At 41.2% G+C, this 72,089-nt stretch overlaps 2 protein-coding genes across 4 annotated transcripts; both read left to right on the top strand.

Moving 5' to 3' along the window:
• The first annotated feature begins 33,584 nt into the window (after positions 1–33,584).
• Positions 33,585–50,856, top strand: ankrd55 (ankyrin repeat domain 55). Its single transcript, XM_036529594.1, is given in 11 exon segments — positions 33,585–33,642; positions 36,859–36,978; positions 37,131–37,261; positions 37,734–37,843; positions 38,936–38,996; positions 39,612–39,740; positions 42,256–42,440; positions 43,588–43,755; positions 44,214–44,878; positions 49,617–49,718; positions 50,450–50,856. Coding segments are annotated over 11 exon segments (2,010 nt in total). The 3' UTR covers positions 50,731–50,856.
• Positions 50,857–53,948: 3,092 nt separating this feature from the next.
• Positions 53,949–70,740, top strand: LOC118777447 (interleukin-6 receptor subunit beta-like). Of its 3 annotated transcripts, none has more exons than XM_036528348.1 (16): positions 53,949–54,096; positions 62,354–62,434; positions 62,538–62,858; positions 63,438–63,576; positions 63,994–64,154; positions 64,246–64,400; positions 65,041–65,200; positions 65,559–65,641; positions 65,870–66,071; positions 66,209–66,382; positions 66,935–67,036; positions 67,290–67,433; positions 67,670–67,810; positions 68,395–68,491; positions 69,327–69,408; positions 70,017–70,740. In XM_036528348.1, the coding sequence occupies exons 2-16, from the start codon at positions 62,374–62,376 to the stop codon at positions 70,638–70,640; spliced, it is 2,646 nt and encodes an 881-aa protein (XP_036384241.1). In that variant the 5' UTR covers positions 53,949–54,096; positions 62,354–62,373; the 3' UTR covers positions 70,641–70,740. The 3 variants fall into 3 exon arrangements, with proteins under 3 accessions (XP_036384241.1, XP_036384240.1, XP_036384239.1); XM_036528347.1 differs by having other exon boundaries at positions 53,962–54,000; positions 62,541–62,858; XM_036528346.1 differs by having other exon boundaries at positions 53,962–54,000.
• The last annotated feature ends 1,349 nt before the right edge of the window (positions 70,741–72,089 follow it).

Raw genomic sequence — 72,089 nt, 5'->3', positions numbered from 1 at the left:
AGTCAAATTGAGGACTTATCTCCAGAATAGTCACTCATCCTCTTCTACTTCATTGTTGGAATGGAGACCTGAAATGAAATGTACACTGCTCTGTAAGACCTTTCATCAAATGCCCACTGAATAATTCTAGTTTTAGAACATACTTGACTCTCATATGCACTTGGAGGGGCATGAGCTGACAGTGACAACATATTATTAACAAGTTATTCTGGTGACAAGACAACATTGCTGATTCCCAGATTCATACCGCTTAAAGCTGGGAAGCAGTATGATCAGTTTGATTATAACAAAAATAAAAATGCAGCAGTTAAGATCTGCCAATAAACTGATTATGAATGATGGTGGTGTGCTTTGTATTTGGTAAAAAAAAATCAAGATTTCCTGTGTAATGCTCTGTTGCTTTGATAGGTGTTCATCACAGAGTTTTCTGTCACCTTTCTCCTCTGTTCTCAAACATTCTGCTTGTGAGTTCCTTATCAACAAGGGTTCCATTGTGCCTTATAAAGGGTGCCACAGTTGCTGACATGCTGAACACCATGTGCAGTCTTGAGAGTAACCCAATGCATACCTTGAGACCACTCTGAAGCTCTTATGAGTAATCTGCTTGCTGCTCTCAAAAGTCACCTTCATCGAACTGCTTTTCCCCAACCAGCTGAGAGATCCGCTCTGAACCTCATCTGCCAAAAGGCCTCTGGCCTCAGTCCTCTATATAGGGCTGGGACTAAGCCCTATGGAGACAGCGACACTTCACGTGGCTGTGGGATCAGATTATCAAGTTTCATTGCCTATTTTTGGCCGCTGCTGTAATATAAAAACCCATGCCAAGTGGCAAGTACTTGGATCCGATAATTAAACTACAGTTAATAGAGGCGGGATGCCTCTGAGCCCGTATCTGGTGTAGGGTCTGGGCTGTGGGGTTCATGTTGTCTCCCGGAACTCTGGTGACGTTAAAAATCCACAGGACCTGGGACTCTCTGATAATGTTTGTGACCACTTTGCTCTCCTGTTTCAAAATTTGCAATAACCCATGCCTGTATTTCACACAATGACACAACAGCCAGTGGACAAAATGACCCCCTTCTCATAGACAGTTATGGTACATAGGGTTAACAATTAATGGTGATTCTATCTGAATGAGGTCTCTTTTAACACATGCAGGCCTATTTCCAAATTGGAATCCTCGTTCATGAGACTCAGATAGCATATCGCATTACTCTCTCCAGCACTTTCACTTCCAGAAAGGGGGGTCTCTGTAGGTCAAAGTTTACAGGGATAACTTCCCTTTTTTATCCTCTCTAAATGCTGGCATGTTTTCGCCACTAGTTAAAAGGCTCAGATGAAGCTGATGCCGAAACAAAGCTGGTAACTGAGGATACTGAATGTTTTCAGTTTGTGTTCATGCCGCTGGCTATCACTCGGGTCACCTCAGCGTGACAGTGATTTAATTCCAGAGCTTAATATTTAATTTAATACATCAAACAAGAAAGTAACATCCACTACTTCTTCCAATCCTATACTTTCCTGTCCCAGCTAACAAACACAGACAAGTCCAATTTTTCTTAATTACTAAAACAACATACCACTAATTTCAGTCATTTTTAGCTAATGTCAGATAATTATAATTGCATTACAGTATTTGTATAGTATGCTTTTTAAGACAGGATCATATTTTATCTGTGTGTGTGTGTGTGTGTGTTTGTGTTTGTGTGTGCGTTTTTGCGCATGTGTCTGAGAGAGAGAGGTTATTTTTGCAGCAAACGAACATGACCTCATGAGTTTATAACTGTCTAAACTCCACCCAGATGAAATGGGAGGCAAATTAGCCATTATATTACCTGAGTTTGAAAAGCAAACCTTACACTATATTTTCACAACACAGAATGCTGAAACATCACAGATAAACAATGCAAAAACTCATTTCCACAAAATGGTGAGGATACGTCAAGGGCTGGCACAAGACTGCGATGAGGAATACGTGATCCGTGCAGCAACACAGGGGGTCTTTAATCATTTATGGACCCAATTACCATGGAAACAGCACACCCACATATACAGCGAACATGTTGCAACCATACTTTACTGTTTATCTCTGGGGTTGAAGTTTGATTTTCTTGAAAATCATAGATTGTTTTACAACTGGTATGTAAAAGAAGAAAAAATAGATCCACATGTATATTTAAATGTATATCAATATAGTTAACAAAACATTGTGGTTTAGCTGTCAATAATCATAACCTCACAGATCAAGATGGCCCAAACACACTTCACTGCATCCCTACAAGTATTGCTGCGATCCAGATAATATAAAGGAGTCACACAAAGAAACAGGACTTTTTCAACTCAGCAGTGGGGAACAGAGCTAACGTCCATAATAGCATATTGTGTAGTCTGCACCACGCCACAGGAAACTGCAGAGATTCCTAAGAGTTCAAGAGGATTCATACGTCTGAGTCTGCAGAGGCCAAATGTTTTCGTCCTGACCTTTTTGGAAAGATATTCAAAACAATAAGAATAGCCTCCTTCATCCTGTCAGAGTTCCTCTGATTAAAGCCAAGCGTATTCAATGCTGGTATTGAATGTCTGATTTGCTGCAGAACTGTCTCTGGGCTGTCTCTGTAATGTGCACGAGCTGGATCACCTTTATCAGCTATTGTGTCCGAGCGGTCTTCCAGCCCTCGCCCTCGAGAGCAACTGCAGCAGTGGTTCACCACAATTGCAGTAGTGTATAAAATGACACTGGAGACATTTAACACCTCGTTTTAATTTTATACTGCTTACGCTGTTTGATATTGAATGGCTTATCACTGGAGCATGCTCAGCAGCATTTTATTGTAAGCACCTACTGTATGCATACTGGCTCTGTTCAAACATTAAACAAACAAGGGCCAAATCCAACAGGAAGAACAGAGTAGCATTTTTAAGATACTCATCACTGGCATTTGATTTGGCCAGTCTCAGCTGTAGTTTATATGATGTGTCCAGACTTCCCAGAACAATCACACATGGGTAGATGAAGGAAATAAAAACAAATCACTAAACCAAGGCAGTATGCATTCTCTCATCATCCTACGTCACAGGACGTCACCTCTGCGAAGAGAGTGGGACCTTTAGCTAACCCTGCTGCCTGATACAGACCACATCGATGACTTAGCTGGTTTGCACTGGAAACATAGAGATAAATACTGTAGGAATTATAAATAAAAAGACCGGTGCAGATCTTCCACTGTTAGCGATAGCATTCAACACTGAGTTAAACATCAGCTCGCACACTGCAATGTGTGTATATGTGCTACAGAATGTAAATGAAAACTGCTGTGCTATGAACCACTGCTTCAACCGGCTTCAAAAGACAGAGGAGTGCTCTTGGGCCAGTGTCGGTACCAGTCCTGCCTAATTCATGTTAAATAATCTGTACTTACTTACATTGTTTACCCAACTAAACAGTGCAGCAGGGTGAATGAAGAGTTGAAAAGCTATACTATGTACCAACATATAAGCAGGCCTTTACTTCACAGCCTCACAGCTTCAGTGAATTCATATTGAATATAATCTTTCACTGAAATAACAGAGACACTTGAATAAATGAATTTGGTTTTCTGTTATCTGAAAACAATGCTATTTCAGAAAATCCCAGCTGTTTTTAGTCTAACATTAGATGCTTGTTGATAGGGCAACACCATGAGGTTAACTACTGACATAGAAACATGAAATAAGACCCAACATTTAATATTTCACTTATTAATTTCAGGGGAGGAATGTGGTCAACTTGATTCATAATGCATCTCAATCTGATTATACAACTTTGCAGAAACACGCGATGTAGGTTTTCTTCTCCTGGCTGTGTGTCCATGTACATGTGTGAATACATGGATGTGTGTCCATGTGTATGTGTGTGTGCTTGAGTGTGTGCGTATTGGTTGAAAAGACTTCCTTCATTGTCAGCTGCAGGCGTGGATGCAACAACACCAAAAGCTGTACAGGAAACAATAGACTTATTCAAAAGAAGCTGTGCTAGGATGCCACCATAAACATGCATATTCCCTTATGGACTGTTAGTGCCATTGTAAGCTGGCTTTTTAAGCAGCAAGAGGGGAGGAAGCCAACACCATCTTCATCAGAAAATCAAAGAACGGGAGCTTCCATTCAAAAACATCTGAACTGATATCAAGAAATGAAAGGTATGGAGCTCAGAGTAATTCACAGTGACAGGATGCATATATTGCATGAACATATAGGCAAAAAAAATCCATTTAAAAAAATATTAATCTGATGTTATGTGATAAAACGAGAATGATAATATGTATCCAATGTGATTCACACCCCTAATTCACTCATTACTTGTCAGCAGTTTTTCTTCGAAAGACACTCTCCCTCCCCAAAATTTTTGCACTCCAGAAATCCGACAGTCAACGGGAGCTCATTGAGGGCCTCGAATACACCTTTCCAGAGGATCTGCACGGGTACAATAACTCCATTTAATCCAGGGAGAGATTAGATCGCAGCTCTCCCGCTCAGACTTTTCCTCTCATTGAATGTGAACAATGGAATCTCTCCACCAAGTCGTTTCCTGTCTTTACTCTGACATGGAAGTGGATATTTTTCTCTGATTTTTTTTCCAAAACACAGCTTCAAAAACATATCTGCCTTTAATGCACGTGTTTTGCTGTGGCTTCTTTCCCTTTTTACACACAGCACCAGAGGAAAAACTTGAAGAGCCCTTAAATCTTGTTGAGCGCTGTCTCTCGGGGAGACCCCTTTACCCCGCTCTAAAACACAAAATTCTTACAGCGCAAATTCTCTCACTCCTGATTTTACAGCCACACTCGCCTTCTGCATATTAAATGAGAGCACTACGTCCACACTTTTAGCACACAATGTCAACGAGGTTCCCACTAGAATGATGCTGTAATAACAGCCCCATAGATCAGAGCAGGAGAGTCTCAGCTCCACCACGAGAGACCCAACCATGTTGAATGGTGACTCCACCATTAAATTAAGGACATATAAACCATATAATATAATATAATTTGGGTTGTATAGATGCTGTTCTTCAATTGAGAGTAAGGGGAGAGTTCATGTTTAATATTTGTTCCATAATGTTTTGCATTTTTTGGAAAATTTGTATTTTTCTGGAAAGGGCTGCCAACCTTTTGAGGTGTGTTTTTGTGACAATGGTTTTATAAAGTAAGTTTGGGCACATTGCTGTTATGTTCATTGTGGTAGGAAGCCGGTCAGTTCAAAGCAATTGTGACTTTAAGCAAAAATCGATCAGTGGCATTAAATACATCAAATGAATGTGACAAATTGTAGTAAGCCAATTAAAATGACTTTTTTCTTTTCTACAAGAAGCAGCACTCCCCATATAACGTGTGCCATCTTTGCCTCTATAAAAGTTTTGGAGAGAAAGCTGAACTGAGATAATAAACATAAAGTTTGTCTTCTCAAATGGTCACACCTGTATTTCCACTGCTGAACATCCTCCTGAAAATATGAATACTTCCTTTTCCTGGACTTTGTTTCCAGACCAAAGAGTAACTGTGCTTCTAATCTGCTCATCAAATGGTCTGTAACAGTTTCCTCCTCCCTTTTTTTCAAAAATTCATTTGGTTGTTCTCTTACTTGTATACACAACAGTTTTATTGCTGCTTGAAATTCATTTGAAGATTTTGGAAGAATGGTCCTTACAAGTCCAATCAAGCACTTCCCTTGTATTTTATTTTCTGATATAACAACCCGAGATGCTTTATTATTCTAGTGTATCATTATAGGATAGCAAGACATATTTTATAAAGAAAAGCAGAAGTAACATAAACGGCGTTATTGTAATATCTTTGAAAATCAGAAACTATTTATTGAAACATTAATGAACGCCATCTCTTACATCAGCAGTCCACCCTATCAATTGACAATAAATCCTTAAGTAGCAAAACAAACATACAAACACGCAGACACTTTTGGACATTTTCACAATAGCAATGATCATGAAAAAGAGCGATGCATCGCTCCGATCAATCGTTTTCTTTCAGGGAGGCTCAGCCTGCCTTTGTAGCTGTGAAGAGCTTTCCGGGCAGTTGCTTCCTGTTTCAGCTCTCCCCAGGGTCAGAGGTCAGAACGATGGCAGACAGTGCCTACTGCTTCACTCCGAAAACAATACCTTCTTTATATGTGCCAACTGCTGGAGCCAAAATGCACTGGCAAAAAAAGAAAAATCTGGAAATGTCCTGTCAGCAAAAATTGAAGAATACTGTCGAGTTCAGCTGGGGAACAAGTCAACAGATGGCACTTCACATACAATACTAAAAAGCATAACATTAATTCCTTATCATACTGCTGAAGGTACTTGACTGTAAAATACTAAAAAATGACTGTGCAAATGGTTAATCCGTACAGACATGGGAGTGTAAGTTAAACCAAATGTAGACATCTGCAAAACAATGAAATAATGTACTGATGTAATTCCAGGAAGCTGGGGGAATCATCTGCCAGTGCAGGCATTGTTGGGGTCCAGTGTCTCCCTCCAGGCAGTAATGTTCCCCTGTGGTAGGCAGGATGTGTGCAGAGTGACTTCTGGCTTTGCACAATCACCAAGTTCATTGATTGTAAAACTGTGGCCTGGGCAAGGTCTGTGGATCGTCTGCAGGCACCATCTGTTACGTTGAACATCCACTAACGAACGTGAGAAAAAGAACCATTTGAATTTATTACAGATGGCAGGCTTCCTTTCCATGTCCCTTGCATCCCCTCTCTGTCTGTAACTTCCTAGTGAAGCACCCTTAGTTATGTAAAAATAAAGCCCTTATCAAAAATGTTAATTGTAGTCAAATGTGCCGGTGAGAAGAGTCTTAGAATGTCTAATTAAAGTTTTGGCTGTGTACTCTTGACATTTGAGGCCATTGGTAAGTGTCATCTACTGATGTGTTTCGTTGAGATCCAATTGTTCAATCTATACAGAGTTATAACATCTGCTATAACATGTCACGTCAACATTTCACTTTATTGTACTCTCATATATGTACATATCTTGCCTTGATAACTGCCTTGCATGAATCATACTTACTTCACACATCAAGAGTACACCATGCATAAAGTATTGCACAATGATATAGCACTGCCACTATATTTCATTATTTAATCCTATCACTGCTGTTCTTTTGAAAGGAATATATCTGCTGTTGTTAACTTTTGCTCAAATATATAAAGATTAATTGTTCCAAGGATCAAAACACGGGAAAATCCCACCCATCTCTGATGAGAGGAAGGAGGGGGTTTCTCTGCAGCTAAAATAACACCTCTGATCACCACGGTTGCCAAGAAAAACTGCAAAGCCTTCTCTTCACAGCAGAACAATACAGGAAGAATGTGTTAACTGGCTTTTCTTTTTCCACACACTCGCACTTTCCCAATCTCACCTCTTGGGAGTCAGATTTCCTTCTCAAAATTCTCGGTCCCATGGATGCGATCTTAATCGCTGACTTTGGAAGAAAAACAATGACTGCTGTGTATGATCGCTGCTTATGGCAAACGGACTATCTCAGGAGCTCAACACCAAGCCCTGGTAGACCTCCCAAAACCCTGTGTACCCCTGCTGGTGTTTGGCTCTGCTATGTCCTGTCTTGGTTGTATGCGTGTCAACATCACAAGGGGTGTAAATGCATTACGAGATGTAGCATGCAAATTGTACCTATGGTTCAACAAAATAGGTAAAACAGAGATGCCATAGCAGGCATACTAGTGATCCTTGTACTGGGGCTACACCCCCACCCACCCTTACAGAGTAAGAGACCCCACTAGGCCAAGGTAGGTGCAATGTTATGAGGTGAAATGTTATACGACATGAGTCAGGCATTTTGCATGCTGCAGTATACGTGAGAAAGAGTGTGAACATTGCAATGCTAATGCACAATACCAGACTGTCGCATCATGGGCCTTGCACACTACCAGAGTCTAGACTTAAGACCTGGGAAGGGTCATAGCTGCTCATGCAATAAGTTTCAGCTGAACTGTTTTAAAAATATGCCATTGCAACACAATATAATACAAAACAGATTTATGTAACATCTTTATTCTCTGTAGCACCTCTAGGGAATTTTCATGCATGAGTCAAATGCTGGCCTGAAAAGATGGGCCTTGAGCCAAGATTTAAAAAAAAACATCTCTAGAGTCTGACTGACCGTGGCAAAGACTAGCAGCATTCCTCAGGTGAGGTCTGAGGATTAGTTAATAGGCTGGTGTCCCCACCATGCATAATACAAACCTGTAATTGATGTAAGTGGCTCTGGATGAGAGTGTCTGCTAAACGCCAATAATGTAATAATGTAATGTGATGTAATGTAATGTACAAGAAATGGTATAAGATAGGAATGAAAAGTTTCTGAGCTTGTGAAAGATATATAAAATAAATCTGTGCATGGGTATGCATGTGTACAAGGAAAGTAAGTGCATTTACTAGTGAGGCCAAAGTGGTTGGATTGAGCCTGTTTTTGTGCACAACTAGTACGTCTTTAAATGTACAGAACAAAGAGAGCTGGCATTGGTGCAAATGAAGTCTGTCAGCAGGATCTTTTTCTATCTATTTTCTGAAGCATTTCCTGGCAGAGGGAGCAGGTAGGAGGCAGAGCTGCGTCAGCTCTTGTTGCCCCCTGAGTCTTGCGGACACAGGCCTCATCTTGTCTGCTGCTGCGGTTTCTCTGCGCAGCCCGGTGCCAGAGGGAGGGCAAAATGGCATGCGTTTCAAAACAAAGCCCTGTTCTCTTATCAAGATGGCAAACAAGGAGCAGCTGCAGGTTGTTTAACTGCACACTCAAGGGTCTGCTTCTTCAATTCCCCACCCCACCAAACATTTCACCCAAGGGACATCAGACTGGTATCAAATCACTTGTATTTACAAATAATATCAATCAGGCTATTGGGACCTTCCAGTGGGAGACTTGTGGTTAGGAATGTGATCAGAATACCATGGGTCCTATGCCCAGGTAAAACACTCTTGTCCTACCCTTGGTTAATATCAATGCTCAACATGCAATGCTTTCACACAGTACTGTAAGTCACTCCGGACAAAGGACAGTGTATAGCAAAAAAAAAAAAGAAAAAGTGAGACGTGATAACGATGACATCTGACTCTATCGAGTCACGCATCTAGAGCTTAGCTGCTTACCAAGTGCTGAAAGCAGGCACTGTGTGCTCTGATTTTATGCGGACGAACCCCTGCGTTTTTAAGACTCACGGAGCCCAATGAATGTTTCATCGAGGCCCCGCTGAGATTTAAAATAAGGGCACGGTGAAAGACGAGGGGAGACACTCCCACGAAAGCCGCTCTCCGTGGGGAGGTGCAGCTGCTTGCCCTCATCACACTAAGTGGATAGGGGCGCCAACAGATAGATGAAAAACGATCTGCCTCCTGGTCTGATTCCAAGAATAATGATTATAAAGAACACAGTGCAATTAGTGAGACAACAACCAGGTTAAGCTACACACAGATATCGGGCCTGCTGGCATTAGTCTATTAACTCACAGATTAATTGCTCCCCTTTAGCACTGAATTCACACTAAGCCATTAGATTCATGCTTATGGACTGTCAGCATGAAATATGCAGTAAGACAGATTTTTTTTTAAGTATGATCACACCAGTACCTTGCAGAGGTGAGAGATGGATCCTCTTTTTTGATCACTCATTGGCTTGCTGCAGAGAGAGTTCAGAGTTGAGCTAATGAGCATTACACTGATACATGTGAGAGAGACTGTTATAATGACTCTGGACTGGTTTGTTTCACCTCCCACCTCAGTTTTGGTGAAATGCAGTGCCCGGTACGGCAAGATGCCTCAGTCCAGCAAAACAATGACTAAGCCCCAGTCTCCTGAGCTGCACCGGCACTCACTCTTTTTCTCATTCTCTCTCTTTCTCCATTTCACTCTTTATATCTTTTCCTGTGCTTTTACTCTGTCACACTCCTCTTTCTCTGTTTCTCTCTTAAGCTCTCACTGTCACCCTCTTTCTTTGTCCCTCTCTCCCTCTTTTTCTCTTGTTTCTTCCCTCTGCCTCTCTCTTCCTCTTTGTTGATCTCTCTTTCTCTGTCTGTCTGTCTGTCTCTCTCTCAGAAGGTAGATTTAGCATGGGGCCGGCCGTCTGACACAGTTTACCAAAAACATCCAGGGTGTGGCTGTACCTACTGTAAATTCATGTCCCTACCTTTGCGTCTGAACTTGACATTGATGTACATAAAATACACAAAATGCTGTGAAAAAAGTATAAACATGAATAAACTCCGAATAATCATTATCTGATAGACTGGTCTCTTGTGAGAGCTGTACTTTCACGAGAAAGCCAACTAGCAGAATTATTTTCCCTCAAGGTGATCACATACTGTTTTCAAACACCTTACATATAGTTACATAAATATATAAAGATTAATTGTTCCAAGGATAAATAAATGTGTCTAGTATCTCTGTGGATTTACTGCCTGGCACAGTCCACGGTCCATGATGTGGCATCAGTCTTGCCCCTTTGGCTTAGTACCATGTCCCCCTCACCACAACAGCAGAGTTGCAGAGTAAGTCTGCAGTGTCAGCTGACTCATTTGATCAAGATTTCTGCAGACTTGCAGTATCTGTACAATTTGCATCCATAGTGTATCAGCAGAATTGAGAGCTTGAATCCTGAGACCTGTGTGAGGCTGTAGCTGAGCCTCTTGATGCCATTCAAGCCTCCATAATGTTTTCATCAATGGTTCAGGTTTTCGAACGATTTTCTGTCAACGCTGTCAGCTGGAATGTACAGTGGTAAGTGCTAAGTTTGCAATATCAGTACTGCAAATGAATGTCATCACAAAAATCAAGGTATTTTAACTCCTTATAGGGCACCCATGGTTGAATACAAATTGATTCTTATTGATTGCCTTCATCTATTTTAACAGGTGTATTAATAAAACCAACATTATGATGATGATGATGAGTATTGTTTGTTTCTGATGCTGTTGTATATGAAAATTTTTAACTTGTTAGTACAATTCAATATTAAAATATTAAAGAAACTTACATGTCAGTCTGCCAGATTTTTAATAAGTGACTGACCCTAGGGGTAATGTCAGCCATTGGGGGTTATCGCTGCACACTATTTCACTGGTTGTCATCACACACTGTGCTTGCTGTGAGAGAAACATTATGTATTCATACTTACACATTGACAGGGAATAGTCTGATTGTAAACAATTTAGCACAGTTATGAAACAATTGGCTATAGTTTTGAAAAGCTCATTATCCAATCATCTATATAAACCATACCACTGTTATCTTCAAGAAAATAAACAGGGTCCTTTGTTGTTGAGTATATCTTCAGTTTCATTATTTGAACCTCAAGCCCTCTGCTCATGGACCTATTGTTGAGCCCCAACCAATACTGACACTGTGTTGTACAGTATATTAAATTAAGTCTCACTCTAGACTGAGGCAACTAAACCCATGACAAATACAGATGTAAATGGGATTAGACAAAAAAGATTAATCCTCTAAAAAGCGGTGCTTATTCTGCAAAAAAAGTAGTTTACATCACATGTCTATGGTGTTTCCTGAGCCAGGGACAAAATGAAAGCCAATTCCCAGAAGAACAATTAATCGGATTTAATTCCCCCAGTCGAGTCCAGCTCCCTCCTCAGACACACGCCCACAGACAGACACCATGTTGTTCTACCCCCGGGGTCCTGGCGATTTGTCTGTGCACTAATCTCATCCAACAGGACCAGAAGGGGCTTCAACAACAGCCATATGACTTTCTTGGGTCACAAGGAAATGGAATTTACAGTTGATTTACTATGTACATTACAGCACATTATCTGATCGTTTACTACAGGTTGTTTTCCAGGGAAAATTGCAGGGTTTTACTGATCTCCCACTTTACAGTTTATCCTTGGCTTATTCAAAATGTATAATGTTGCATCTTTCACTATAAAAAAACAATCCTGTTTGAATGAATTCGTAAAAGTTGAGGGCAAACTGCTACACATAAAGACTGAAAAAACCCTTCTATTTTACAATGCACTATGTTCTCCATCCAAGTAGTACAGTCAACCAATGTAGCAGCTCAGATACTGTAAAGTGCCATATTCATCAGGATAACAATGTCTCAATAGCTTTCAGGTCATAAATCCTGTCCCCTAACCATTACCTCTGACTGCTTGCCATCCAAAGTTGAACTATTGCACTCTGGGTATGAAAGTACAGTTATTTATTATGAAGATGCCCACGAGAGAAGAGTGTTTGGCTTTTTTCTACCTCTGCTACTCTTGTTTTGAAAGCATCTCTGATTGCCAGTATGCTCATAAGAGATTAAGACATTTCAGATCTAATTGGACCACCCATCATACTGAAACTGTGCAGATAAAAGCCCAACAGCTTTACGCTCATCCACCAGCCAATTCTCGATTAAGGCAAAGGAGGAAGTTATTTCCATGAGAGCAATGTAAAACAGCAGAGGTAGACATTACAATGTGTTTTGATGGTATTTGTTGCATTATACCTGTAATTTAAAGTATTCAAATGATCAAATTCTTTCACTAAGGAGGCTCCCAAGTACCTCAGTAGTTAAAGAGCTCATCTTGAGTAGCTCAGCAGGGAAAGCATTCACCTTGAGGGTTGCTTGTCTCACCTCTCTCAAGCACTGTGTGAACTGTGGTGTTACAGTCATCCATTGGCTGTTTGTGAGTTAATTGGGGGTTTTCATTCTCTTCACTTCAGCTCAGCTGTACAAGTGTGAGATTGTCTATCCAAACTTGCTCATCATGTTGAGACGAGCCTACTGTTGTGTACAATTGCCAATGACAAAAAAGGGTAGCGTTAGCATTAAAAAATATTTGACTATTTACAGGAGCCATACAGAGAACCTTCATCCTGAACTCTCTGTCCTTTCCTTTTGATTTTTATGTACATTTACATTTTTATGTGCTTGTATAGACATCTGAAATCAAGATGAAGTGGGCACAATAATAAGAAACCCCTTCATAAAATTAGGGTGGTTTGGGGAGGGGCATGACAATGGTTGCGGCAGTAGCCATGATGATAATAATGATGATGATGGTGGCTGTGGTGGTGAAAATTATGATGATAAGGGTGATGAGGGTAATTGTGATGATGACTATCGCATGTGGTGACGTTGATGATGACAATGATGATGGTGGCTATTAAGATGTTAAGGATGATGACAGTGGTTATGATCATGATGATGTGGAAGAAGCCGATGTAAGAGACCTGATAAGCAGTCTGAAAAGAGATGTGGTTTGGATGGAGACCCAGGCTGCAGGTCAAAGAGATATGGTGGGCCAAAGTATACCACTTCCTATGTTCCTTGAAATGAACTGCTAAGCCCAGTCACAGAGACATGATGGAAATACTGCAATACAATGCTGGAATCACTTTCAGGGAGTTTATTTGGTAATGCTCCTACAGCATTTATGACGAAGAGCAGATTTATAGTTGTATTTTTCTCTGTCTACACTTCTGTCCAACCCACACCTTCCCACACCTCTGTGATGTCAATAACAAATATAAACAGCTTCTCAACTAATTAGCAGGGTTAATGTTGGAGTTTTGATGTTTATTTTAGGTGTTTCTGGATCTAACAAGAAGTTTTATCAATACGTAATTACAGTGATTAGTCAAGAACATGGCAATGAACCAGAGAAAAAGGTACTGAGAATACTGTTGACAATAAAGATTGAGAAGCTGTTTCCTCCTTCGTTGTTCTAATGTAAGATAAACCACCCGCGATGGAATATTTCCTGTAATTTAATGGAGAAACAATCTTTTTTTTCCACAGAGAAAGCTAAAATGAAAAGCTCCAAAAGCTGGGAATGCAGGATGTTTTTTTCCCTCTCAAAACCCAGATAAGAGATTCTTTTTCCATATTTCCATACTCCGCTGTACCAGAGAGGGGTGTACAATTTGTGCGTCACACATTGTTGATCTGAATGTTCCAGTTTCCTTGGACAATACCACCTATATTCCCACTCCCTCAAAACAATCGGTAGTCATTGAGGCAAGGCCTTGTTTATTTTTTTTTTTCAGCTAAGGCCATGGACCATTAGGACATGTTTACAGTGAAAACATGCACACATGCTTGGTGACATGCAAATGCTGCTTTGTGATGGTATACATCACAGTTAGGAGTGTGGGATACAGTCAGGAGTGTTTCTCTGTTGTCCTATCAAGTCATATCATTTTTCTTTAAATTTTTCCTAATCCCTCAGTTTTATATGGACATCAATCTGTAATTATTCTACCTATAATTTCAAGTTTAAAAACACTAACCCTCCACAAACGGAAGAATTCACATTTTACAGAGATACAAACCTCCAATTCTATTATCAGCAGACAGATTTTGAAGTCTCTTGGGGTTATTCTGTAACAAAGTAAAATGGGAGCTATTTGTAAATGTGTCCCATGTTCAACTAAACAATTTACACCAGGTTAAGTTTCAAATATTTTTTGCCTTTATCTCCCCAAAAGAAAAGGCAGTGAACCTTTGATTTTGATACACCACTAATTTCAAGAGGCAATTAAATTTATGCATGTTAAATGCCTATTATAAGGTAAACTTATAATTGTCAGTATATACTTATAAACTTTCTTCCACAGGGCAGGGCTGGGTTCCCTTTAAATTATGTGTTCTTGAGGAAGAGGGAATGATGGCGTCAAGCAATGGATTATGTCCCAGCTCTGTGACTCAGTCATTGAGGTTAATGTTGGCAAAGATGATCAAAAGAAAGCCCACGAAAATACAAGATGAACACTGTCAAAAAGCTTGACCTCATGACTTGTGTTGTACTCTAGGTACAACAGCACTTTAATAATCAGTTAGTCATGTAATGCCCTGGCTGCTCTAGCTCTGCAAAACTTAACACTGAGAGGAAACCTCTTTACATGCAAGCTGAAACTCTGTGTTGCTTCTGCTTTGAGTCTGTATGTTGAATAGATGGTATTATATCCATTGATGGGCTTGTTGGTTAGTATATCCAGGTGATGACTGACATTTGGGACTTATTATTTCTGTAGTGAAACTAAAGTGTACATTGAACTGAGTTAGCCTGCATCATCCTGGGTAGTTTGTGATAGTGGGATGAATTAAATCTTGCCAGCATAAGTGTGTTCACAGACTGATAATACTCTCTGCAGGGTGCAGCTGTGCATGGCCGTAGAATGTCTGTGATTTACCGCATTGAGACCCACGGAAAGCTTTAAAGCATGTCCCTCCACCCAGGCTTGTGATAAATCACTGACTAATGCACATAAAAACCACAAGGAATGGACAGAAAGACAGTGTTGACTTCCCTGATATAAACAGACACCCAGTGCATTTTCATTTAGGTAGTACTGCTCCATAAAACATTTGTGTGTGTGTATATATATATATATATATATATATATATGCACAGATATAGTGAGAAAAAGAACTGACTGATTCCTTTATGTTATGACCATGGTTTTCATTTCACTCATGTTTATACGGATTTATGATAGTGGATGGATCCTTTGTCTTTAACCTTTTTAATTTAATCAGGATGGCTAAGACTCATTGTAGTCCATATATAAGCCAGTGAAACACTTGAGTTTTTAGCTATAAATTCAAGCTTGAGGGAATATTTAGCCCCCCCCCCATGGTCCCAGGACCGTTAATTCCAGATGCATTCAACAAACATTCCTCTCTGCCAGGAGTGTCCTGGTGTGGTATGTGTTGATAGTGTCCCAGAATGCAAAGCAGTTCTGCCAGAGAATGGCAAGTGGATGTGTATTGTACAGGCACGGTCTTGTAAGTTTCCTGTTATCAAGGCCAGGACAACTTTGGTGTCTAACTCAAAGCCATTTTCTGGAGCTGTGCTGCCATGAAACTTGCGTGCCATGAAGTATATCTCCAAGTCCAGATGATTGTACGATACAGCACATAGCTCATTTTTAGCTAAGAGCAAAGCTAGTATTTTGGAGAGCTGAAAGTAAACAACCTGACCCACGCATGATTGAAACACATTTTAAAATCTCCAGCAGCAGTGGGCTGTTGTGAGGAGGGTACTGAACTAACCAGAGGGTCGTAGATTTGCCTTTGAACTGGGACACTGCTGCTGCACCCCTGAGCTGGGTACTAAATTGCTTGAGTGACCATCCAGCCGTATAAATGGGGAGAAAAAAATGTAAGCTACTGTATGTAAGATGACCCAGATAAGGATGCCTGCTAAGAAAATAAATTAATAATACTGAAATAACAGATAATTTTACATTTAATGCATCATATAATTGCGCATATAAAATATAAAATACATATAAAAATGTATTTATATGGCCAACGCTAAAAACAGATGGATGGTTTGAAGGGAAATTGCATGGTATCTGTTGTGGTTCCAGGCCAAGTGTCTGTGTGTGTTCTGCTTGGCAATGTAGTAGGAGGCTGTGAGTGCAGTGTGCCAGTCCGAGGGGCACTCACAGTCTGGTGATTATGAAGGCCAGGGAAGAGCAGCACTGCTTCTACAGTCCTGGAGCCTTCAAATACAGTCATCCAGCATGAAACAAGACGTAAAAGGAAATTTAAAAAGGTGTAATAATGGTAGTTATAACAATGCCATAATAATAAAAGTCTGAGGTTTAAACCCTAGCTGAGTTGGCTTTTGCAATTGCCCCCCCCTCTCCCCCCCCAAGGGTTTAGAACCATTCATGTCAATATGAAACTGGAGTCTGGTCCAACTTATGCAAGAATGTACCTGTATTTGTAACTCAAATGTGAATGCACATTAGAGGTGGTGCAAGCTAAGAAAATAAGTTTACTTTTAACCATGGCTTTATGAGAGGGCTACATCTCTCAACCACAATGTGAGTAGCCGATGACTACCACAATGCTTAGCAAAATAGATAATCCCATAAAGTGAATACAGATGAAAAGGAATGCTACTGTACATTGGTTTGATGACAATCATTCCTTAAAGCCACAGCGGGTGGCTTTAAGCCTAAATGGCTACATTGCGGAAGCCAGACAGAGATCATGTTAAAAAGTACCAGAAACTCAAAACTGAGCATCCAGATTGCCAATCTGTCCCATTGCCAGGGCAACTGTTATTCCCTAGAGCTCAGCTGTCCAGAGCAATGGCAAGAATGTCAGATGAAAACATTTCCAGTCCATGTTGAAAGCCATAATATCATAATATCATAACATCTGTGAAGCATACCAGCTACTGCTATTCTGAATGCAAGCAACTGCTACCAGAACCTGCAGCAGCATCTTTTGTAGTGAGCTTATTTGCCTCTGCTTGATGTCACAGACTCTAATCATAATATTCACCAAGGAGTATCTACTACTCAAGTGTAGACAGTTGTGGCAAATGCCTAATAGCACGAAGCATGATGGCATTGCTCCACAATTACACACATTTATATTTAATGGAAAGGTGTGTGATTTTTTTCTCAGCAGGGAATTGTGGAATTGTGGAATTTTGGAAACATTTCAGATCAAAGTTTTCATTGGAATGGGGCACAATGTGTGGTTGTTTAGAAGTGTGCTCTGTGGCCTGTGTCTTTGTATATATTTGCATTCATCTCTGTGGGCTATCATTCCAAAACAAAGGCATTTCTCTAAGAATGATGATTATGCCCAAAATTCCCACCACATTTATTTAATGAGAGTGCATCACTTGTTTACTTATTGAGCTCTCTTGGCTGTTTGATTTCTGCTCTTTTCAGAGAGAAGAGCTGCTGATTCCCAGTGACACCCCAAAGCCACCAAGACATAGATAGAGAGATATCCCAGCACTAGAAAAATTACATATGTGCTTTTTGTGTAAGTAAAGTTAAAAGATGCTTTTATTGGACGATTCAAATAGAATAATGGAAATGACGATTGTCATAACAGACAATTACTCATCACAATTTACTTATTGCATCTAATGTGGTTGTCTTCCCTTTATGTACCTTATATTCTATAATTATGTGTTATATGAACCTCCATACCACCTTCACTGCATTCTACAAGTCGGTATGTAATTATTCTCTAGTTTGTTTTGGGTCCACTTATGGGCGTAAATATCATCTTTGGGAACATTTATGTCTTACATTTTGAGGTCATCTGCTTCAGTCTACTTCATTTTTTAACATATGTTGATAATTGCAAATATTTTCAAATACAGGCCATCATGCACCACACCTATTAAAAAGCAATCTTGAAATGATACTTGATACTTAAAGGATCTGTTTGTCTCTTTAAGCACAGAATTCTAGCTTTACATGATTTGACAGAAAATGATTTAAAGTGCCTGTCACAAAGGGCATTTAAAAAAAAGAATCCTGGAAAATTCATTGTTATGTCCTGACCAGTGTTTTTGCTGTCACTCGGGGTAGGGGAAAAGTCTCGTGGAAAATTCATTGTTATGTCCTGACTAGTGTTTTCACCATCACTGGAGGTAGGGCAGCCATGTCAGGAGAAAGGGCAAAGACATTTTACGTCACATTATAAGGTCACAAAAATAAAGATATGTGCGTGTGTGTGTGTGTGTGTGTGTGTGTGCGTGTGCGTGCTTTCCGCTTGCCCTGAACTAAGGGCTGTCCTTCACTTTGCCCTCACTTTGTTCCAGGGATACATTTTGGCCATGATTTGAGAGGAAATGAATCCCCTGCAGACTGAGGAGACCTGCTGCTCTGATCCCACAGGAAATGATGTGCCACTGTGCCAAGAGGAGCCCAGATCAACAGTCACAGAGGAGGAGAACTGGGAAGGAGGTACCGCTGAAAGTGGTTAGCGGTGTCCTCGCTATCATTATAGAATATATATATTTTAAACAAACTGAAATAAATCTAAAGCATTAAACAAACAGCACAGTTTCTTCATGCATATTGTGTACTACCATAATCCACAAGGTCATTTTTGAGCTCCGGGTATTATTGTGTGTGTGTGTGTGTGTGTGTACCAAGTCATTCTGAAAGACATTCACAGTATTAGTATTATGATAATGTTAACAATGCTATCACAGTATTAATCCCAGTAAATATCACAATGTTGCTGTCTGAGTTTAGGCATGGGTGTGAAAGTATTCTCAGGATGAAATAAGTAGATTTCAGTGGAAATGATGAATGGTTTTTTGTTGGCAAAAACAACAGAAGGCTATTTTTCCACAAAGCATCACATTGACCGCCAGCATTTTGGTTCCCTTTATGTGAAGGGCAAGTGTCATGTTTCCTGTGCTTCTGTATTCACAGGTGTGAGGGGCAGCAACAGAGCATTCAGACTGTACTTCAGGTTAGCATTGCCATCACATACCCAGGGATAACAAAATGACACCACAGAGTGTAATAACATATGATATATAACAAATATCTACATTTATTATATATTCTCTGCTCCCCTGTGTAGTTACATTGTACATTTGTTCCATGGTTTGCTCTAAACTTTTGACAGTAAATTTGCAGGAGGCATCACACTATTAGCAATTTCTGAGAAGGTCCTTGGTTTCATCAACATTAAGAGTGACAGAGGACATCAATGGACTCTTTTAAAAGCTGTTATCACCTGCTCATTCAGTCGTCATTTTTATACACCTCACACTCTATTAAAAATAAGTTAGGGGACTGCCACTGCAGGATTGACGTGTTTATATGAACTATGCTTTCATAGTAAAATGAAAACCCTAGAGTTGCCCTTCAGCCTGAAACACAACACCTGCCCTTCTTTTATGGTATTTGGATGAATAATGGCAAAACTCTAGTTCCCACACCACACAAAAAAGCTTTTATTTGTCCAGCTGTGAAGCAAGCCACCGCTGCAGAAGAATATTAGAAGAAAACAAAACAATCTGAAGGGGGGGGGGGGGGGGGGGGGGGGGGGGGGGGGGGGGGGGGGGGGGGGGGGGAATTCAAGTTACATATTTTTCTGGCTTCGGATTTCACAACATAAGTGGGTCAAGAGAGGCCTTAATGAAAGGTCAAGGTTTCAGAGCTCTTTTTAATTAAATCAAGCCTTCAAACTCAAGGGCCCTGCTCCACACAGGGGGAGAAAGGAAAAAAGGTTAGGAGTAATTGTCGCTCAAAAGAGATTAAACATATCTCTAAATCCTTTTTTAATAACTCATCTGACATTTGGATTATCCAAGCATTCACACAAAAGAATAATTAGTAAATGGTATTTATACCCAAGTTATTCTCAGTACAATATAGAATACTTGATAATACACACATAATAATCAAAAGGAAGGATTTCTGTATGTCCAAGAACGTGTTTGTGGCTACATTGTGTTCCTCTGTTCTTTTCTTGAATAGTCATTTGTCATTGTCATAACTAAGAATCTTAGTTGCTCCTCATACTGACTCAATATTGTACTGAGAGAGCTCAGCCTTTTTGCAGGATTATCACTGTAATTATGTACAAAACTAAATACTTCAGTATCCTAATGTGAGACTTTAAGGAAGACCATACATTGTGTGTGTGTGTGTGTGTGTGTGTGTGTGTGTGTGTGTGTGTGTGTGTGTGTTCTGTGTTTTGGCAAGTAAGCACATTTTGTCAAGTGAGCAGCCGTGCTCCCTTCATTTAATTGGGTCAGCGTGATGTTCATCGGGCACCAATTATACGCCCTCAGACTTCATCTCTGGGTGGGGGTCTCCACATACACCAATGCTGTCTGTTTACAGAGTGCACCCAACCGCCTATTTACTCTGCTGCCCATTCATAACAGTGGGCTATCTGGAGAGAGTAGAGATTGAGAATGAAAATGATAAATGGGCTATGATGAGGTTTTTCTTATAATGACAGAGACCACACTCTATAAAACATGCCCCTCTTGGACCCTTCATGGACCACTCTGGGCCACAGCACCAGTCAGCTAATACAAAACACTCTCCCGGAAGTCATTAGATTAATCTATTGTTAAACTATGTGGCTGTCACAAATCATATAAAATATTACTAAATAATGCTTAAATAATGCTTGGCATATGCATGCGTGAAACTGCAGTCTAACAGCAAGAATGTGTTTAGATATTTTGTTTCAAAGATCTGCACAGGAAGGGCTCAGCTGCAGAATGCACATGTTTGATTCAGCGTGAAATTTGGTTGATAAGGAGAACTTCCCAGCTTCCTGTATAGATCAAATGCTGGTGAGCCCGAGCCTGGACCTTAACAGCTTTCCCGATCATTTCGCATTCAGATACCCTCTAGTGTCGGAATGATCTCTGTTGCTGGAGCTCTTTGTTCTCTGTTTGGCTGCCTTTGTCCACCTCTCTGATGGCGGCAAATCACCTCGTGGCCGGCAAAGTTTACTGCAGAGGGAAAGGGGGCCCCTTTTCAAAGCCCCCTTTTGTGTTTTCCTTTCTTTCTCCACCCCGCCAAACCCCCCCCCCCCCCCCCCCCACCCCCTTTTTTTTTCTTCTGGCTTTCTCTGGCACACAAATCACAAAAAAATGGCAGCTTCAGGTCAGGTCATGTAAAACGAGCATACATCAGTTTCTTCTTTGTCTTGGCAGAGAATACGGAAAGGCCAGGGTACAGCTGCATTTGTTAGATAATTACCCTTAAGATTGCCAGGGGGTGCCTGTTTTAAAAAATGGTGACTGGTGCTGTCAACTGTATTTCTATACAACCTTTGAAGCCCACAGAAAAATGACTACATTCAACCTGCTGGCAGGAGTGGTCCAATGGGGGATGTTTATTTTGGTTTATTTTTGAACTTTTCCTCTCTGCAGCACCCCCCCTCTGCTATTGTACCTTAAACGTGATCGTCAAGCCTTGCTTTTTTTTTCCTCTGCTGCTTTAAACAGGAACAGTGCACCATAGAGGAAATGCTGAAAACACTTGGTTCTGTCGATTTATGTGTCATTCTTTCCCTGAATGCCCCTAGCTTAGCCTTTATTTTTAGGAAGGGCCTGACCTTATGTACACGCATACCACTCAGTGGACTCTAAAAACACATTTCTATTAAACATTCAACATTTCATTGCAAAATATTACAATTATTGACTGCCTTTTTTTCTGCAAATTTGAGATTTTTATCATACAGGAAACAACTGCCAGAGGAATGCTTTCTGAGTTTTTTTGTGTCAATACTAAGGCCTGAATTCAACAAAGCACAACTTTAGAAATCCAATATGTAGTGCAGAAATAAGCAGATCTAAACCAGTAACCACAGTAATGCTGAAAATATTTAGGCGTCAGTACAAATACCATGGTACTGGTGGTGATGGAAGGAGAACAAAAATGTAGTACACTTCAATTAAAATAAGACTCCAGCAGTCAACCAATTAACAAGGCACAAGTGCACAGGTGAGCGGGCCAGAGCTGAAGGATGAAAGGCCCCGGAGAGGGAGACAGGGCACAAAGGAACAGAGAGAAACGCTCCCTTGGTTTTTTTGCCAAGTGGAACGTTCAGGCTCAGCCAAATCTTCAGTAATTCCATTAACTTGAACCTCTGCGTGTCTCTGACTGAATTAACAAAGTGGAGGGAGGGGCGGGACTGGCAGGGGCAAGCAGAGCTCCGGGGGGAGGGAGAGCCCAAGGAATTCGCCAGACCCGTCGAGTGCCGCCTTCCCATGGGGCTTAATAACCCCCGACCACTGCCAAACACTTGTTGCACAAAGTCACACAAAACACCATTACTCCAATGTTGTTCCAAAAAAAAAATTTTGTTCAAGAATGTATTTCAGTTGTGATGCTTGAGATTTATCTGTGCACATACACACTCATATTTTTTTCTTTGATTGATTTAACAGGACCATATGTACCAGGTAATATTTTCATTTTCATGTTTTCAAATCTCAGACTTATGATACAGGACATGCACAACATGTTACTTTCGCAAATGCACCTTGATTAGCTCCAATAATTACTTATTACCAGACAACATCATGTGCTAATGGTTTATAATCCTTCAGTTAAAAACTAGAAAAACATGCAATATGTCAAAAAAATTCAGATATGTTTAATCATGATCTGGTTCTCTACAGAGCACAGGAGGAGCGTATTAATGATGGATAGCAGTGCTAATACAGCACACATATGTTAAACAATTACACCAGCCTCCGAGCACGTGGTGGCAGGTCAATTGTTCCACATGACAAGCCGATTGTCCCTTTGATATCAAGCGCACCGCGGGGCGCAACGTGCATGATCGCAGTGACATTTCAGAGCTCATTTGCCGCACGGAGCACTCCTCCACACCAGCAAAAGGCTCAGCCTATAATGCTCCTAGAAGTGGGTAAACTACGTCTTTGTTCCTGGGGGAATAGTGGAAACACCAGCCACAAACCTCAACTGTCTTAAAGATCGAATCAATATTGTATCATTCTGGGAAGTTCTCACGCATGGAGAGCATATGCGTCCTAACAAGCATGATTGGTGATGGAGTCATGAGACGGCCTCCTTAAAGCTAAACCAACTATATCATTTATTTGTGCAAAGTGCAAAGTGCAAAACAAGGCTAGTGCTGCTGGTTCATTTTCATAAATGAGCACTGGTCAGACACAGGGAAAGTTTTCCCGAATTTGATTTAAAAACGCTGTTGGAAATTCTTCCTGCTTTTTCCATAATCGATCAGGGCAGGGACATCAACAGTGTCTTGGACTCATGGGGCATGAACTTCATTGGGTGGCTGGTATCCAATGAAGTCTCAACAATGGTGTCTGGCTTGAATATTTGGTAAATTTCAACAAACGTATTCATTTAGCATCAATCTTAAAGAGGTGGTCAGGTGCACAGCAAACTGAGAACAGAGCCATATCAGAATTCTGATGGGGCCTGAATGTGAAACAGGATGTTTCAGTTTGCCTCCCTGTACAGTAACAGTCACAGATGACCCTTTAAACTAAACGACAGGATGTGTCGCAAACGCCTGTGGAAAAATATTGCGTAAGGACTGTCTGTCTCAGCAATCAGTGGAGTGTAACTAGAAGTCTTCTCCTTATTCAACCTTCATGGAAGGATTCCATAACACTTGTTCCATGTAACAGCATGTATCAGCATTTCCCAGGCCTTTCACATCATCCATCAACATTTTATCATACCCCCGTCATGCTCTATAAGGCTCTCAATATGTTTGGCCATGCATTTTTACCATGACAGAAAAGGCCCATATTGTGGGGGTGGTCAAGCACGGAAAATTACAAACTGAACCACACCGCCTCCGTAGTGCGGAAGTGCTGCACGCAGGCCACCTCTGGTAAAGTGTGTGAGAGCGGGAGAGGAAAAGGTGAGCCCCCACCAGGGGAGGGGGGTCTGCAGGTTCATCCCCACAGCACACCTATCCTGTCTGGCCCTGTGAGAAGGCAGACGTCTCCCACACAACTGACTCTCTCATTTAAAATTCCAAGGCACAAAGGAGACTGCCCACAGGGCATCTCAGACAAACAACCGGCCTACAGTGTTTCGGTGGGCTGAAGGTCCTTGGCAGACAGCCACTAACTGTAAAAAAATAAAAAAACTCCATTTTAGCTTTTTTTTTTTTTTTTTTTTATAAAAAAGGCCTTGGCCAGCACCCACCCCCACCTCTTCAATGGAATGTGTTAATAATTCACTTCATGGAGATGAAAGGGCCTTTGATAAAAATTGCATAAACACATCTCTTTGGCTCAAAGGTCTTGCTCTTACAATGCAGACTACAGTTGCTCCAATGCTAGCAGACATGGCGGAAACAGATAGCTGCTATATTCATTTTTGCTCTGTATGTCTCTCCAAAGTGCCTTGGGTTGCCATGCGTAGGATCTGTGAAGGCAGATCCATGAAGTAGGTCAGAGATATTTGGGACTCATAAGAGAGGATTCCCTACACACATGTGGTGGTTTTACAACCCTAATTTATAAACGCATAACTCATACAGCTAAGGGCCTTCTACACAAAAAACATGAAAAATTCTGAAAAACAATTGCTGGACGCTGGAGTTCATAGCAATGATACTGGATATCAATAACATCTTACCAAAGAAAATACACGTATTAAGGGTGACAACAAAGAACAATATTATCTATACTAGCGCTAACAACACAGAGTAGGATCAATGTGCTTATGTTGTTAACATGTAAATGTTCTAATATGCACCCCAAAGACTTCTGTAACCCTCTAAAACAGCTGGGCCACACCTTGAGAGTTCTGAGTTTGGTGAAAAAGTGGTGCTTTAACAAAGATGCAAACCTGCAGCCACCTTGGTCTGGAATCAAGGATGCAGTTATTGTGTGGTATTTTGGGAACAAATTCTGAAGCTCAGTGAAAACAGCACTGTAGCTGGTGCAACTGCTACTAAAAACCTTACCACTACTGTTCTCATACATTCTTGTTTATCCATCCATTTTTGGCAACAAAATAAAACAGTCAGCAGTGGGGACGGGAGTACATTTTAGGTGTTAATTAAACCTCTAGGGATCAGCAGATCTTGAGGTTGCAAGAGACAGTTGTATTATTACACTACATTTCATTGCACTCATTGCACTCTGAACTTTCGATCAGAGTCAGTATTTCTTACACCTGCGACTAAACTTGACCCAGCAAAAATGCCTTTCCGCCTCAGTTCAAGGCTGTGTTAATAATTACATTAGCACCCCTGCACAAAACAGCCTGGGGCTCATAAAACATTAAAAAGGAATGTAAATCATTTAGCAGCGTTACTTGTAATGCAAACATATGCAAAAATTGGCATCTGTATTTCCTTGCTTTGCAGTGCATGAAAATACAGTTGGTCAAAACTTAAAGAAACACTCCTTTGAACTGGTGACAATGAGAAATTTGGAGATATATGGGAGCACAAAGATACTGTTTTCCACCCAAAAACATTGTTTGCGGGTTTCAACATCCACTATCTAGAATGTCAGGGGGCTGAATTAGAATGTTTATATGGTGATCATCGTGTACACCAGTATGTGCATTCCTCACCATGCACTTCATTTCAATGTAAATTCTATAATCCCTCTATGGAGCAAAAAGTCCAGTGAGAAAAAAAAATGATGGAACACACACAGGTGCAATGTGTTCATTTCAGAACTCATTTCAGGACTCCCGTATTGTTACATATGAATAGTTCGTCAAACAAAATGGAAAACCCCTCTAAGGAATCAGGGGCAGCAGTTCTACGATAGGGCCAGGTGAATCGAATGACGTGCTTTAGCGTATACATTTTGAAATACGATAGCCCTTGTTTTTCAAACCAGCAGGACAAAGGAAAATGAAAGATGCCGGAACGTGAGTTGTGTTACAGAGAACATTATGTTCATCCACATGGAAGATCAGATGTAGCATTGCTTTCGTGACATGCTTGTGTGAAAATCCCTAGATTATTAAAGTAAGTATTAATAGTATCAGTTACAGCACTTACTATTGATATTGCATGTTGTAGAATGCTGAAGTATTTGTACTTACTTTCCCTGTAATTGTATCTAACTGTACTAAATATTTATGCAACCCTGAGCTTGTACTGTACGGCTGTGTGTTTACACAAAAAAGAAACACGCTGGCATAACCAAATGGATTTTAAATCTGCCTTTGGCCTAAATTACAAATAGTAAATTATCTGCTTTCTGTCCAGTTCTCGTGGTCTCCTTTCATCTCATTCTCCATAATTTAGCCTCCCCATGTAATTTACTCCTCTCTCGCTCACACTTGTCTTTAGCCATGAACTTACGATATATACGTATGGCTGAGATGTAAAGTCTTGCCCATAGTAATTCCCCTTTTAGCAGTGGGAGTAAGTGAAGGATCAGCCTGACAGAAAACAGGAGTTCCCCTACAGAGTGTTCTGGGCTCTGCGCAGCACTGCTATCTCAACAAGTGTTTTTGCCACATACTCCAATGGTCCTGATTATCTGACCCTCACCCCCACATCATTTTTTCATTGCTTACTTTTAATTCCCAAGAGAAGAACCCTGTATTCAATCAAATTTTCTTGTCACACGCCCAACCCTACCTCCTCTAACTGGTTGCTGCCATCCGGAGCCAACTCCTAAAAAAGTGAAAATATTCGAATATGAGGGCAAAAAAAAAGTTTTTCAGCTCTCAAAACATCTTCATTTAACAAACAGATGATAGTGAAAAAGGAGTCAGGCAGAAATGTATCAGAAAAAAAAATTCCATAAATATGTGCTTGAGTTGTATATTATTGCAGAAATCACTGCAGTGACCCCTGGAGAACCCCCTTTTTGAATCCAAACACACAGACACACTCAAAATAACTTTCCCCCACAGGGACTGTCCAGTCTGAATCCATCAATCAATCCGACATTGTCTCAAAGCCTTTTGCGTGGTCCATAGCTAGCGGTCATAGTTTTCTTTGGAAAATGAACCCATTCTCAACCACAATTTTGCCCTGAGATATCTCTGCCAAGGCCAGTTGAAAACTTGTGTTTTGTACTTCCTGAAGTTAACATGAGAAGCGCTATCATTAACCTGACATAATCTTGAACTATGTTTGCCTGTGACAGGAAACAAGGAACACCGGCGAAGCCCTTGCAGCAGTACCAACACGCTTCAGTTAAACACGTCAGGAGAAGGACAGTAATAAAAAGGCCACTTTTGTATTTCCTCTGCTTCCCCCTCCTTTGGCTCATCTCACACTGACAACCACTGCGCTCATCCAGGAGCCTTGAAGTGAGACGAATGTAACCCTCTGATATACTTGCATGCAGCCAATGGCTAACTTTTGCACCGCAAGTCGCAACGTACACCACAGAGGAGTGGGCGCCCAGCGGAGGAAGCATGCCGTTACACCAACACCATCTGAACAACTCACAGACCGCTGACTACCTACATCGAGACAGGGGGACCTTGACTGACCTACCAACCCCTATCCCCAGTGGAATGAAGCCCATCTGCGCTACCGTTGTGGGCTCCTGCTCATCATCGGCTGGTAACACGGCTGAGATTGAACCTGGGCAACGGAGCTCAGCATGCACTCGAAGTGAACACTTCAACCACGGAGCTACTGAGGAGCCACTTTCAATTTGGTATACACAACCTTTACAATAGACATTATTATGTTGTAACCAGGGCAAGTTTAAAAAAAAGCCAGCTACAGACCAAGCAAATTTGATTTTGGTTTCATGCAATTGCAGGAATATGCACCTATTTATATCAAAATAGATGAAAAAAATATATGTAATGTTATACTCTATATCATGACTAAGGAAATACTGTGCAACCAAAAAGCAGACTTCAATGACTCAGAGTAGACAGTTCACACAAAGAGCTGTGATTTTATATGCACTTCACATTAAATTCTTTCAGCTTTCAGCTTTTTGGGTATGTTTCAATATAACAAATGATAAACATTCAGTCTGAAACGTGTACATGTTTAATTGATTCAATATGTCATGGTTGGACAGAAAACAATGACACGCTTCCCATTGCCATTGAGTCATATTTTCAGCTTTATCCCACACTAAGACTGTAAATCCTTATTTTGACTATTTTGGTGGTCTCTCACAATGTTTTGATATGTTCATCCATCCACAAAGAGATATCCTGCCCTGGAACACACAAGATGTTGGTGAAAGATAGGATCTAGCAGACGATTCTGAGAAAGAAAAAAAAAAAAACATGCACATGGTAATTATATTCCCTGTACACACGCACACACACATTTCAAAAGAGAAAGTTCTAAACACCTTTTATTTAAACACTCTCCTGATCATTACAGGCTACCCTAATAATAAAGATTTCAAGGTGGTCACACAATTGGAAGCCTTATGTCGCATTCTGTCTTTGCTTTCTATTCTTTGTCTATTTTATATCTGTCTTCCCAGGTAACTTTTTCTTGCTTATCAGCACCATTTCCATACAGTAAATGGAAGAACAGCGGGACTGCATGTTGTCCAAGGATTTTCTTGTATTTATGGATGTTGTTACTCTTGTCTGTTTGCCCGGGGCTTGTTTATCCCCCATAATTACACACAAACCCTCTCTGTCTAGACATGCTGAATCTCCTCTTTTTTTAGTTTGAGGATAGCAATAAGACTACAAAGAAAGTATTCTCTAGTGGTCAACTGAAGATAAACTGACACTGGTGTTGCTATGTTCTGATAGAGCACGCTTTCTGATATTGTGTCCATACACAGATACCCAGGTCCTGAATGTCAATTAGACTAGTCGTAATCCATATGAATGGGGGATGTGTACTCTGCAGAAAATGCACATTCAGCTGAATTCTCAGGACACAGTGTACTTATAATGAACATACATTACTGCAGCTGAGCTAGGAAGTATTACACAATAAAATATATGTACCTCATGGTGTTTCTTTAAAATGTACTTAACATGTGACACCACCATTGGTTACATGATATGTGAGGCTGGCTGTAATACCATGGGGATAAAGGAATCCGAGTAAGTGCATCATCCATCATGAATTCAGAGGGAACTGCAACGGAAAGGTATTTAATTAGATATAATGGATTGCATGCACTTTTTAAGCATGTACACATTTGAACGTCTTATACTATATGGCAAGTAAGTCCATACATATCAAAACGTTGCCTGTGGTGATAAACATGTATTGGTGTGCACGAGTATGTAAGGTGGTGGTGGTGGTGGTGGTGTGTGTGTGTGTGTGTGTGTGTGTGTGTGTGTGTGTGTGTGTGTGTGTGTATGTGTGTGTGTGTGTTGTGTTCTAGCTTAACCGAAGTCTCATGAATGATATCCTCAACATTTCTGAAGAGTTTCCCTGTAGTCCCTTTTCCTTAAGTCCGGGGGGGGGGGGGGGGGGGGGGGTGAATGTGCCTGGCAAGGCAGAGGCAGTGCTGTGGCAAGCAGCCCCTGCTACCCAGACTGAGCACTTAGGCCTGAACTGTCTGCATCCGCTTATTATTCTTTATTAAAACGGAGTCCAGCCCAGAGTGCAGGGAGCTCACGGCTGGCTCTATGTGGGACAGCCTGGCGCAGGCACTTTCTGCTGTCATATCGAATCTGTCAGGAGTTTCAGGGAAGGGACAAACACTCCCAGGGTTTTTCCCAGCGCAGGCTTTAACACTGTGATATCAACATATTATTTTATGTACAGAAAGCAGGAGGGAGAGTGTTAGTTACTTGCTTAGAAAATGTCCTTATGCAGGCCAATTTACAGTTTTGTTTTTTTTTAGATTATCCATGTGTACAGCTGCGGTTACTATAGCAATTCAGGTAACATGAGGTCAAGGTAAGGTGAAGAGCACAGTAGTGGTGCCCACCAGGCAACTGAATCTGCAGTCTTTTGGTTACAAGCTCAGTACCCTACCGGCTACACCACATCACACTCAACTTCCAGCTAATTGGTGGAACAGGCCACCCATTTACTTGCTGCAAGAACTGAACCCTTTCTAACTGCCTAACCTCACACTGCTGCTTTAAACGCACGCCTCTTTAAACAAAGCTTCGCATTTCAGTCCCTATAATCACTCTGCTATTCACACCTCATGTCGCGCCTTCAGCTTTACTCGTCTGTATTGCTCATGTTTCTCTCAGTATCCTCATGATCTTAATTGTTTCCCGAGAACTTAATGCTTTTAAATTGCATCCTGAACAGATATTTTGCTTCAGTAATCTGATTTGAATGTAACGTAATATTAAATGTAACGCAATATTGTGTTCTATGTTTTATTTATTTTGTTTTGTTTCTTGTTTTCTTGAAGGTCTCTATGGATAAATGTGTTTGTTAAGTCGCTAAATAATCATGCTCAACAGTAATGCTAATATTAATAAACATAACCATCAATATCATCACTAATCATATCACTACTAACGCTCTTACGTATATCTAAGTATATCTGATCTGAAAATAGACACATGATGCGGTGAACAGTTTCGTTTTTTCATCTTGTTAAAAAAAAATTAATAAAGCATTTATGAGGTCCATGTAATGTAAGAGACCTGTCTTTATATGTCACCCCTGTTCCTCAAACGTAACCCACTCAAAAGTAGACCAGTTCTTGCTATTCACAAATGAAAATACGAGCTATTCCACTACAACTGTGCCCTCTCTTATCAAGTAGTGACACCTGGTGGACAAAATCTGCACAACAGAATCCATTCCTTTCACCAAAAACGTGTTTAATGACATCTTGTTTCACCTCATAAGTCAATAGATAGTTACAGTTAAGCAGCATATTATTCAGGTTCAGAATGGATTCAGGCAGTACATGTTGCAGGTGTAGGTGACACAAAAATCCAATTTAGAGAATGACAGCAGCAGCTGATTTTAGCTCATGTATCACACATCAGTTAAGGGAACACTCAGTTCTGAATGAATACATGCGTGTTTTTGAACAAGTGCTTTTTCATTATTTCAGTATTTCATCTCCTTTAGAGTCAATCCCTGGCACACACTGCGAACTTGCAGCATATGCACACTGTACTTACACCCAGAGAATGCGTGGAGAGAAGTATATACTTAAATGACTTTGAAGGGAAGTTCGATCCTGAACAAGGTATTTTAAAAGGCTTTATATTACATGGTATCAGGAAAAGATATTTATATTTGATTATAGTAAACTATCATACCAAAAGGTCACCCTATCTGACTACAGGAAAAAGGATGTGACTATAGTTGTAACTGTGGTTTGAAAAGAATAATGCTGGAACATTGCAATGGCCAGCACAAAGCCCTGACCTCAACCCAAAAGAACATCTTACAGATAAATTTAAACACAAATTAGGGAAAGGCCAAGATAACCTACTTCAGTAGTGGAGCTTATTAGTGCTTTAAAAGAGGAGTGGAGCACAGTGCCACTGGCTTTCTGTCAGAAAGTAGTAAACAGTAATGTAGCAGTCATTGAGGCCAAAGGCAGGCTAACATGCTATTAATTTCTTGAAATAAAGACTTTTTTTATTCATAACTACCCACGTTCTATGACTTTCGTTAGACAGTGTGTATATTATTTTATGTTAAAGGAATGCCATGCTGAATAAAATTAAGATTTTTGGAGGGTGGATTGCTGCTTTAAGGGAAGATGCAAGCATTACACAGCCGGTCAATTAAGGGTCGCTACCCTGAGTCAGGATTCTTCCTCTACAAAGAGCAGTGTGAGATTTGTACTGATCGCAGGGAATTGGCAGACCTCTAACATTACAAGTGTTCCCATCACTCCCAACCACTCATTTACATTAATATATTTGCAAGCATTTAACACAATATAACACAGTACTCTGCGATCATTATGATTTGATTTGATCAAAATTTAACCAAGAAGCATAACTGAAAAGAAGAAGCAAAAACATACTACTACTTTATGTATTAGGTTTGGGAAACAGCTAATTGACATGAGGGAAAAATGCAAAATATGTGTGTGCCTATGTACATGAATGCAGGCACATGTGTGTGAGTCCACACATGTATGGATAATTAAAAAGAAAACATATTAAAAGGCATTGAAAAAGGGAATGCAGTACATTTTCTCAGTAATAAAGAAACACATGCTTGTCTGAAATAGAATTATTCCAAAAAAAAGAGAAAACGTACAGAATGACAATGAGAACGAGAGATGTTTTTAATAAATTCAATGTGTTTTCCTCATGTGTAAGAAGTTTCAGGCCTCCGTGACAGCATTTCCATGCTCCTGCCTTGTTTCAGAGCAATCATCCCATTGCAAGCCTCTGGTGATTATTTTTCATAATAAAGCAAGGTCCTCCTGGGTTCCCATGGCAACAGGCCACACAATAAATATGAATGTAGTGAAAATTGCATCTTCTTAGAGTAGTCTCTCATTGTTTTTTTATCTTCCTACAATAGGCTTGCGCGCCCTTATACCTCTGTTGTTGTCCTAAATTGACCAGTTTATACCCTTGAAACAGTCATGCGTTCTTTAAGAAGGTAAGTTAATTTCAGGGGTTTTTTTAGTGTTCAGTTTTTGAAAGTCCCTGTCATTTGGGATGGCAAATGATTTTTTTTCCCCCTTTTCTCATCTGCATATGTCTCTCCCTATTCCCTCTCATTCACCCACCACGACACTCACCGGGTGTTGCTTCCCTTGGACTGATGGGGGCGCACAGAGCCCTCAGTGGATGCTTCCCGAGGTTTGGCATCTGCCAGGCCGAGAGGGACAGAACTTGATTAACAACACCGGCTCCTGCATGCATAGCAGCCCTCAAAATAGCCTCCTCAGGAGCCAAGTGGTTAAGGCGCATACTAATGCATGACTCTGCTCTCTACATGCCCCCCTCCCTCCCCATCCATCACAATGAAAACAACAGCCACCAGGCTGAATCGTGGGGCCGCACATGCTCAGTGGAGTCACGGACACCCATTCATATATATCACACAGGCAGTCCTGCCTAGCACTGCCGGGATCAGCAGCTTCCCTTCACCGCCTCTGGGAATGAATGCGTGATCCGGAACGACAGGGAGCTGGGGAACGATGGTCTAATCCACCACAAAGCCGCATCACCTGCGACAGAGCCACGCTTGATCATCGCGTCGTTCCTGGTTTCCTCCTTTTTTAGTGTGTGTGCTAAAATGGATGGGCTGTGTGGGGGTTTTCCTCAGCCTTGACTGGATTTTTTTTTTCCTCCTTTTTTTATGTAACCCTCTCAATGGAGGGGAAGAGCAAATAAAGCTTGACTGTGTCTATGGTGCAGGGGACACGACACGGAGGAGGCAACCGTGTTCCGCCTCGGCAACGGCGCACGTCTATGGCAAATGATGCTCTAGTCGACCATGGAGTTCAGCTCGTCGTCTGTTTTTGATCAGCATAAAGGTAAGGCGCCGTGCATGTCAAAATCACAATCGAGCGGGGAGGCACCAGGGGAGAAAGGATGTCGCTGCTGCTGTTGCCATGGAAATGCTCTGTTCTTAGCCCTCGGCGACGGAATACACCATCACTCTAGCGTTGCCAACGAAAGAATTACTGTGTGATCAGACCTGATATGTTAGAAATGGGTCAGAAACGAGCACTGCCGCACTGGCCGTTAACCCTTTGAGGGGAGCCACTGGAAAGCAAGCCAAAGTACAAGGTCTGTTAAGACCGCAGCGCAAAAGCATGGGGAATCCCTCCTTAAAATGATGGGAGCCTTGTCTAAGACAATCATACAGTTATATCACAGCAGACTCTGAGATATTGGGTTAAAGTCCTTTGCAGACGCATGTTGAAGCCACAATGAGCTTCATACAGATCTGTGGTGTGGGGATGAATGCTGTTTGGGCTCCTGATGCCACGAACGTGCCTTGTGATTCATCAGTGTTTGAGACATGAAAATAGTATTTCCAAGGTATGGCAGAGTTGTTGTGATCAAGTGATGTTGATATCAACAAGTAACAGTGACGAAAACTTGCACAAAAGGGCTTTATAAGGTTTTTTTTTAGCTCATTGTGTCAGTGTGGAGCATATTGTGGGTGTCTCAACACATTCTTGCATACAAAGTAAGCTGGATAACAACTTCTGGTAGTCTGTTTGAGTGAGAGCTCCTGCTTGAAATCCAAACTCTTGTCTTCTGCCCACCATCCAAGGAGCCAAACAATAGCAGACTATTAGACTACCTATCCTGTTGACTAAGTGGCCTGGTTTCAGGCACCCCCCAACCCCCCCCCCCCCCTCCCCAATTTTTTCTGGCATCATCTAGGACAGCTACTTTGGTCTGGTCCCAAGACTCTGGTGATATGACTGTATACCTTCCTATCGGGCAGTCAGACAAGACCAGTTAACCGTTCCTCGGCAGACTGGGTCACTTTTTTGACCTCATGAAACAGATGTCATTCAAGTTCATCAACTCTTGGTAATTTACTGCATGTAGTGCAGTGCTTTACTCTGCTGGCTATCCAGCTATGCATACAGGTTCCAGTAAATTTTTACAGCTGAATCATAAACTACTAACATGAACAGTAAGCTGACAGCACTTTCAACACACATCTTTCTGTTTTTTTTTTTTTCGCAATTAAGTATAAAAAGAAAGAAATTCTCACCTATTTCCTAAAGGCATTCCTGTCTACAGGTGTATCACATTTATGTTTTATATATATTTTCCTCAAAGCTCCACAGAACAACTGATCCGGGGCTTCTTCTGTCAGCACCCCAAATCCATGCCATGTACGGTCTGTTTCCTCATTAGCTAAAGAGGCGTATTAGATGGTGGTGAGTGTTTAATGGATATCCTCCTCTATAGGCTAGTGGAGTAGTAAGCTAGTAGTCTTGCCTGAGGTGAGACAAAGCTCAGATGAAAAATGTGTGCACTTAAATAATGTTTTACAATTAAACAGTGTTTACAATTACAGCTGTATACAAGTAATACTGGTCATGTTGGCCTTTGTATTCGTAAATCATGGTCAATGCTTAAATCCTTGCTTTTTTGGTTTACCTGTAAATGTTGAATGACTTTAAAGCTATGAATCTGAGAAGCATCTAGTGAATCTAACACAAAGTGAACTGCAGAAAGGAAGACACAAAAACATAATCTCATTCTCATCTGCTGCTAAGTGCAATGTCATGTGTTGCTGTAAGATGATATAAGAAGGGCGTGTGTATGTCAAGGCGTATGTGAAATATAATATGGGAGCCAATATACTTTTTCAACATTATATGACTAGGCCACAGCATAGACAACTAATTTTTTTGTTTTCAAAAATCAAAAGAAATTCTCCTCTAGTTTAATACTCAACATTTATCGTTCACCTCTTCAGTAGTTTAATATTCAACTGGCTTAATTATGAGGCTGTAGCTATTGTGCAAGGGGAGATTAAACAAACGAACCCAATGTAACTCAAACAGCGGATGCAGTGCTAAACTGCATCTATGCAAGTCATCTGTGGCTCACTGTGATACAACAACATCTACAAGACGAGATCACATCTTTAGGGCACGTGCCTGTGAGTACAACCAAGAAAGAAAGACACTGTCTTCTTGTCATTGTTAGTACTTTTATGCATAGATTCACTCTGTGTGTTTGCCTGAGAGTGGGTGTGTGTGTACTGTCTGTATGAGTACAAGTTTGTGCGAGTATGTGTGATGTGTTGGTGGGGGATACATACTGATTTGACAATGATGGATTTGAATCTACTGAGTCATACAAGTCTGAGTAACACTGGGCCGGAGAGGTACTGTAGATAGCCGCCTCCACTACCATTCTGCACTAGGGTAACCATGTATGCTTCATTTAGGGACATCTGTGGTAGAAATGGGAGGTGTGTAGGCCTACCACTGAAAGTAACAGCCTGTTATTTAATTATTTATAGTTCAATTTGCCAGAATATTTAAGTAGCCCATATTATGAGTTTTTCCCTATAAAAGTTTACGACTTAATAAGAAAAGTAGACTTGGTCTAAAATACATTTTCTCAACTTTTCTTATTTTCTAAATGGTCGCAGCCATTCTTACAGGACACATCAAGTTATTTTGCGAGTTATGTTTTCGGCGATATATATACAGGGCTGCGACCATTTAGTCGCATTTTGCGACCATTTTTGGAGACAGTGCGACTAAATTTTATAATCCGCGCACCAGTGCGACTTGCAAATATGTCCCTCGTTTGTTTTTGTTTTTTAAATCATTATCGTATACAGGGCTCCAGACTGCAACCAAAATACCATTTTTTGAGAGTGTGTGAGTTGAAATTTCACGTGGTCGCATTCGTGAGAACTCCTCAAAGCACACTGTTGCGATGCTGTCCAAAAACATTTCCAGTAAAGGACGGCGCTCAGGGTTATCCGGGAAAAAAGTTATAAACAAATTCTGAATGCGTCCCGACAACACATTTCGCAGCTTCTAAATCTAAACGATCTTAGCTTGGCCGCTGTGAATATGTATGCTTCGAGAGAGAATCGCTAATTTACTGACAATCACGCAGTAAAACACAGTTTGCAATATTTTGAACGTTGACCACTGGATTTCACGCCTACTGGCGCACAAGGGTAGCCTACATCGGTTTGAGCCCACTGCCAGTTGTATCCTTCTCTCATTCCCGTTCCACTTTTTTCTTCCAAGATTCTGCAGAGGAAGTCGACCTGAATGTGGTATATCAGGCAGCAGCCAATGGCGACGTCAATACGTTGACGGCGATCATTCGCGAGGATCCCTCCATTTTGGAATGCTGCGATGGCGAAGGTAGGGGAGGAGGGTCATGGACTGAATGGGTTATTTTTGTGATGTTCTGGGGAAGAAGCAGTCTAATATGTAATGACACACATTTTCCAAAAGTGTGTATCACAGTGTAGTAATCACATATATTCCTATTGATCCCTATGAAATTTCCATAGGCTCCACCCCTCTGATGCACGCCGTGTCCGGCAGGCAGGTGGACACTGTGAAACTGCTGTTGAAGATGGGGGCTTCCATCAACACTCAGGATGCATGTGGTAGAACCTCTCTCTCCCTGGCAACGTACCTGGTATGAAGAACGCCTCTCAGACCACATCTATCACTCGCATCATTAAACAAGCTCTACATTTATTTTGGATATGTGTCATTTTTATGCTATATAGGCCTCTGTAGTGCTGATGTTCATTCTGGTTGTTCATGCAGTGCACTTTGCACAAACTGAGTCCCCACAGTTACCAAGATGTATGTATACTTTTTTCCTTTCAATGCACAATTCCTCATCCTTACTTCTCATAGGATTTCCAGAAAAAAATTATACATCTGGGAAGGTATTTTGTATTTTTTATACAAATTATTATTTAAGAGGCAAATGAGCTCTCACAACATGTACTGTGGCTCACAAACACTTTTGTCAGTTAGAGTGGAATATTTTTTCAATGAAGAATGCATCATGATGACAGTAATCATAGAGCATTTGCACAGAGGTGCAACAGTGATTTTTCCACAAACAGTGCAAAGTGTGTGTTTCTTGCCTTTCAAAGGGATGGCTTGAAGGCTGTGTGTGTTTACTCCGCAACGGAGCTAAACAGAACATCCCAGACAAAAACGGACGTCTGCCACTTCACGCTGCGACTGCCGAGACTGACCTAAGGTGTGTGAACAAGCAAACCACAAACACTTTACAGTCAAAGATTGTATTTATACAGTGTCCCTGTAGCATAATAACAAAATCAGGTAAAGATCCATACAGCAGCAGCATCTGAAATAATTTTCTGAACTAATGTGTGAATGAATGCTGGAAATGATAAATGGGTAAAGGACTCATGGCAGCTTGAGCCCCGTCCGTGGAGCAAAGGAGAGACATGTATGAGAACAAGCACTGGCAAACATGACTGGAGGGAGAAATTTCAGGGTTACATTTGCCCCTGGGTGTTTATCATTCTAACTCAGCTTGGAAATATAGATGTGTTCCCATTAGCGGTGCCAGCTTGCCCTCTGTTGAGGAGGAGAAGATTTGTGTACAGTAAAGAGTGCTGATGGTGCACAGATTGATGCTGCAGATTCAGTGGATAATTTACTCTGACAGGAAGACCTGGATCACCTGGGGGGGGGGGGGGGGGGGGGGGGGGGCTGGTACTGCTTGGTCCCCATAGAGACCCCAGACCTTTGCGCTGCTCAGTAGAGCAACAGCTGCTCCAGCGTGTTTCCTCTCCTTTACTTAGAGTGTGGGAGGACCTACATCCGTTTGGTAGTTAACAAGAGTGGCACACTACTGTATAGAGCTGCTTATCTCTCCCTGTTCCATTCCGCAGAACGCTAACATTAACATAGTCAGGTCACCAGGAAACAGATGGAGCTCATCACTAGGAAACAGGAGATGGAGCCTTGCAGGGTTTCCATTCTGCTTTCCCTCACCCTCCCCTTCATAGAGAGATGCGAAAGCCCGCCTCGCTTAATTTCAAGCCCCCTTTCATGTAGCGCTGCCGTTCAGGTGCGCTGAGCACTGAGGGGTGAGAGTGTGAGTGTTTGCGCGGCAGCATGTGTGTTTGTGTGGAAATTGTGGGTGTGTGTGAGCGTGTGTGCATGTGCGTGTGCACGTGTCTGTAGGTGGGTGGCGTTCTGGGGGGTGTGCATGCTGCATATTGACATGCTGCTGATGTTGTAAGTGTGAAACAATAAGCAGGATTTCTTTGAAGCTGCTAATATTTACCCTAACAACAGCGCCGACCTCTGTGTGCCACAGGCTCATGGCTGTCCTGCTCCAGCAATCAACACTGTGCGAAATAAATCACCAAGACAACGAGGTGAGAAACCAGTGGCAGCATCAGCTTAGTGTCTGGCGTGGTTTCTCCCATGGCACGGTAATGCAAGGCAACTAACTTGCATTGTCCATATGGGGCTAGGTGCAAGTGGATGATTGCTCTGCCTCCCACACTGTCTTACTTAGAGAGGCATGACCAATCTGGCCTGGATACTTTACTCAGGGGGGGGGATAAAAGGAACAAGACATGAGAGCATTCCTACGGCAACATGAAAAAGACACTTGAGAGTGAAGCATTGTACTGTATTGAACAAACAAGTCCCCTTTCTCCTGGTCACATGTCCACGCGATTGAAGAATTTAGAGATTTGGAACAGTCAACTTTTTCAGCCTCATCTGCTGATTTTAGAAGTGGAATATTTATGACACATTCGGTCATTGCCATTTAGCATAAACCCCGGTATTAGGCATATATTAGCATATTTACATTTCAGTGGAGACAATACCTTGGTTGGACACATTGTAGTCAAGCACCACAGGAAGGAAAATGTTTTTTTTTTTTTCTTTTGGCATGGTCCATCAGCAGCTCATTTTTAGGCGTCTCTTTCCCCCCGGGTGCGTGTGCTCATGTAACATGGCTGTGGTTTTGTCATCGGCAGGGCATGACGGCTCTTCATTGGGCGTCCTTCCACAACCGGCCTCAACACGTCCAAGCCCTTCTGCAGAAGGGGGCAGACCCCACCCTGGTGGACAAAGACTTCAAAACCGCCCTTCACTGGGCTGTGCAGGTCTGGAACGGCAGGTGCACCTAAATCAGAGGTCGCATATTCAGATGGTGTAGGCGTCTGGGTTTTTTTTTTCTGTCACGCTGTTTTGACCTGCGTGTGCTCACAGTCACAAAAAGCTACCAAAGTGACTTGAGAGAAATACACCTGAATTGTACATTCAGTAGATAAAAATCCATTTGCTAATCTGGTTACACTCGAGTTGTTGAATGTTTGAAGATGATTGGGGAAATACATGATGATAATAATCTACCTGAGAACTGAAAGGAAAACCAAGCCTTGCAAAAACTGAATCTGCGACTTCTGTCTCTCACCAGTGTACACAGAAAGGGAGAGGTAGACCCTCATAAAACCTTAACTAAAAGGCTCCATCTCACAAATTAATTAGCATGGGTTTGTTTGTAGGCTGACAAAGTGCTTTACTCCACAGGCTGACTGTGCCATATTAGTGGTCCCTTGGCATCTTAGCACGCACACAAATTAATTTCAGGGAGAAGTCTGCCACACTCTTCCCCTTAGCAACATGAATTTGGTTGGTTAATTCCCAAGTTGCCATGTGGAAGAAAGCTGAAAAAAACATAATTTCCTATGGCATTCCAGTGATATTGAACATGATGCTCCATTAAGCACTTCACACACATTTAATGTGGATTTTTTTGGCCTGTGATGAATGATTCAAATTATTTTGATTTCCAAGAAATGTCAAAATTGTCTTTGGAAACTAATGTTTTAAGCAAGATATCAGTGTTGACTGTTGTCTTATTTGTTGATACGAGTAAATTAACAAACCTTCCTTTATTTTTTGTCCTCACTTTATGTACTTTACAAACAAAGCATCAAAATGTGACCGATATCTCTCCCGTAACTAACTAACTAATAACTAGGAGACATTTGCAATCATAAGACCTTTCCCATTCATGCTCTGTGCACAGCCAAAAAGCTGTGTCCAGAAGATGGTGGTTACATGAAAATTCTGTGGTAGCAAAGAGGAATCATGCACTATGCTTAACAGAGCTCTACTTCCTGTTATATAGTTTCATTTTGATGTTCTGCTCAAGTGAAACGTGCCACCCCCTTGCGGCTTTGTAACCACTGACAATTGAAATGGCTGGTGCTTCAACCTAAAATGATCCCTAGCCCACCTGTGATTTTTTTTTTGTTCTTTTTTGTTTTGCTTATCAATTTTGTTTTCACCCAGAATTTTACTACTGTCAATGTACAACATATTGAAATCTTTATTCACACACACAATAGTAACTTCTGCGCATGTTTAAGATTGTATTTTTGATAGATGTCAAGTGCAGTATTTACGCGCATTATTGAGAATTTCTATTAGCACGCTATGAGTATGCTACTGGAACTCCAGCTGATGTTGCAAGCCAAACACACTACCAGCCAGAGCTTTTCATTATAATGAAATGAGATATGCAAAATAAAAAGATGCTTTTCCGTGGATCTTTCTTTGATCATTCAAAGACACAGAGGATAGAGTAAAAAAAAAACCCTTTGTTCCTGTATTTATGTGCAATTTGCACATGGTCATTTTTGGTCATTTCGGACAACGCTCACAGATCCTTTCAGTAGAGCATAACCAGCTGAGAGAAAACCCCACTTTGGTTCCCCATTGAACAGAGATATGTTCCATGTGGGCCCTGATTTCACCCAGGGAAACAAACAGCGGAGAAAAGGGAGCACAAAGGGGTAGTGCAAACATACGGTGAGTGAGCAGCTGTATATACAAGGAAAAATTGATCACAGTTAGAACAAACACACTGTGATAAAATAGGCCATGCTCCCCTACACAAATAGAACTGAACAGAGTAAAGGGTTACGGCTTACGGCTGCATCTGTGCGAGAGTGCATGCAGTGTACTTTGCCTTTTTCAGCGCAGCACACTTTATCAATTTGTTTGATTGATGTCATGGTGCACTTGGTCCTTACCTTTGTGCAACACTGTAAGCATGTTTTACTTTTGTCTTTATTAAAAAAATTGAGAATTTATAATGTCAGCAACTTGCAATGCTATACACAGTATTTGCTCAAATCCATTGCTAAAAGGAAAGGACAGTGTACACTTACACTGCATTGGGGCCAGTGTTTTCTGTTATTTAGAGTTTTACAGTATTTGGAGAAATTGATGTATCTACTACTGCAATAGTGGTCACTTCAGATATTTGATATTAAATGATCTCTCTGTCCAATACAACGCCAACTGTAATGTATTTGGTAATGATTGACTAAACACTTTTTAAGCTGCTCTGTGCGAACACAAGGAAACTTCACTATTTTCTTTTTGTTGTCCATTTCTTTCTGTTACATCTTCCTGTGTTTTTTACCAAGAACCAGTATTCTCAGGAACAGGAAATGATAAATCAGTTTTCTCAGTTCAGAACAATTAGAAACTCGATACAATGCGGATGCAGACCTTAGCAGAACCAAAACCAGCAGGCAGAACTAGCTGCCTTCCAGATCAGTACTTTGGGAGCTCAGACATTTTCTTCTTTTCTCTGTCCAATAGAGTGGGAGCAGGTTTATGTGCTCACTCATCCTGGACCACCACCTGGGCTCCTCCGTCATCAACTACGACGATGAGAATGGCAAGACCTGTGTGCACATCGCCGCTGCCGCCGGCTATAGTGACATCATCTATGAGCTGGCACGTGTCCCAGAGACCAACCTGCAGGCGCTGGATGTGGACGAGAGGTAAACCATTGATCCCTCAACCACCCCGTGGAATAAAAACCTGGGACATGGGGAGCACTTGTGTCACAGTCAAGCAGAAAACTAGATTACAGCCTCAAGATGTGATGATCCTTATAGTTGCCTACGTTCCAGTAAAGGCCATGACTCCAAACAAAAGAATTGCAGCCCGCACCCAATGTGGAGTTCTGTGTAATGGAGTAGGCGTGTGTGTCTCATTCACCAGAATTGATCCATGCAGCTGTTGTGGTTCTCTCACTAAAAAACTAAAAAATTGCTCAAGGCAGCATTTAAAAAAAAAAAAATTACTATCATGATTCATTCATTGTTGCTGTCATCCAGAGGGTTTTCACAAGCCTAATGTGGTGTGATACATAAAAGACAGTACAAGAGTAAAAGGCGCAACATTGATGTATTGTAGGTACAGAGCAATCAGGTTTGATAACTTAACAGGCACTAAATTAAAAGCGCATAACAATAAAAACATTGTGCCTAACAAGCATATGGGTCCATTTTTAGGTGGCATCAGAAGATGTTGATAAGGATCTATAGCTCTGACAGTTCTAGTTAGGTCTTTACACCATGCACTTTTCCATAGACTGTAACCAGTATGAATGCCTCTCCATTGTGCTAATATGCTGGGCCTGATGCCTGTGGTTATGTTGCCATTATAGAGCAACTTACTGTAAGAGAAACAGTAGTTCAGTATAATGATAGATATCTATTCTGTATATAACTAAAATACATGACTTCACTTTAGAATAGAGAATATGGCTGTTGCCGCATTTTATAGAGATATTGAATTAGAATAACCACATCACTGGTAAGAGAGAGGGTGACTGAACTGAAGTATGTTTTTGACTCTTATTCATTTCCTTTCCATATACAATGGATGGCATGTATTTTTCCATAAGTCACCCATGACTACACTGCATTTTATTTACTGACTTTAACCGTCTGAATTATTTCAAATAATGGATATGAAAACAGTAAATGCAGAAGTACAGGAATAACAAAAAAAACTTATAGGTGTCAAGTAAAGAGATGGAGGCCCAGTTGCAGGTTATCTGGCCCTTTCAGAAAACGACATCTCACTGCAATGCGTTCCCTCTTCCTCCATACCGACGCTGTGCCGGACTGAAACTGGCAGGACCCCTCTCCACTGGGCAGCGGCGGCAGGGAAGGCGGACTGCGTCCAGGCCTTACTGCAGCTGGGCGTGGACCCCGGGCCGCGGGACATCAACGAGAACACGCCCCTCACTTATGCAATGTACTGCGGCCACACAGCCTGCATCAAGCTCCTCTCCACAGAGAGCAGGTTCGGAGCGCTGAACACTGTTGCTCACATTCAACAAACTAAAACTGAAATTGTTAACAGCAAGATAAAAGACGTTGTCAAAAAATGCAATGAAACAGAGCTATGTTTCATATTTGATGCAAGAGTCTCAGAGCACTTATCCTGAGGGAAGGGACAATAGGGAAAAACTTGTATGGCATAGCCACTGATGCAATGTAATAGTCTGTTGTTGATTCAGTGTGTATGTACTGTATATGTCAAAACTTTCTCCCAGCTGGACTTACAAAAGCAAAAATCAACCACAATGAAAACCTTTCAAGTAATAATGCTGAAGCTGGCAATTGCTTTGATTAATATCAAATCCTTTGCAATTTGAAACTGATAGTAAATTTCAGACATCAAATACTTCATTAACGATTGCGTCGGCTATAAGTCAGTTAACCATGTTTCTTTGCTGGTCATTGGCTGTATCTCCACAGATCTGAATCAGCCAGGCAGCTGCATTCCCAGAACAGCGACCAGACTCAGAAAAAGGAGGGGAAGTTCAGCGTGCTCAACCAGATATTCTCCTGCAAAAAGAAGAAGGAGCACCAGGCAGCAAGGCAGAAGGACAAGAGCCGAGACCGCCACCTGAGGGAGGAGACGTCCGAGGTGGATGACATCATCACCATGTTCGACTGCATCATGGACTCCTCCGGAAGCGAGCAGTCTGAGGACAGTTCCGATGTCAGGAAGAGGCCCGGCGAAAATCAGAAGCACCACCTCAAGCAGAATCACACAGCGAAGGAATACAAGGGGCTCCCACCCATAAGGACGCAAAGTCTTCCTCCCATCACTCTGGGAAACTCTTTGTTGGCCAGCTCCCAGAATGCAGTGCAAGGCAGCACCCCAGGGCAAATGGCCTACCACTTTGCCCACAGGTCTCAGAAGAGCAGGAGTGAACACGACTTGTTTGACAACAGACCCAAGGGCCAGGCGCTGCTCAGTAATTCGTGGAGGTCGGAGTCCAATCAGGTGCTGTCACACAAAGCGTGGACAGCCCCTCCGTCTGAGAAGTTGCTGGATGAACTTCTAGATGCCAAATCCAACCCTTTGGATGTACTGTACCCCAACCACATCCCTTACATGCAGAAAAACGATCAAGGTAAGACAGGTTCATTCCTCAAAGGTAAATCAATGGGGCAGCAGTGTAGCATAGTGGTTAAGGAGGAGAACTCGTAACTAAAAGGCTGCCATTACCCTTGGGCGAGGTACTTAACCTACGATTGCCTCAGTTAATATCCAGCTGTATAAATGGATAACTTTGTTAAAAAAACTGTAACCGATGTAAGTCGCTCTGGGTAAGAGCGTCTGCTAAATGCCAATAATGTAATGTACAAAAATCATGGAGATTGCAGACCAAATGCTTTTAGCGATACGATGGGATTTATTCCTTTCCATAGACAACACTGTTACAGCCCTGTTCATGGCCCACCATGCCATACCCTAAACCAAACCTGAGTGTAATCCTGCCTTGCTGGGACACAAAGTGTGTGAGGAGTGTAACCTAATGGTGTGATTATGGTGAAGACAGATGAAATTAAAGGAATGAAAAAGAACTTTGTCAAGAGGCTGTTGCCCAAGTGGCATTGGATGGGAAATATCCAGAACTATCACATTGCTTTTTTATGGTTGTGGATAATTTGTGGTCCTCTTTCCACAACCAAGATCCAACCAGGTGCAACCCACTCCTGTGCTTTTTTGGCTTCAGTTGTTAAACAATTACGCAGCCAAGAAAAATGTAGTCCAACGCCATAAAGAAAATGGTGAGAAAATGCCTCTTATCTTTCGTAGCTTCTTAAAGAGCAAAAGCATGTGGCTGTGTGATTTAATCAGTTTCTGTATCTTATCACATGTTCTAAACTAAACACATGGGAGTGTGTACCAAACAGCCTTAGTCAGCACAGTAGGCACACCCCAAAGGCTGCACACAAGGAGATATTATCACAATATGTCTCAAACACTCCTTCCAAAACACGGGTTTACCAGCCAATGACATGGTAACCACCAACAATGGTTTGTTCACCATTTAAAAAATGGCTGGTGCCATGACATGATCATCACTGGTGATATTCCATGCAAAAAGGGGACTGCCTCCAGCCACATGAACTTGATGTAAGGGGGGCATAAAAAACCAAGATGTGTGCCTTTGTTTTTGTGTAACGTATGTGTTATGTGTTTGTGAGTGGGTGTCCACAAATTCTGATGCCACACTCTAACCCCCAGAAAATAAATCTGTTCTTTTATACACAGTAGTCTATACATAATTGAAGTTTCAGGTTCCTCATATAATGCTAGTTGATTGCATAGCCCACTGTTCGGTTTGAAGAACAAGATGCAGTTTCACTTACTGTGCCCACTCTTCCTGTGATGTGCTGAATGTTTAAGTTGTTAAACATTGATGGAATAGATGGCACTTCTTGGCTTTGAAGATCTCTCCAAAGACCAAGGTGTGGTAACTTGTACAAACATTGAGCTTGTAGTCAACTCAAAGCATAAACCTCAACGATCTGCACAGGCAACACAAGCACTAAGGTTTCATTTTCGGTGATAGAGTAAGTTTTTTGGTAGCGATTAAGATTCTTGAAGGTGAACTTACTCATCTCAAAAAAAAAAGAGGCACAGTGCCACAGTGCTCTATCCTCCTCAGTTGTTACTTAACAACCAGACTCTGGGGATAAAAAGGATCACCAGTCCAGTTGACATGCACTTTTGAACCTTACCATGATACAACACAACTGCTGTGGTCGGACCAAACTGAAACCCCTCACTGCAGTGTGAAGCACTACCTGTGTGTTTATCTGTAATCGGCGCTGTCACTTTGTCATTGTCTGCTCCTTGTTGTATGTGCAGTGTGTGTGTCTTCTCTTCAGTGTTCTGCGGTTGTATTACCGTAAGGTTCAAAAGTGCATATTCTCACACATTTGTCTGTATGTTACAACCAAGTCTTTCATGTGTACCTGGCAGCTGGAGGAGGAGGGCTGGGGATTAATGCTGAAGGAACTTGTAGCAAGGGTAAGAGGGATGGGGGTTGATACAAAAAACTCTGAGAGGTGAGAGGGAGAAATTCAGAGAATAAGGGAGGGAGGAATGGAGTGCTTCTGGAGAGAGGAGGTTTACCACAGAATAAGGAATTGGGAATTTTTGTTCTTGTCAAAAATCTGTATAGTTAGGTTGTTTACTTTAGTATTACACAATGTCCTCTAAAGTTGGGGGTGGGCGAGAGAGAGAGAAGTACAATGCCTGTATCTGCATCACCAGAATCCTCAGCCAAATTAAAAGGCATATACAAATTTGGTGTGGTGAAAAAGATAAACAAGTAAACAGCATAGGTAGGACATCGTAAGATGCCTGCTGACAGTTCTCAGTCTATTGAAAAATGACCAGTTTTCAAAAGACATTTTAATGGTAATGGCCAAAAAACTGGCACAAATGTGTGGTAAAACCATACATTGCAATGACAAACATGGTAGTCTAAACTGGATGTTGACAATTGACATATAGATTTTGTGAAGCTCTTGGTATAAACTTTGTATGAACATGAAATATATAAAATACATAGCTGTGTTTGTTTTAGTGATGTTGTGTCACAAAAAATGGTAAAATGGTATTTTTGACTATACAGATATATGTGAACAAATATGCTTAATGATGGCATAGTTCACCAGACCAGAAAGTCCGTCAAAGGAGTCCATCAAGAGAGCTCTGCAAATGATGATGTCAGTGGAGGTGATGATGATAATGATGATGACAATGATGACTGGGACTATACTGATTTCAGGATTAGACAAAGAAATGGAAGTGAGGGAGATTTGTGTTTATGTGGAGTTTCCCCTCATGTTTGTAGGGGGTCTCAGTTACCTGTGTTTTCCTCCCTCGTCCCACATCTGAAGACCCATGTCTTCAGACTGCACCTTAGCTCCACTACCCAAACATAAACTCTCCTTCCCCTTTTGTGTAATTTTACTGTATGCTGAAGTTTTAATGCAGGGTGTGTCATTTTAGTACAGGGTATGATGCTTTACTTTTGCAGTCTATATATAGAGTATCTTGCCCTGCGTTTCTATATCAACGTATGTATGCACAAGTCATCTCTGCACTGTTTTGAGAGTTGATGCACATTCACAAATAGTCAGTGGTGCCTTGTATGTACAGTCATTCATGCCACAATACCTACAGCTTTCTACTAGAAATTGGTAGACAGCCTTCCACAATGTCACTGTGGCTAACGACAAGCCAGCACACTATTAACATCTTGGAATACAGATGTTGTGAAAATGTTTTATTTATAATTATGTGTGTCCCACCACTTTTAGCAGGATAGTGTATTTAACAATACTTGAATACTCCCAGCTCTTCAAATGATGCAAGGATAGAGGATGTATGATCTTGGCATATAGTTTATAAAGATTTCTAAGATCAAGGTGTGGAAAGGGCTGTTACTCTGTTTCACAGTTAAGGCTCCATTTAATGGAAAAGGCGAGGTGCAAGCAGAACTCTGTTTTACATAAGTAAATGCCAGTTCTCAGTTTTCACACCATTACAGTTGTGATGTGTTGAAAAGAACAGCAAACAGATAGGCAGCTTGGTGCGTGCCTTCCCCTTAGCGGTAGCTTCCTGTCTGGTGACAGCATGAAAACCACAAGCTGCAAATGTCAGGGTGGACTGATACATGCAATGGGTGTCCACATGTCCTCAGTCACTTATTATACAATACTTGTTCAGCACAATATCATTTACTGTTTAAATACAGGTACTTATACATGAAACCAGCATAAACCCAGCATAGCCAGCATAAACTGTTCAACAACAAGAAATAAAAGGCCCAATTAATTCCAATGAAACAGAAATGTCTTCAGTTGAAACAGAAATGACAAAGACAGGTGGGTCCAACACGGGATTTGTAATGTAAATGACAATGTGTAAACGGAAGGAAAATATATATTCAAATTATATATAAAATGAAAATGACATATATTTAAAATGAGTCATATACTGTATATGGAGAGAGAAGGCTTGACACTGCATTTAGCTGAAAGCTGTGGAAGTGCATTGCGTTTATTAAAAATGTAGAACGACACATAAAATACACAAAAATGATGACTTCAGCAAATTTAGGTTAAAGGTAGAAAACAAAATCACAACATTTACTTTCTATTTTATATAATATTTCACAAAATCTGAGAGGAAGCATTTGTCTAGCATTTGGTGAGGAAGAACTTTTTTTTTTTGCTTTTCCCAAAGTGATGGTCATTTAGGTTCAAATTTCACACAGCTTGCAGTACTCCCATAGACAAATATTTGTGTAGCTTATGATTAGAGGGGGAATCTCAAATAGGCTTTGAGAGAAAAGAACACTGAGAATATCGGTGTTGTTTAAAAAACTCGATAGCAATCATCAGAAGTGGAAGCAAGAGGCACTGAAACTTTGACAATTTGAGGCATATTTCTTAGAACTTGTGCCACATCCTGACAAACATCACTTAAGAGAATATCACATATTATCTTTGGACAGAAGATGTAAATTTGTACTTGGAGCTTTTGTGAACTGGCATTGTTAAACCTCTTTGAACCCAGTGGATTTTGTTGAAAGTGTTCTTTAAAATAATGAACTGTCTCATTTAGTGTATTTTTTTACCGTAATAATAGTGTTTTGTCTCATGTTTCAAATCGATCCTGGTACCCAGGAACCAAAGCATGTTATAGGATTGGCATTGCACAGTGTTCAGATTTAAGAAGACACCCAGCTGATTATATTGAATTTACATGAAAATGATGAGGATAATGAGTGTGTAGTAAAGACACATCGTTGAGAATTGCTTTTACTCTGTTTTTGTTGTCAGCTCCAAATACACACCTGCTTCCACTGGACAGGTTGAAAATCAGGGAGACGGCCCTGACACGCAACAGCTTGGCTCCCATACGTGACCACTGCACTCATAGGTGTAAGTCTAACTCTTCCCTCCTCTTTTTCCAGTTGACGGTGAAAACCCTTTCAGCTAAGAATTCCCCCAACTTTGTGTATGTGTGTGTGTGTGTGTTTTGGGGGTGGGGGGTTGGGGAGGTTGTCAGAAGCCAGTAAAATGATGGAAGCTTTATTTACAATGTTTCAGGATCCAAGTCTATCTGTTGACGTTTGTATTGTATAGCATACTCCAACACGTATTTAAATACTAATTGTTTGGGGGCTCCCGAGTGGCTCAGTTGGTAAAAGTACTCTTTCCGAGTGTAGACTGAACGATACGGCCCGGGTTCGATCCCAGCCGTGTCACTAGCTGACAGTGACCGGGAGCTCACAGGCGGAGCACATTGGCTTTGTTCCGCCAGGGATAGGGGTGGGTAGCTTAGCTTGTGGACCAGGGCAAAAAGAAGCAGCGGCTGACATCATGTGTCTCAGAGGAGGGCACGTGCTTGTTCATGCTCTCCCGGATTGGCAGTGTGGGTTGAGCAATGGCACCAAACATCAATGACAAATTTGGGGAGAAAATGGGAAAAAAAAATACCAATTGCTTTAAAAACCACATGGTGACCAGTTGAGCTGATTCAAGGAATCTTGGAAAATGTGCTGAACTGTAGCCCCCTGTTTCATCAGCAGCCCCTGGTCATTGTTTAAAGCATGCATCAGTAGAACAAGTGCTCATGTATTTGGCAGCTGAAACTGTATTTACACCCACAGTCTCCTTGCCACCGGACCAAGTGTCTCAGGGAGTGAAAAAATCCAAATCTCTGCCTCTCAGTTCGCTGAGTCGGACACGGACAGGCCTCCCTCCGCCCATGACCTCCAAGCCTCACAGGCTGGGGATGCCCCAGAGCCAGTCTCTCTGCTCCTTCATGCATGTCCAGGCGGGGGACCCCCTGCGAAATGTCCACGTACTCCCCGCCATCCCATCCCAGAAGAAACACAGCCCGTCCCCGCCCGAGCCTCAAAGTACCCACAGTAACGACAACAGAACCTGATGCCTCCTGAGACCTCATTGGGTGGACTGGGAAGTGATTAAAGATTGAGCGGTATGCTTTTTTCTCCTGTGAGCTAGCAGTTCATCACAGGACAGCTTTAATCAGCTGAAAGGGAGCATAGACCAGGACCACAAACTGTCTTTTTCTCAACTGTCTGTTGCTAACGGAGTACACATGTCTCCTTTGTAAATTTAGCTTGTATAAATTGCTTGGACTCAACAAATATATTTGTTTTTGGATTGCCCAAATCTTTGCAAACTTTGTTAAGAATGAAGCCTATTTTTACACATTTTTACATGGGTGATGGATATTCCATGTCTAAAGGCATGTACTGTTTACTGTTTGGGCTCTCTTGCACCCCCTGTACTTGAAATTCATGTTTAGGTTTGTCATGTGGATATTTTGCAGAATCAATAAAGAGTATGATGTAATACTGACTTGTTGTTTCTATGACTTCAATTGCACAAACAATCCCATTGCTGCATGGCAAGAGCTCTATCCAGTACTTGTGATTGGGGCTATTACTCAACACGTTTAGAAATGAGATTTATGTGTAAGAGCAACTGTCTGGGGATTATTTTCCATTTAAGCAAATGAGAGCCAACAAATGAGTACAGTGACAGTATGTTAGCTGGCAAAAAGGCTGAGAGTTTACTCATCCACAAAGCCCTGTCGCACTAAGACAGGGCACGGGAAGTCTTTTACTGCATATGTAACACACTACACAGAAACACAGACCTCATTTCCTTTTCTGTAATATTGCATTAAACTGAGTTTTCCCGTATTTTTCATTTTTGTGTTGCTTAAATGTGGTCACTGGGGTAGGTTCTATTTCCTGCTGATCATTTTTTTCCCTCTTCTTTTTGTCATTCACCACACTTCGCACTAAAGCACTGCTTCTCCTTGGGGGAGACTTCTTTGTTTCATTATTGTGTTTTTTTCTTATTTGTATTTTTAATATTACCCAAAAAAGCTGTGCATATTATGCTCATATTAAGCCGAAATGTGCAACAGGGAATACATGCCTTGCATGCCACATTTAAATATGATACAATAACCGATACAACACATGCTGCATGTCGAAATCATTTGGTTTTGACTTCATGTCCTAATAAACAAAATAACAAAGCAAACAATGACTTTGTCCTTAGGAAGGGAAGAGTAATGTCCACTCATTTCCTCAAGTAAAGAATTGGAATACAGCCAAGGCAATCATTCATGCCTTGGTCTGGCCTGGTTTCCATACACAGAATTTCATATTCTCTTATGAAGAGAATTTTGATATATTAAAATTAGTATTTTCCCAAGATGGAAGTAGATTAGTATTTAGATTAAGAAATAGTAACTTGACCCAAACATCCTATGGAAAGGTCACTGTTTTATGTGACCTATACACAAGCAGGGCTGGTTGTGGAAACATACTGCATTAGAGGAAAACAATACTGTCTCAAAAAATTGTTAATTCACATTGTACTTAGTGCTGCTATGTCACTGGGAGGACATATCCCACACCATTACAACTTCCCACAGTTTAAAATAAAAACAAGCGCATCAGAACCATATTAAAATGTGCTTTGGTATAGACCCAATTAAAATGGAAGTTCACATGAAATGCAAATATGTTTATATAAAAGATCATATTCTGATGGTAATTGCCCTTCATTGTCACAAATTTTACATCAAAGCAGCCTTTCATCATTTATTTTAATTCCTTAAAAACTACAGAAGATGAAGAACTTTGAAGAGAAGTATTAGTGACTCACTGTGAATGAAGGAATCTTGCAGTGACTGTTGATATATAGCACACAACTTCAGAAAACATTTCTTCCATTTACATACAAATACCAGTTTGACAATGTAAAGTCTCAAACCTCAAGTTTTTGGACTTCAAGTAATTTAGAAGCTAATAAGTTAGTTTAAGTAAAATGCATGACCCAACTGATTGTGAGGACAATTGTACATATTATTAACCAGAAGGGCTTACTTTCTCTGTGCTCGTCATCTTTTTTGAAGGGGGGCAGTTTTTTAATCAAGCAGGAATGCCTAACATTTTCCACCAATAAAACAGTATCAATAATAACACATTCTTAAGATATGCATAGCTGTTTTTATGTTCAAAAGCAAAAGCATTACCTTATATATTTCAGGTCCACAATCAATTCAAAAAGCAAAGTAACAGAAATAACAGAATATATATACTGGATAGGATAATATGAAGCCAGTTCCCTGGACATATAAAATGCTGGTATGCTGAAGTTCCAAGTAGTTGCAGTATCTGAAAAGGAAATCTGCCTTTTCCCCTTGCCCCTTATCCACTGCCCTTCTCTGTAGGTAAAAGCAAGGAAGGAAAGCCTCTTCAACCTGTCATTTGTTGAATAGCTGATTTAATTTTCATAGGACGACAAAGATCCGGGTATTCTGTCTATAAACTGTCTCCAGTCGTTCTATTTTTGCCCTGCGCTGTACAGACTACCCTGCCTGTACAGACAGGGTCATTCATGTAAAACAGGCTGCGGAGTTTCCAAGCAACACTGTTCCTGTAAAATGACTCATCTCGAGCACTGGCTTGTGTTCAGACTTGTGAAGAAGCGGGAGGGGCTTGCTGCAATCAATTGATGGCCAATTCCTCGTGAATGGTTTCCCAAAAAAAAACTCCTCAGAATTCTCCTCTGGGACGGACAACTTAACATGTAGTCTACTGCCGTAAACAGTGAAGTTTACACAAGCAAAATTAATACAAAGTTAGACACTCACATGTCTAACCTGGAAAAGGAATTAATGTTTTGCCCTTAATAATTTTATTTAACATTTTTAAATTATATTAGTGAGTGATATTACTTTATTCCTCATACTGTGTGAACAGAAATATACATGTGCACTTGAATGAATACACTTGCAAACCATGGATTTCTACAAAACACAAAAAAGAGAAGAACCAATTAATCAATGAAGTGATAACGGCGTAGGCGCATATGTTCATTTTGGGTATACCTGGGTTAGCTCTTCGACGACGCCACATGGGGGTTCGCGGCGTACACTAAAAGGAATTCAATAACATTTCAAGCAAACAGGGAGGAGAGTTAACGGGAATTTTCGTCGTTCAGCCGTGATGCAGAGGCCTAAGTCACGATTGACAGCTGGAACAACGAATCGTTAGCTCCTCCGTGGTGCGTCACTTCTTGAATGACCTACCATGATCACAGAGTGCGCACAAGCACGCACATTCTCAGACATGGTGGCACAGCAGGGGAGACGTACAGATGTCACACAGTAAGGATAACTGATGAGTGAGATATGGTCGATTAAAACATGAGGTCAACGCAGACAGGTCTGAAGATATAAAAGCAGCGATTCAATGTCTTAAATGTGAGTACGGGGTGTTTTGTAAGCTTTAAAAGAGAATTAACTTGTTAGCATGTTGGCGGCCAGCGACCTAGACGGGGTAGTGGTTGTGACGCGTATGATGTGCTGTGTAGTTGTCCAGTTAGCTAGCTAGCTTGCTTAACGTCCCGTAGCTAACTCTAGCCTGCAGGCCTATTCAGGTTAAAGCAGTCGAGATTTACGTAGGCTAGCTAGTTAGCTTGCAGATTAAAGAATTTAACCAACGTAAATATGTTCTTTTAGAACCGAAGTGCAGGTCAAGTGGCTACATAGGTTGCCAAAACAATATAGTTTGGAGTAACTGGTTATCCATCGTAGCTGTTCCATGAAACTGTAACGAGCTAGCTAGGCAGCCAGCGTACCGTACGCAGCATCGATAGCTATCATTATCGACGCAGTCTAACCTGTTTGCGCAGTTGGCAGTGGAGCGATACAAACTACCATAGTTAGACTTGATAACTAGCAAAAACGTAAACGAAACCGAACAGAGAACATGAAAATAAACATTGCTGTGATCCAGATTCATCCAAGGAGGCCTAACGCTAGCTGGCTAGCTGTAAATCCCACTGCTTTACTGTGAAATTTATGAGCTCTTGATTTTAACTAATATTTTTTGCTAGCTGTAGCTGCGAAAATTTTTACTTTTTCTAGGACTGGCCATTTTTACTAGGTTAAATAGCGAGCGAATTGGGTAAGAATCGACAATATCTATTAAGGTACAGCAGAGTGTTATTTAGCATTTTCTTAGTAACGTTAATATTGGTAAGATACGATAGTCACTATTCTCAAGAATTTTGATACTAGCAATACAATGTTATCACGTTATTTAGTAACTTGTAACTGGTGACTTTGTGCGTCTTATTTTAGGACTGTGTTGTGTTCTAGGCCGAGGCAGCTGTTGTACTGAACAGTTTGGTGAAACGTACTGAAACCTGTTCTTGTGCTTTTACATGAGCGTGTGCTGTGCTACTTGGAAAAATATGCTTTTTTATTTTGCAAAGTATGTGAGGTCATTTAAATATCTGACATTCGGAACGGAAGCGTTGTCTCGTTCATTTGAATGAAACCTTTGCGCAAGACCACATAATAAAAAATCAGCATACTGAAAGTGATAGATCCACAGAAACTGGAGAGAGATGTACAGCGATAGTTTTTTTTGTGCAAAATACCGTGACGTGAAATGACAACAAAATACTCGCAGTGGAATACGAAATTTTGCATTCCTCTGATTTATGAGCACCAGTGAACTTAGAAATTTGATTGGGAATTATCGCGGATGTTTCTGTGCTGATAGTATGAGCGTGTTAAATCAGGTGTAGGATCCATGCACGAACTGCATCAAGTATAGTGCTTATTAGTCTAGGTCCCTTCATAGTGACACAGCCATTGTGGCCACACACACGTGTAGAGAGCATAAGATTGCAGAAGTATAAAAATGAAAAAGTAAGAATAGGGGAACACCAATAGAAGGTTTGTGGGTCAATACCGATTGCGACCAGCCAGTTCTTCTGATTCCAATACTGATAAATCAGGAGGTTTCACATGCAGATGCTGTATAGGTTTTGTCTTTAATAGATGTAAATATGTTACGTCTGGAAAAATATACTGACACTGAACTCCTGGGAATGTGTAGTAACTGCCATCTACGATTTCGGGAAAAAGAAATCCACTTTGTGGTTAATCTGAACATGGGTGTGAGAGACTCATGAGGTCCAGGTGTGTAATGTGAAGCTAGGCTCATTGCTGAAATGTTATCAAGGTCATTCACATATCCATAATAGGCTCCTGTTCAGTTTTCATTAACTTATATTGTGGCTTCACTGTAGTTGTATAGTATATATAATATATAGTATATTTTATGCTTTTACAGCATGCCTTTTTATTTTTTCAAAAATTTTCAGTTTGTGCTCACTGCATTTACACAAGTACCAGTATCAATTAACCGATCAATCAGTTGATTGATAAATATATATAGTCAAACATAAATGAATGCACAGTCTGCTTCCAGAACAAGATACATAACAAGTTGTTATCAGCTGGCTGAGAGTAATGTAGTGCTGAAAACATGAGTAAAAGGTGGAAACACGTTTAAAATGCAGTTTATTTTATGTGTAGTATTGAGTTTGATTATTTGATCTAGTGACTCATGTGTAGTTGTATACTTGGCTTCCCTTGTCTAGTCAGGTTGCACAAATTAACTTGTGGTAGGGCTTGAATAGTGTTTATGCTCACACTCACTGGTCTGGGAGTGTTGTTAGCCTGGTCTGACACTGTTGCTCTTTCAGCATGAATGGATACATTTATGTTCTGCTATGCTGGAAGTTACTCTAAGTAGGAGTGTCTGCTAAATGAATGGAATGGAATGTAAAATGGAATATTTACAAATTCGCTCTCCTAGTTAGCTACAGCTCCCACCACTAAATTTTATGGATATATGAATAAACCATAACACTAGCATCTTTGACATGGAAAACGAGTAAGTAAATTGTGTAAGGATTTTATTAGGACAGTATGTTCTGAAGACAAGAATTTCATGTGTAACTGAAACCATGGCAAGCTATCATTTCATTGCAGTACTGAAAACGGCACTAACCCTTGATAGGGGAGGGCTGGTGTGTGGTTCTGCAGTACAGGGGTAGTAGTAATATTTAGGAGTTGTGACAAAGGGGACTTTCTGCCAATATTATGCATGCAACAGCAGAGACTAAACAGACAATTGGTTGTCCCCATTTTCGTCGTCTTTGTCAACTTATGTAGAACTTTTAGAATATCATCAAGATCCTTAAAAATGGAAAATGGAGTCTTGCAAAGGTCCTGAATCTGCTGTGTATGGTTTTCATCTAGGAGGTTTCACAAATGTTTGCAGTTCACCTGCATTCACCTGAAAGGTGTGAGAGGGCTGTTTCTTCCCTGCCTGTGGAATAGCAGCACCATTGCGCATTGCAAATGGATAAATTGCTCCTACAGTTGCAAGAAATTAAATTTGGCCAATTTTATGCCATCTTTACAGTAGCCAGGATTAAGGCGTACCTCAGCATGGCCATTGTTTTGGTCATGGTTTCAATATTTTGAGCCAGACTGAGTGTCTTGGCTTAGGCCATCCTCTGATATGATGTCTGGTTACAAGAGGGGCCGGATTCACACATACTTGGGCTACTTGTGCTCACATTTCACTTTGTTCAAAGGTGTTCTGCATGTTGCGTTTTTACACAGTTCATGGCACTCGCCCTCTCAGCACTGCATGAAAGACAGCAGTGGAGGACAGCTTGAGAAGGTGAATGTGGATATGTCAGTGTTTGGTACAGCTTGCCTCCAAAAAAAAAGACACCAGACACGAGTCTGTTCCATCTGGCAGCTTTTTGGCACAGTACTGAGTAATAACAGACCTGAGCAAGACGTCAACGTTGTGACATTAATAGTTGGAGTCCTTCATGTGTACTGTTTTTTTTTTTTTTTTTTAAATTGGTTTTGCAAAGCGGTTCGGAAATCCTATGTAGTGGTCTGTGTGCAAATAACCTTTTTGAAATCATAAAAATGCACATGCATTTGCACATAGTAGATTGTCGCACGTATTCAGCGATAAGGGAAGCTTGTTCTCTGATGGGAAAAAATTGAATTGAAATCATATTAATTTCCACAGTAATAATAAAGCAGACATCTGGCCCTCAGAAACACCCCAGCATGTTGACAAAAGGAGAAGTTGAATTTATAAATAGATGCAATTTCAGCCATTGTCATGCAAAGTATGTAATAGTGGTTTTAAATTTGCTTTGCTTAGTTAATCTTGTAGTTATACTTCCTTTACATCTGTTGCTTACTGTGAGGGGACATTAAGCCATCTTTGCACTTGCTTGCCTTGAAGACATATGAAAGTGCTTGTGAAATAAGGAAGTAACAAAGCTAATGTGTGAGACCAACAGCAAGGTTATGGATGCTCTGAAAGAATGCATGTTATTCAGCATGCAGCGCAGCCTACATATTGAATTGAGGAGTCTCACTCATGACCAGCTATCCATAAGCAGAACTTCACCTGTCAAATCTGTGTTCCTCAAACATCAGACTATATTTTATTGAAATTTTACTTCGTTATTACTAAGTCATACTAAATTAATAATTATTACTATTTTAATTTTTACTTTTTTACTGTTTACTTGCTATTGAAATTGTGCAGGACAAATTAAGATTTCAGATTTAGTGTGCACTTATAGCTGGAAAAATCAAAATGGTCAAGTGGTGTAGGCTTTTTCCCCAGTGATAAAAGAGCAGATAATACATGGAATAGGCCAGCAACTTAGGTGTGAAAAGTCAGGGATTTCTTTCTAATATTAAATGGTCCAATGCGTAACAAATACTTTTAGTCTGAATAGTATGCAACAGTGAGCCAGTCAGTCATCAGTCAGGTCTTCAGCCAGAAGTGAGTCTGAGCTGTTAAACTGTCTTTAAAGGTCACTGTGGTGATTAACCGCACGATCGCTGTGGGCAGAAAACATGGAACAGATAACGGTGAATATGAACTCTCAAAAACTATATAAAAACCAAGGCTATGCAGATATAGGATGATATCAGTATAAACCACTGCTGTATAACACGGAGATCAAGACCAGCATTGGCGTTCATTAGGAACATGATAAAAGCCAGAACACCATTAGTGGTAACTGTTGACATAATGGAACCATTTTCATCCATTGTTTTGGGAGAGGGATTCTATTAAATTCACTGTCCCGTTTACTTCTAAGTGTAAAATGTAAATTAAAAAATCTAAAGCTAAAAACTAGTGTTAACTCCTGCTGCAGTCATTCATAATTTTCTCATTGGCGTCCTAAAGTTGCAGGGTCATCAGCCCCTTTGCAAGGTGCTTTTTGCACAAATAAATAAACCAAATTATCACATCCTACTATGTCATTCAAGGAACCCTTGTAAAATAAAATGCAAGATGCCAGAATGCACACCCCTTTCAGTCAGGTTCCTATGGTGTTTTCTTTTTTGGGGGGGGGGTAATGTCATCTTTCCCTTGTCCCTCTGTCATCTTCCATTGTCGAAGTCTCGTGTTGGTCTTCTCTGTACAGTCTGTGGTTGTCCTATCACAAGTTACATATGACAGTGCAAAGCACATGCTTCTACTGTGGCAAGATTCTGCTTGATTTAACCCCTCGTTTGCCAGTTTAAGTCTAAAAGGTAGTTAGCCACCCTTTACTGTGTCTGTCACATCACATATTTTGACAGCCTTCTCTAGTGTTTATTTAAAAATGTGGAGACATATTCTGGGGTCATGAGGCGGAAAATGACAAAATTCAGGTATTTTTGCAGCTGGTTAATTTGAGAAAGCTTTAGGAATTTTAGATTGCCAGTAATTGTCCTGATAAGTTCACAATCTAAAGTCATTCACTAAACTAACTACTATGTAAAGAATAATGTAAATTATCAACAGTTTGAATCAAATTGATAACTAGGGAATAGCTTAATCTTTGTAGGTCAGATGAAAAGGCATGTCACTGTCCTGTAATTGCAGCACTTACAGGACTGAAGAGCAAAGTTCATTGATTAAGATGTCAGATGTAATGCAAGTATGTCATGGAAAGTTGACACTATAATCCACTATAATTCTGTTCATACGTCTATCATTTTTCTTTAACTTACTGTTTAATGACAAGTTGTCTGTTGAAGAAATGCAAGTGCTTATTTTGCATTAAATGTGTCATTACTTGGATATGAATTAAAGATAATTTAATTAACAGTTGCAGTGTTGCACAACAACTCTGCACAATTATAGTATATTTAAAAATGCAATAAATTATTTTGGCTGGTGAATTATTTTTTAATCTTCCATGGCGAAGAAAAGTTCCCTTTGGGCTATGAATCAATGATTGTGAAGACAACTGGTTTAAAAAAAAAGGCATTTAACTTCTGGCATGTTCATCCAAACTATTGTGGGAATTGGCAAAACTATCAGGTTTTTCAAGGCGGGGGAGGGGGGAGTGTTCCGGGATCCAGCACTGTTAACTCTTGTTTTTTGTCGCCTGGAAACAAGTAACCCTGTAATTCTGGGAATGGGAACTGCCAGATTGCCTTCTTTTTCTGGGAATACAGATTGCCTGGAACAAGGAGGGTGGGCCACGACACATTTCCCAAAATTTGTTTTCTAATGCCATACATATCCACATACATGTTTGCTGTATGGCGGACAATACTCATGACGTTCTAGCACCCTCATGCCCTCAAAACATGAACAAAGTTGCATGGCCCTGTATTTCAGAAAGAAGGCTCATTCACAAAAATGGCTTATGACAGCACAGTGCAACCTTAAGATGGATACACATGCGCGTGTGTGCGCACACACACACACTCACACACACACACACACACACACCAGCCAGTGGGTCGACCTGCTGTGATGGTATAGTCAGGCAGGGTCAGCTGTTAATCTTTAATCTTTAATGTGCTGTAACACACAGCCCAGAGTATGGCTAACAGCATATTTGTTGAGGCTGCTGTTATGCCTTGACTCTGTCTGTGATCACTGTTAGCTGCAAGTGCATATGTAACGGGTGGTATCTTGCGTTGTGTTTTAATATGATGTTACGTGGGTCGGCGAGCGAGCGAGTTTCGAACTGAGGTTCTTACTGCTCGCTGCCATCCCCTTAAAGCCAGCGTCGTTGCCAGTTGAGCTAAAGGCAAATTGCCGTTAGCCTGTCGGCGACAACACTGCTTAACCAGGTCTCAGGGGGAGTGACGTAGCCGCTGCAACCACTCGGCTACCTGCTACCCGCTACCTAAGGCTTTACGCAGGACTCACACGAGCTAATCACTTCAGCTCTGCTACACTCACCCCCCTTTGACCTCCTCTGACTCCTCAGCGACCACTGGCGGCCAAGCTGTGCTTTAGCCAGTGATCCGGGTCACGGCACCAATGTAACGGGTGGTATCTTGCGTTGTGTTTTAATATGATGTTACGTGGGTCGGCGAGCGAGCGAGTTTCGAACTGAGGTTCTTACTGCTCGCTGCCATCCCCTTAAAGCCAGCGTCGTTGCCAGTTGAGCTAAAGGCAAATTGCCGTTAGCCTGTCGGCGACAACACTACTTAACCAGGTCTCAGGGGGAGTGACGTAGCCGCTGCAACCACTCGGCTACCTGCTACCCGCTACCTAAGGCTTTACGCAGGACTCACACGAGCTAATCACTTCAGCTCTGCTACACATAGGCACTAGAGAGAGAAGTCAGCCAGATCAGATCACACACCACAAACATAAGGAAAAGCACCTTACGGAGACTACAAAATTATATATTCTTTTATGTAACTGCTTCTCGTGTTTAAATGCAGACTGACATGTCCATTACTAGATTCTTACAAGTGTTGAGACAGCTGACATCTACTTATTACATCTACTACATATTTACAAATATGTTTGGAGTCTGTACGTGTAAGATGCAGGAGGACCAGAAAAGCCCGGGAGGGCAGCAGTTTCTCTGCAGCTGTAGCTAACCTCTCGTTTACTGGCTAGCTGGTCAACAGACCATGTGAGCTACCGTTTTCATCATAAACATTATCTCCATCCATTTACTGTTTAACTAAATAGTGTCAAATAGAAAAACCAAATAGAGTCAAATAGCTTAGTTAGCTAAACAGTGCTAACTAGGTGATCCCCTTCCAGAGAGTGGATTTCATGAATTTATTATGATTGGCAAGGTAGCGAAGTGCATAGCTACAGCTACAGGATCTCTCTGTGTTTGACCTGGGAGGTCACAGCGGGTCAAGGGCAGCACAGAGGGGCAGGGATATGTAAATGACCGATTAAACATGATTGGTCTCATGAGCTCAAGCCCAGTTGTAACCTGAGGCTAATCCTGAAGCTCTTAAATCACCCCCCCCCCCCCCCCCCCCAAGAACTATAGCAAACCAGCACTGACTGCAGATGTTCTATTTTCACATTGTTTTCTGTATAGATCAATGGGCAAATACCAAGCAAAACACAGGAAATCACATTTTTGACTGTTAAAATATGTTAATGCAAATCAGAAATATATTGGAAATGGCCAAAAGGTACCTATTTTAAATATATTGATTGAGTAAATATTATCTAACGTGCGTGCGTGTGTGTATACATACATACATACATATACATTTTATAGATATGTATATAGACTATATATATATAAAAGATTACTGAGATAAATGTATACATTTTTTTGTGTGGGCGAGTTACAACACAAGGCTTTTGAATTAACATGCATGCATCTCCCCTCAGACGGAGAAAGCAACAGTGAGATGGATGCCTCCCATAGAGCCCTGCTGCTTCTGTCCTGGGCATGTATGGTCCTTGCCTCCAGTAAGTATGGTTTTTAGAGCATGGCCTCAAACCATAACAGTAACTGCAATACTATTCAATCCCCTGAGGACACATACAAGTGATTGTCTTGTCTTTGTTTTAACAGACAGTGTTGAATTTTGCTGTGGGAGAATTTTCCCAGAGTCGCCAGTGTTGGAGGTCGGTAAGGAGTTCACCGCAACTTGCGTTCTGTCAGAAAAGGGAAAGAAAGAGACTGGAGCCACTGCTGATGACATCTACTGGGACTTTAAAAATGTCCCGGTGCCCAAAGAGTATTACACCAAACTTAACGACTCAGCCGCGAGCATGACTGTGAACGTCACCAGTGACCTGGAGAGCCCCTTGAAGTGCAACGTTATAACACGTTTGGCATCACTTCACAGCTCCCCTAGGATTGTGCATGGAGTGTTTTTCAGTGTGGGATGTGAGTATGACTTCCAAGGTTTTCCCAAAATCAAAATAAATACCAATACATGGCTTAGTAATGTAATGCTGTTTTTTTTTTTTCATCATTGGTAGGGATAGTCTTTTTAAGGGCAGAAATCTTACAATATCATTGACAGGATAAAGGCTGTGGCCTACATTATGTACCATTTTATCAAGCAGAACAATTAAAATATCTGTAGCTTAAAATTTGTAAATAAATGTTGATGTAAATGAATGTTTCCATTATTGTGTGTACATCCTTGCTTGGTTTTCTGGTTCCAAAAGCAGTTCTGAGCTCAAGAAAACATCTTTTTTTTTTATTATGGTGTTATCCCAGATCACCTGAAAAGCCAAACTTTTACCGTGCTTCACAGCTACTTTCACATTCCTGAAGCTAAATCTTCCATACAATCAGCATGACATTACCCAATATGTCCAGGAATCTGACAACTTGCTTTGTATAGGATGTACCAGGCATCAGGCCCGTGTTCTGTGATGGTAATGATACTGTTGACTTGTTCACATTACTGATGAAATACAGTGTAGCATTAAATCAACATTTGCTTTCCTTTGTCAGATCCCCCTGAAAAGCCAAGGAATCTGACCTGCATGGTGGTCTTGTCTGTTCATAATCCTTCACGGTCTCCCATGACATGCTGGTGGGACCCTGGGACCAGAGACCCCATTCTGGACACCAGTTATACCTTGATTGTCAGGTAAGTATTCCTTCAACAATGCAGTGTTTATAAATGTAACTTCTGTATGAAAGCAATGCATTAATCAGTAGGTATTGTGATCATGTTGATGAGCGCACTGGGTTTTTGCAACAAACACTATTAATGTTTGCAACGAATCTTCAGCTGGACCCATGATTATTCTTAGTTTGGTCATAAGCTGCATATCAGACACATCTATTCCAAATGACTTATTCATACCCGACGACAAGCAAGCCGTGGCCAACCAAAGAGTATACCTGTGTTTTATCTCTTATTGTTTGCAGGTGTTTAATAAGCGTTGAACCAGGAGTCATAAACTGCGACGGATATGTTATATTCCGGTTCAGAAAGCATAACTCCTGTTTTGTTATTTTAGGCATGACGGTAATGATGGGCTTTATTCTTGTTTCTTCTCAGAGAACCTACAAAGAATCATAGCTTCGCAGCTGAGAGAGACAGAGGGCAGGTACACTTTGAAACCTTGCCAGTTTATGTGAGTGTGGACATATGGGTACAAGCGGAGAACAAACTGGGCAAGGAAAGATCAGATGTGTATACAGTGGATCCAGTAGATATAAGTACGTGTTTATGAGACTCTTAAATCAGTGTAATTTTTAATTAATGGCAATACACGTCACCATACTAATAATGATTGGTCCTGTTTTACAGTAAAACCAAACCCACCGTTGAAAGTACATGTGACTTCTGAACAAGGATTTCCTACATCACTTCTTGTACGTTGGAACCAATCTGTTGAATCTGTCTACCCTAGCCTGAAGTACAACATCCGCTTCTGTGCTGCTGGATCTGACATGTGGTCAGAGGTAAAATTGCATAAAAGCTGGTTTATGGATATTTGCTGTGTGTGTGTGAAAGATAAAGGACTCATTTAATCAACCACATTGTGTATGCAAGCAGACTGAATAAGGAAAAGTTTAGTAAAAAGAATTATAATGATAAATGATTACCATTATAATTTGAAGCAGTGTAACAGATCTTTCATAATTCCTTTGCTGTTAATGTAAGATCCAGACGACATTCATTTTCTATCCTTCCCCAATGTCAACAGCAAGGCTTTTTGTGGTAGCATCCATGGTGGTTTCAACTATTTCACCAGTCTGTTTTGCCCTTAATGTGGTTATCAAAAAAAGCTTCCTCAACACTTCTTAACATCCACTGAAATGTGTGGGAACAGTTTGTTGAGCTCTGTGCTGAGGACCCAGTATGATTAAAAAGGAAACCCTGACCTCTGATTCTTACTACAGCTTGGTTTATTGGTATTTAGTGACCAGTAGGGGTTGTTAGCTGCCAAAGGTACAAGGTTTAATCTCAGAGTTTAAAAACAATTTTTAAAGATGATTACATTCACCTTATTCTGGCTATTCAGAATTGTTATGTTATGTTATGTATGTATATGTTGTTATGACTTTATATTGCAAATTAAGCTATTGATTTTTGTTTTAGATCCCTCCGAATGATACCCTTGGCCCCATAGAATCATTTCGAGTTCAATATCTGGAACCCTATACGGAGTACGTTTTTCAAGTGAGATGCATGAGCCAGAACGGCTATGGCTACTGGAGTGAATGGAGCCAAAACGCCACCGCCAAGACTCCCGAAGCCAGTATGTGACTACTGTTAGAGAATTTTCTATTGCTGAAGCATGTTCTGCCACAGAAATGATCAGATCTTTCCTTTCAAAGCTCAAGATAAGCTTTGCGATTTGCAGACATGGCAGTCTAAAAAACAAGACACCTTGAGTAAATGATTTTGGTGAAGTTGTCACTGTACAAATGTTTTTATCACGTTGCTTTTACTGATTTCCTTTGATTTGTGTAATCATAAGGAAATACTGGTGTCAGTTGTGAGAATGCATGTGTGTTCTCTGTGCCAGGACATTGTGTGTTGTGTCTTTGTGGTCTGCATACTAGCTTCCCTGATATTTACTTTATATGTCCCCTTGTCTTTCTGCCATTACTCAGAACCCTCTAGTAAACCAGATTTATGGAGATACATAACTTCATCTGAAGACTGTGCTGAAACTAGTGTTGAGCTGATGTGGAAGGTAAAACAGAAATTTTGTGCCCTTACCATATTTTGTAATGTACTTTACAAGAGTTGGCAGCTGTGCTGTAAATTAATTGCCATAAATAATTATTTTGATTCAGAAAAAAATAAGCAGTGTTCTTCAGTGAACATATTTTTTGATGAATTGTCATATGTTGTCACCTCTGTAAAGCCAGTTGTTATCTATTTCATTTCCATTGAATAATGTTTTTGTTTACAACCACAGGCTCCCGTTCATTCAAATGGAAGAATTGTGGGATATAACATCACAGTACAAGAAGATGGCAAAGTTAAAAGCTTCCAAGCCAGTGAAGGCGATCAGATGTACAAGACGTCTGTAAAAAGACCTGTTTTAATTACACTCACAGCACACAACTCAGTTGGAGCATCTCCAGCAGCATATTTGATCATCCCTAAAACGAATCGGGGTAGGTCTGCTTCGCGTTTATTTTGCCTATGATTTTTTTTTTGTCATTGTTTTTGTTCTGTGGAGTTTAGCGGGGGGGCGAGGGGGCGGGGGGGACGCAGCGGCGCAAGCACTGATGTGTAATGGTGGCTGTTTCAGACCCCCTGCCAGTGAAAAATGTGACCTGCTTGCCACGGGACGGTACTCTGTGGGTCGAATGGGAGCCGCCGCGCCCCAACCTCACAGAATATGTGCTGGAGTGGGTATCGGTCAGCGACGGAGCCATGGACTGGCAGAGAGAGCCAGGTTCTGCCAGGCAGGCCTCCCTCAAAGGTGAGCGTTCTACCACCCCACTCACGTTGCAGGTTTGACTGTGTCTTTCAGCAAGCAGTACAGCTTGGCCTCGAAACCACCATTGCGCTATACTTTGAGGGGGAGAGAACAGGACCACATGCAGACAGTCCCGCGTAACAGCGTTTTTATGTGGTATATAAAACACAGCTGTTAGGTGTTCCATGGCAAAAAAAAAAAAAAAAATCTTTATTGGGATTTGAGAGAGGCTGGGGAGTAAGAACGAGAGCAAATAAATAGCCATCGAAAGAAGCAAAGAGTCTTAAAAAGGCAACTGAGATTGAGCGAGGTGGAGCCAAAGAACATTTATTTACTCTCTGTGTGCACAATGTCTCACTCACCCTCTAAACAAACACCTGTCTGAAGTCCAGGTCTTGTCCCGCAAATCACGGTGTCACAACGCTTGCACTCCACGCAATGCGCATGTACATTTATACACAAGTTTACACAGCATGTACAGATGCATGAAGTTGTTGGTGATTGTGCACAGTTGCCTGCTGTATCTACAACTAATTTCTGCTCTTTCCTATCAAGGTGATTTTCAACCATTCAAACGTTACAACGTGTCTGTGTACCCAGTACACCAAGGGAAACCTGGGAAACCAGTGACTGTACAAGCGTATCTCCAACAAGGACGTAAGTTTTTTTGACACACACCCCCCCCCCCCCCCCTCCCCCAGCCGTTTGACACTGTTTTTCAGAATTTACAGGATTAGGAGTGTTACTCCTCAAAGCCAATCCAAAATATTCACTTCTAATTTACCCAGTAAATTTAAAATTAGCCACTTAGTGGATTCACCAAACAACTGCAAAAACAAAGCAAATGCATTGTGAAGGTTCGATTTAAAAATGTGAATATTTTCTGTCTCGTCCATCGCTGGAAATGCAGCTCCATCAGTGGGCCCCTCAGTGAGAGAGAAGAGCACGGGGAAGACACACATGGAATTTCAGTGGGATGAGCTTACTCTAGACCAGATGAATGGATTTATCACCAACTACACTGTATTCTACAAAACAGGGGACACTGAAAAATGTAAGACAACAGAGTTTGCAGCTGTTTTAGTTTATTATGAGTTTTTGTGTATTATTTGTAGTGGTTGTAGTAGTAGTAACTGTTGTAAAATAGTTGTAGTTATTTCTGTGAATAGCACGTACGCTTTCATTGAAAAAAATGCAGGAGCATAAACTGTAAATTTAATCTCTCAAGTCTGCATTGCGTGGTTAATATGGCCAGACGTGTGACATTACAGCACTGTTTTATTTCTGCAGTCATAACCCTCCCTGCTAATGCCACCTCGTGCAAACTGCGATCGCTGTCTGCTGAGAGCAAATACGTGGTGTGGGTGATGGCATCCACAGCAGGGGGGTCAACGATCGGCCCTGGCTTTACATTCAACACTCTCAAATACGGTACGTGTTGGCTTTCAACGCAGTAACAGTACCTCCCCCTCTATTGATATTGTACACATTATGTTGTCACATTTGTGTATCCGTTGAGCAGGTTGTTAGCGAGGCTATGCCATTCTGAGCATTACTTTGAAGTTATTTATTTCTTTCCAAAAACTAAACGTTGAGTGAAGCCATTTTTCAGTATGAATGTTGTTTAAAGGAGAAGTCCCTCTGTATTCAGACAGCTTCTGTAAGCTGTCCTGTGTGTTTTTTGAGTGGGGCCGCTTTCACATTAACAAGGACTTAAGATTGTTTAATTTTGTTGGTGTTGAATTGCGTTTGTTGTGCACAGTTGTAAGGACGTTGCGTAGTGTTCTTAATCTTTAAAGATCCCTGATGTACACACACAGTGTTGCCGCATCTTTGAAATTTTTCCCAAAATGCTTCAGTCATTGTCACAGTAAACTCCATAAATCAATTAATTTCACATGCAAAATATTGGCTATTTTGTCCTGCATGAACAACCCTTAACCCCTTTTCACAATTTTTCCCCTTTTCTATCCTTGGCATTAAATCAGTTTGCATCTCTCTTGTTTTGAATTTAGCATCTGGGGAAATTGAAGCGATTGTGGTGCTTGTTTGCATTGGCTTCCTGTTTTTCACTGTGCTGACGGTGCTGGTCTGCATCAACAAGAAGGAAATGTAAGTAAAGTCTCACTATCATTTCTTGAAAAAAAAAAAAAAACTACATTGCATAGTTTCTGATAAATCTGAGCTTCATTTTAAAAAGCAGTAAAAAGAAAATTTTGCTTCCAGTGAGCTTAGATGTAGGTACAGGTGTGAAGTCTGTTAAAACATTTTTATTTTTTAATTGGATATTAAGTTAAGTCATCACTCTGTTCTTGCCTCTGCAGGTGCTCATAGTCAAGGTTTTTGTAAATCCGAGTAACATGAGTTCACTCATTTAAAAGAATTCAAACCGCTGGATGCCATTTGGCTACTTTTTCTTTTGAATTTTGACACCTCCTTCAGCGTGTTCGATGTCTTGTGAAAAGCGTTTCATAGTTTGTGCTATTTTATGACACATGATGCAACACCTGCAAGAAGTGTTGATTTATTTTGCAGAGCGTATTTACCTTGAACTGCTGCCATTATATTGCCCTGTGAAATCGGCAGTGTAAGGAAGTAAAGCCCCTCACAGAAAGGCAAGGTTCTGTAGGGTCAGTAGTAGTAGACAAATCTGCTTAAAAGTAATAAGGGAAAAGAAACACTTGCATGTCTGTCTGATGTGAAATAAGTAAGTTGTAGTCATAAACTGCGACTAGAGGCTCTGCTTTACCAGTGATGACTGGGCCTGGTTTACTGATTCATGCAAAGCCTGGAATGGTTCAGACTGCTACGTGTCAAGAGTGCCGTTACCATTCGGCCATTGGTGTGATTCAAAAGCACAACTTCTCAAGTCGTGGTACAGAACATGAGTGACTTTCAAACATGTGAACTTGAATGTGTGACAAGCGGCTCTTCCCCTCACACCCAGGATTAAGAAACACGTCTGGCCCCAGGTTCCAGACCCGTCCAACAGCACCATCGCTAACTGGTCCCCTGACTTCCCTTCCCGGGTAAGTGCATTTGTGCACGTATGGCACATGAGGATTTTTTTGAGCTGAGCTGTCTACTGAAACTGAAACTTTCAATGACTTATCTGACTGAATTCTGAACACACTGCTTTTTGCACATGTTCCTCTCTTTGAGGTTGCTGCTTTTGATCTAAGTAGCATATTTGGAAATGAAAGTCTGCCAGCCAAATATAAATATAAGTCATCTTATAAGAGTACCCCACCTAAAACAGACTATGTCCCTACGCTAAGAAGACCTGCAGTACCCTCAGCTTGAATCTGTATAGACATACATACATGTGTATTTGGTCTGTGTACATGCAAACATTAGACTGATGTGAGACGGGCAGTTGAAAACATTGGTTATTTATTCGGTAACAGAGTAACAGTTGAGTGATGGGCTGTTCTTTCTTGCTCTCCCTCCCTCTCTGTATCTTGCTCTCCCTCCCTCTCTCTCTCTCCCGCCTTTTCCCTCTCACTCTCTTTTTCTCTTCCTCCCTCTCTGTCTCCCTCCCTCACTCTCTCCTTCTTTTCCTCTTGCTCCCACACCCTCTCTCCCCCTCTCTTTTCCTTACTCTCTCTGTCTTTCCCTTGTTCTGTGTCCCCTGCAGCCTGAAGCTCCTAAAGAAGGAAGCCTGACGGATGTGAGCGTGGTGGAGGTGGACGTGTTCGATAAGAAGTCCCTGGGCGAGGAGGATAAGGCCTCTCTGCCTCTGAAGAAGGACAAGTACCTGTCGGAGGAGCACAGCAGCGGCATCGGCGGCTCATCCTGCATGTCTTCCCCGAGGCAGAGCGTGTCGGACAGCGACGAGGGCGACTCGGGCCAGACCACCGCCAGCACCGTGCAGTACTCCTCCGTGGTGGCCAGCGGGTACAAAGGCCAGACGCCCTCCCAGGTGCCGCCCAGCTTCGCCCGCTCCGAGTCCACCCAGCCGCTCCTGGACAGCGAGGAGCACCACGACGACCCGCAGGGACAGGACAGCGGCGAGCAGCCTCACACCCAGAGGTACCCCAGGACCGGCCATTTCAGAAGGCCCCGGACAGTCGACGAGAGCAGTCCCCTGAAGCTGCACCAGATCGAGATGGCCGAGCACAGCTCCGGCCCCTTAGGGTTCTGCTCCGTGGAGGAGGGGTCCCAGCAAACCACACCCACTGCAGAGGCGGGTATAGATGATGAGAATGTGGGCCCCGCCCCCTCGTACATGCCTCAGCGGAGTGGCTACAGGCCACAGTGAGAGGGGTCTTGTTCATGCCCTGAACATGGGAACCTCAAGACCTCCACTTATGTTTTCCAAAACGTCCACAGTGCCTCTGTTTGACTTTCTACCACCCCCCCCCCCCCCCCCAACACACACACACACACACACACACACAGGTCTCTGAATGACGAAGGCATTTTTATCATTTCAGTTTTATTTTTATATTTTTTTTCTGGAGTGATCATTTATGAAATGCAGACTCATAACTAAAAATTGGTGTCACCAATTTGAATATATAATGGCAACAGGTTTATTTGTTCTGCTGAAACTTGGCCAACATCTAACAAAGAATATCAATAATTTTTGGCCCCTGTAATCTGCAGATTAAGGTGTATAAACCTATAGGTCAGACATTTTCATACTACCGACTATATATGTAACTTGTCAAATATATCAACAAATATATTTATGTAATTGTTTGGCCATATCTCAGCCTTAAAATATGAAATGTATCTTTGGCCAGTGTGATAGTGGAAAATGTAAAATGAAACATGCCTTGAAAAATATGTATAATGTGTTTTACATAATGTTACAAACAACTTGTGTGTACAATCGATTGTAATCAAAATATAACCATTTTTACATATTAGATTTTCCAGTTAAGTCAAGTCAAACTAATACTGCTCTTGACATTAACTTCATCATTTGAGTGGAAAGGAAATATGTGCATTAACTTGCTTATAGTTACCCAACAAAAGGACCTCCCTACCTAATGTGTGTGAGTTCAAACAAAAGCATTTCAGTTATTATCTAATAGTCCTTCTCTTCCATGTTACATATGTGCCCCATAACACTCTTCTAAGATTGTCAGGCACAAAGTAATTTGATGTGGTGATGTGATGACCTGAAACTCGTCCTGACTCATTAGCGTTGTTGTAGTCCTGGCAACTCGGGTCTGAGGTCAGTCACAGCTGTGTAATATGTAATTAATGTAATTCATTTATATATGATTACCTGAGGGGGGGAGTTAGCAGTTGCTGTACATGAAACTCTTGTTAGTCTTTGTGCTGCGCGCTCACTGTGACGACGATGAAGAGTGAACAAATTGAACGAGTGACAAAGAGTTGAAGCGTGATTAAGACTAAAAACCTTCTGTGATGGTGAAATAACTGACCCTTAGTTTGTGGGTAGCATTCTGACTTATCTGCTAACATACTACAAATACTCTAAATGTAAGCCTGCTTGGATTGGCATGAATGTGTTACATTTTCTCACAAAATGGGTTAGAATTACTTAAAGGAATGACAACGTGAGTTAATGATATGCCGTAGACACTTTTTTGCAGTCCTGCTGTGTAAGCTATCATGACAGTCGTGAGTTTTTTCATTTCCAGTCAACACTACCGATTCCACTTAAATCCATACTGTTGCATGTAGGCCGTCTGTGTTGTTCACTGCATGCCTTATGTTACATGTGTAAAAGTTG

This window comes from Megalops cyprinoides, chromosome 5 (assembly GCF_013368585.1).
Source record: "Megalops cyprinoides isolate fMegCyp1 chromosome 5, fMegCyp1.pri, whole genome shotgun sequence".
Taxonomy (NCBI): Eukaryota; Metazoa; Chordata; class Actinopteri; order Elopiformes; family Megalopidae; genus Megalops; species Megalops cyprinoides.
Note: the sequence above shows the minus strand (reverse complement) of the source record. Positions and strands in the feature narration are given on the sequence as shown.

Excerpts from the sequence above, each read along its gene's own strand:
- LOC118777447 (XM_036528346.1), top strand. Across the intron at positions 65,642-65,869 it reads GTGTTGAGCTGATGTGGAAG|GCTCCCGTTCATTCAAATGG; the intron begins GTAAAACAGAAA and ends TTACAACCACAG. Across the intron at positions 67,434-67,669 it reads AACAGGGGACACTGAAAAAT|TCATAACCCTCCCTGCTAAT; the intron begins GTAAGACAACAG and ends TTATTTCTGCAG.